We start from the raw sequence: 72,089 nt of genomic DNA, 5'->3' as shown, positions 1-72,089 counted from the left end.
TTTATGCACTGCATTTACTGCAAAGGACTCTTCTTAAAAAAAACTTTGTGGCGACATGTCAAGGTTTGCAAATTCAAGCCTGGTGATGAGAAGCCGAAACCTGGAAAAACCCGTGTCCAGGTTCTTTGTGGCTTTGCACAACCTCCCCCACCAGGAGTAACTCATGGTGTTTGGAAGCTGTTAAATTCCATGAACCAGGACCAAGTGGCACTTGAAACTAGAAATGACTGGTGCATTTTAGAGTTAGGAAAGCATCTTTACAACAAGTATGGATCAAGAGTTAAAATGCATGAACACATCCGCCAAAAGATGAGGGAGCTTGGAAGACTCCTAATATGTGCAAGAGAGGTATCCCCCCTTACATCTATTAAAGAGCTCATTCATCCCACAAACTTCATGCATACCATCAATGCAGTTAAAAGGGCTGCTGGCTACAATGAAGAGACCAATGTATTTGAAAAGGCTAGTGTGGCTGTGAAACTTGGACAGAGTCTGAACAAAATCGCAATGCTCATTGAGAGCCACTCTACTATTAGAGGAGATGAAAAGACAGGAAAAATTGCGAACAGTTTTCAACAGCTTTATAAGTCCAGATGGCCCGAATACATTTCTACAACAGCCCGGCGAACACTGGAGGAAGCAAAATGGAATTCCCCACAATTACTTCCATTCACAGAAGATGTTAAGCTCCTTCATATATATCTTGACGAGCAAGAGAAGACCCATCGCAAACTCTTGTTAACACAGCCATCATCTCAGCACTGGGCAAAACTGGCCAAGATCACGTTAACTCAGGTTATGCTTTTCAATCGTAGACGAGAAGGGGAAGTGTCACAAATGCCATTGTCTGCATACATCTCCAGCAACCAATCGGATGCTCATCCAGATATTAGCATGGCCCTCACAGATTTAGAAAATAAACTGTGTCAGTACTTCAAGCGTGTAGAAATTAGAGGCAAAAGAGGCAGAAAGGTTCCCGTGCTTCTCACACCTTCCATGCAAGAATCAATCAGCCTGCTTCTTGAAAATCGGAATACCTGTGGAATTCCAAATGAAAATCCTTTTCTCTTTGCACGCCCGTATGCAATGACATTTTTCAGAGGCTCTGATTGCATTCGCGAATTTGCTGTTGCATGTAGTGCAAAAAATCCTCAGACTCTTACATCAACAAAGTTGAGAAAACAGATCGGGACACTTTCTGAAGTTCTTAATCTTAGCAACACAGAGTTAGATCAGTTGGCAGACTTTCTAGGCCATGACATTCGAGTTCATCGTCAATTTTACAGGTTACCTGAAGGCACCCTCCAACTGGCCAAAATTAGTAAAATTCTTCTGGCCCTCGAAAAAGGACGCTTGGCAGACTTTAAAGGGCGAAATCTTAATGAAATCAACATAGATCCAGAAGGTACTATACACCGTACACAACATGGGTTCAGATTTTGGGAATGCTTTGAATAACATTACCTTGTATTTTAAATAATATATTTCTGTTAGGGGTGCACTGATCAATATCAGCCAATCATTAATGCACATCTCGTCAGTAAAGCCGGTTCTCTAATCAGCTGTAAATTCCACCAGGCCGTTGTTAAATGACTAGCTGCGCAAATAAACGCTGTATCAAAATATCACGCACCTGGTGCAATTTACAGCTGATTAGAGAACCGGCTTTACTGATGAGATACGCATTAATGATCGGCCAATCTTGATCGGTGCACCCCTAATTTCTGTATTTTCTACCTTTTAGAGGAAGTTACAGTGGACAGTGATTTGGAGGAGTCCACTTCTAGTCCAAAAGGTAATGATTACATAATGTCAGTTTCAATTTATGTTTGCCTAAATAATGGGACATCGGATGCCCATTTTCCGGAGTTGGACTGATTCTTTAGGGTCTTCATATAATGTCTGCAAAATACCCGTCTGCCAACTCTGAAACCCGGCAGCAGTTCAAGCGGATGATGTAGCATGTCGGCATTGCGTGATTACTGAGAGCACAGAGAGAGAACAAAACAAAATGCTGTTCACGAATTATATATATATATTTGCTTGTTTGTTTGTTTTAGTGTTTATAGCTCTTTTGAAGCCAAGAACTCAACCATCTGGAGTCCATTGATCAGCCTGTTTCTTCCTCTTCTTATCACAGCACTCGCCTAAACCTGGCTCCTGGTCAGGTACACTTGTCCCCATTAGCACTCCAATTAACTCACTCATCAAGCCCCACATAAAAGCACACACCTGAGAATCATTCACTGTCCGGTCTCATAAACTGTTTTTATCCTCCATGAAGTCCGAGATCTAGATGATTTTGTGCAGGAGTTTGTGAATTATGGTCAACTCGCCGCATGTGATGACCTTACCTTAATGAAGGGATTCTGGTGCGGTTTGGAGGAAGATATCCATCTCGTCATGCTGAGAGCTTATCCATGCTGGTTATTGAAGAATTATATCAACTTCGCGCTGTGGTTTGCCAGATTAGACTTCACCATGGATGAGGCGAAGTCCCGTCCACAGTCGTCACGTGGATGCTGTTGCGCTCTGTTCCACTTGCTGTTCCCCAGCTGAGCTTGCATTTGCCAGCCGCCGGTGCCTCAAGTCCTGAATCACTCTCCATGGCTCTGCTGTTCAGCCCGCACTCATGCCCAACACCACCATCCGCGGCCAACACAAGTCTGTAGCCGTCAACGGTTTACTCAAGCTGAGTGCCATCTGTGGCAAAGCCTGTGCCGCTGCCCAAAGCAAGATTAATGCCGCCATAAGGTCCTATGGCAAGGCCTTATAACATTAAGATGCCCGCACCTTACAAATGCCCTCCCCTGTGTCAGATTCCCCAGAGCTCAGCCTAGTGCCTGTTTCTCTTGAGCACCCATTAGTTCCTGTAGGCAAACGGGTAGGTATTCTGGATTTGACACTTCTCCCTGAGTTCTCAGCTCCTCTCCTCACCCCAGAGCCTTCATTTCCATTGGCTCCATTGGTTCTGTCCAGTTCTCCTCCTCCAGAGCCTCCGCGGGTCCCGTCCAGTTCCGCTCCTCTAGAGGGTCCTTAAGTGCCATCTTCTCCTTAAGTGTCATCTTCGCCCACTAGAGCCCACTCCTCCTCAGCGCCCCCATGAACCTAAGACCCTGGACTTTCCCAATTATTTTTTTGGGGGGCTATATGGCTGAGTTAAGGGTGGGATGTGGGCCAAGATTATCATCGTCGAGCTGCCTGCTCTGCCATGGCCCCCCAGTAACCTGATCCACCATGGCCTCCTGGGTCTCCTACTCCGTCATGGCTCCCCGACTTACCTGGAGGTCCTCCTTTACTCCATCCTATTCCTGCCCTGCACCAGCCCCGGGGCTTATTACAGCTCGGGACGAGCCTTCCGGGAGGGGAAGTACTGTCACAAGATTAGCATCTTTCTTCCGCATCTCATCACAGCACTCACCTGGCTCCTGATCATGCACACCTGCAGCCCATGAGCACTTTGCTGAACATAAAAGCACATACCTCAGAATCATTCACTATCCAGTCTCATAAACTCGATGTGGACTAAGCAAGCTATTACCTGCCTGTGATACTTGCCACCTGTCTCCTTCCTCAGTGATCCCTTCCGTCTCCAGCTCAATTCTCTAGTCGAGGTGTCTGTTTCCCGTCAGTCCTGGTCTCCACTCTCCGTCTCTACGAGTCTCCTGTAAAGCAAGAAAGATCAGATTATTTCCTGGATCATCCTCTAGACAAATCTCAGTGCTGGCATACTCACCTGAACAATCTCCACTCAGCTCCTTTGCTCTCCTGTTGTTAAATAAACTTCGCCGTTGTTTACTTACCTCGCTCTCTGACCAGTAACTGTTACAGAAATATTTCCATCAAAAACCTAAATTTCTTTTCGACTGAAGACCGAAGTACATACACATCCTAGATGAAATTGGGGTGAGTAAAGTGTCATGAAATGGTTATGTTTGAAAGTGGTCCTAGAACATTGATCCTCAAATCTGGCTCACGGGATTCATTTTCCTGCAAAGTTTAGCTCTAACCCAAATCAAACACGCATGAGTTTGCTAATCGGTGTCTTCAGGATCATTAGAAAATCACAGGCAGGTGTGTTTTAATTAGAGTCGGAGCTAAACTCTGCAGGAAACTGGATCTCGCGAGCCAGATTTGAGGATCACTGTCCTAGAATAACTTTTATATTTTTCCTTTTCTCTTTGGAGTATTACAAGCTCTTGGTGCATAAAAAACATCTGTTAAGTTACGAAGACTAAAGTCTTAAATCCAAAGAGATATTCTTTATTGAAGTTCGGAGTCTGCCACACACCCCTAAAATGGCCCGTTCTAACACACCCCCACATCTCTACGCAAACATTTGGGGGTGATTTGCACCGAACCGCCCAAATGTATACGCAGAGAAAGTAATCATCATTTCTTCACTGTATGTTGTCATGTGCGCCGGTGACACGGACTGTTTTCTGAAAATGGGAGAGAGAAAGGCAGGTTGTGCATTTAACCGCTCTCCAACTCGCCCTGCTCTGAGCGGGCCGCAAACCCTCATCATTCTGTGGTCAGTCAAGTGAGGTATATTTACACTGTTGATGGACAACACGGACATTACAGAGAGTCTGGCGCTTCTTACAGCCTGGCAGGAAGTTACATTTTATAATGTGCTACCTAACTTTACTATTTAAACGCGAAGTGCTTGTGGTTTGTTTCTCCAATTACAAATGCCGATATGTTGTTATGTTTACGTCGCGACGTGTAAAAAGACAATATAAGTCATAAACAGTAATTATGTTCCCGCTTAACACAACAAAAGCCTCATTTGAAATGGCTTTTAATGTTTTTTGCGGGGATTTTTTTTGTAAGGGGCATAACATTTCCGTCAAACGCTTGACTTTGGGCAATCACAATGTACTGGATTGCTGGCCAATCGGAGCATACCTCGGTGTCTTGCAGCTCTGAATTTAGACCAAATCCACCGGTATCAGAAAGGCGGGGCTTACAGGAGATAAAATAATATAAAATATGTGGAAAATAATGCTGTTTATTTTTTATTTAAACCCAGTAAACACATTGCATGATACCAAATAAACACAAAAATGATCTTTTATATATACATATGACAAAATGCTGGTGAGGACCGTAAAGAGAAAAGAATAACTTAACTGGCAGGTTCCAGGTCTGGATATGCATGGGAAAAAATAATTTAGTATGGAAAGAATTTGTTTCCAGACTATTTCACCTATTCAGTTTTTTTTTTTTTTTTTTTTTTTTTTTTTTTTGTAATATAAAATTGAGTTGAATCTGCTGATTTAAATGGTGATATGTCTATAACACCTAAAACTTCTAGTAGATGGGTCCCCAGGACTGAAATTGAGAAACGCTATACTCAGGGCTGGACAATAATTCAATTTCTATCTATGAATCTATCTATCTATCTATCTATCTATATGTATGTATGTGATTTTTATTTTTTATTTTTCAGTAAAAATGATTTGATTTATTAAACACATTTACGATATTTTGGTACAGGCTGCGTTATCCCATACATTTATTTATTTGCGTGGTTGAATTTGTTGAATAAACATGAGCACTGCACATTTCAAAATCAATATAGATATTGGAATTATATCTTATAGACCGAAATTAAGAAATGTATTGCGACGTAAATTTTGGCAATATTGTTCTGCCCTGACCCTGATTGCACCTCAGGAACTTTGTGTTCTTGAGATGACTGTCTTTTTGGCTGCAGAGATTTGTCAATACTCAAGACTGGCTTAATTTTTACTTTCAGAGTGCACCACAGTATCATCATCACAGCACACGGTTTGTGAGAACGGCACACTTCCAGCAGACCCAGTCTCCAAAAAAAAGAGAGGTATGATAATACTTAGGTATGATGATACTTCACTTAATGCCGATTGTCCTGAAAAAAAAGTGAATTTTACCGTAGTACAGTGCTGACTTCGTAGCCTACTTTGACTGAATTCTTTGCTTGCTTTATTTATTTCTTCTTATATATGACTCTATACTTTGTACCTATACCTTTATAGTGGCTATTATTGTTCATTAAAACTGACGTTAACAAAAGTTAGGTTTGTGCCTATTTCATGCTTTCCCATATACACCACGCCTAACAAGTAAGGTCAGTGAAAACACAAGCCTGATCAGGTTTACTGTACCGAGCTGAACTGTACCATACCACTCAGGTTGATGCAAGTGTTTCTCATGGGTAAAATGCTAATGTGTCTCCCCCCCCCCCCCACACACAGGTTACGTTAAGAAGACGGCCTGGAACAAACTTGAGATACAGGCTGTGGAGAAGCATATGATGAGGTTTATTAACAATCACAAAATTCCAGGAAAGGCAGACTGCATGAGGTGTAAAGAGGCGGAACCACTTGCACTTAAAAATAGAGAGTGGTCTACACTTAAATTTTACATCAAAAATCGAATCTCCGCTCTAAACAGAAAATATCTGCCAAATTAATTGACACACTGTCAGACTGAATTGTGCATTGGTAGAAACAAGCTTTTATAGTTTTAAAACAAGCTTCCATAGTCAAATGGTTAGCGCAATAGACCATCAGTTCCATATTATTGTTTGGAAATGTAGATTGTTCTTTCGAAAATTCAGGCATTTTAAATAACTTTTAGACTGGAGTCTTTTTTTTCATCCTTGTCTGCTTCAAATGTAGAATTGTTTTTCTATAAATGCAGACATGGTAGATTTTCATTCTATTGTACTTGTTTTCAAAAACTTGAGAATGCAGTGTTTGTCATGAAGGGTTTTATTAATATATTTTTTTAATTCAACTAGTGTTTACTGTGAACATCTTTATGAAATATTTCTGCAAATTTTTGTGGACGACTGAAACTTATGCTAATGTTTCTGACCCTGACTGTTGACGTACTAATGTTATGAGTTTTGAAAATGTATGTCATATACTGTATAACACTTTTTTTTTTTACTAAACCTTTAAAAGTACTAAGTTAATTTTGTTTCTACATCTAAAACAAACATCTCCAAAATCAATTAAAGCATGGAGCAGATTGTAGCTCCTTTTCTGTCTAAAGTACGCAGATTCTCTTTTGTGTGTGAGTCCAGTCCCCACAATGACCAAAAACTGGTGTTGAGTGTGTGTTTAAAGTCCCCACAATGACCAAAAACTGGTGTTGAGTGTGTTTAGATAAGATCCCCACAATGACCAAAAACTGGTTTTGAGTGTGTGTTTAAAGTCCCCACAATGACCAAAAACTGGTGTTGAGTGTGTTTAGATACGATCCCCACAATGACCAAAAACTGGTTTTGAGTGTGTGTTTAAAGTCCCCACAATGACCAAAAACTGGTGTTGAGTGTGTTTAGATACGATCCCCACAATGACCAAAAACTGGTGTTGAGTGTGTGTTTAAAGTCCCCACAATGACCAAAAACTGGTGTTGAGTGTGTTTAGATACGATCCCCACAATGACCAAAAACTGGTGTTTAGTGTGTGAGTCCAGTCCCCACAATGACCAAAAACTGGTTGTGTGTTAGCCGGACCCCAGATATACTCAATACCTGAAAGGTCCCCACAAGTGACCACTGTGTCAGGTTTGTAATTTTTATAGTGAAATATTTGTAATCTGCAGTGATACTTTGAAACAGGCTTTTTAGCTTTTGTCAAATAATTTTTTTTAGGTCTGTAAGATCATAGGAATGGGTGGTCCCCACTATGTAGCAATACTGACAGGTGACCCCCACAATGCACAAAAACAAGTGTGTGTGTGTATGTGTATGTGTAAAGACCTCTAACTAGCTTCCTCTATTCTTTTTTTTTTTATTCTATCCGTTTTCTTTTTATTTATTATATTATTTAAAATCCCATGCTACGTGTACTGTGTTAACCTAACTGAGACTTGTTATAGCACTTATATATCATTGCTCTTTTTGTTGTTTTTGATTGCTTCCACTGTCTTCATCTGTAAGTCGCTTTGGATAAAAGTGTCTGCTAAATGAATAAATGTAAATGTAAATACATGATAAATCTGACCCTTAAACGTTTGAATGGTAGTGTATGTTTGAGGTATTACTTACTAGTTATGTTTCATAATGTCTAAAAATGTTCTTCAGCTGGATACAGGCATGGCCATCAGCATGGAAGAATCTAGAACATAAACATTGTCAATCTGTCTAAGCCAACAATATTTATTATACAATGCCATGTTTATTATAAATAAACTATAGCAGAGGTGAAATGCAGAAAAGAAAATTAATTTACAGATTATACAAAAAAATTAAAATAATAACAGAATTTAATGTTTTAGGTTTACTAACCGATTAATACTCTTACAGTGTGGACATCAAAATAACTAACAGGCAAACAAACACATATTATGAAAATATTATATAAACACACACATATATAAGAAAATTACAGATTCATGCTGATGTAGGCGAAATATATTGTGAAAAATGCACATAAAGTTACCTCTTGTAGTTAGCATTACAGTTGAGATGCTAACGGATATTTTCAACGAAAGCGTGTCATTTAAATGAAAGAAAGTTACAGGGACACTTTTATGTAACATTTGTGTAATTTAGGGATTAAATTTACCTGAAATTAGTGAAAACAACTACGAGAGACAGCGTCTGCAGCTGCTTGACGGTTGAGCTGAGCCCCGTTTCCATGGTGACTCCAGTACAGCGTGTGACCATCAAGTGTTTTCAAAATATATTTAAATATATTTAACAGTGCTTCAGACATGATGTCTAATATATTTCTTCACTAGTTTATGTTAACGGCTTTGTGGTGCGAAATAAAAGTTTTTTTTTTCTGCTAAATTTGGACTAAAGCCCATTTACATCTATTTTTGGGTTAAATTTGGATAATTAAAAAAAAAGACGTTAAATGTCGCTTTTTGGGCTTAATTTGGACCAAATCCGACGGACCAAATGAAGACCAGTTTTCAACGTCGCTTTTTGGTCTAAAAGAGGGCCATGACAGGCCGACTTGATTTAGACCAGAAAACGACGTCCAAATGATGTCTGGTGCTGGGTGGGGAACTTTAAAGTGGAAAACGAACTTTAAGACACTTGTGAATCAAGGACTCTCGTGATTTTATTTTGTTTATGAAATCTTGAATTGAACTTGAACCGCAATATTGTTACTTTCTATTTACACTTTCTTCTGTGTTTGTGATGTGAAGTAACGAAAAAAATACAAATGGTGTGAATTTAACTTCGTGTGTTTTTTTTTTTTTGGAAACACTTTTTCTTAAAATATATTTTTGTTGTTGTTGTTGTTGTGTAACAGTGGCTTGAGCTATTTACGGGGAAACCGAAATTATTTATGCATTATAAATAAATATTTTATTTTCTTGACAATTTTTGCTTGTCTGGCGCCCGAACAATTTAAATTAAATTTACATTTATTAAACAAAATTCTTTTTGGGAGAGCCACCGTTACAGACTGATAAAACAACTCGTAGAAAATTGAACTATTGCAAAACAAAAAAAAGTCAAATTGATTGGAACATTTTCCTCCAACATCTCCCCCAATGGTTGAATTCTCTGAACCCATTTTATTTTTGTGAGCTAGTGTAATTTTTATTGGTAAGTCATCAGCACTTAAAGCAAAATGTATTTAACACATTTTATTATTAATTTAATTAAAAGGAACAATTCCTGAACGAAAAAACTAATACAAAATTTAACAATTAATAAGTGATAAAACAATTAATAAAAATTTGAACTAAAAAAAAAAAAAAGTCAAACTGATTCAAACATTTCCTCAAACATCTCCCCCAGTGGTTCAATACTCTGAACAGTTTTGTTTGGGTGAGTAAGAGTAAGGTTTATTGGCAGGTCATCCACAGCGATGTCGAGGGCCAGTGCTGTTGGGACTGTGTACTCCTCATATGTGTCGGACAGCAGAACTGTCTCACCTCCATCTCCCTCCAACACCCCGATGAAGGGGAGCTCCACCTCTACTGGCTCAGCTACAGTCTTCTGAAATCTAACAACATGAACGGAAGTCTCAGCAAAGGCATTATATATCAATAGACAGGAGTCATTACATGAACACTTTAATGTTAGTTGACCGCATGATCTAGCAAGAAAAATGATTCTGAAGCATTTATTTATCTTTGTTAATTTCAACATTTACTAAAACGTTATGAAAGGGAAAGGTTTGGAACTGTTGTATTTTATGAACTAACATTATGTGTAACACAGATTGACAAGTACTGTACTTAGTCAATGCATTAATATTAAACTAATAGTGCCTAATTCTAAAGTGTTACCAATATACACTTTATATATTCATGGTAATAATTTATATCCACTTGGTAGACACTCAGGAGTGTAGGAAGATACAGAAAGATCAATTAGAGAATAATTAGGTTACATGATGCATAATGTTGTGTACCTCCACAGCTGAATAGCTGGATGAGTTCAGCTTGGGAGAAGGTCTGAGACTCGCCCTGAGGTACGAAATCTCAACATGATCCCCCAGGCTGAGCTGGACCAGGGCCTCGTCATGCCAGTTTCTCTATTTGGCTTTGGCTCAGGTCTTTCATGTAACTATCCAGCCACTTTTCACCACAAACAGTATGTATGCATGCTGTATCAATGATAGCTGATCCCAGTGATTCAGTTAGGAAGATCTCACATTCCGTCATGACTTTTGTAAACAGTGTAATGTTACACTCTTCGACATTTTCATCTTCTGCTAGCTTTACTTCATTTCTCCGATGAGGACAGTCTTTGGCCCAATGGTACGTACTCTGACAAATTCCGCATTTTGTTCGCTTACCATATTTGTCGAGTGGGTTTGTACCTTGCTGTGGCTGCCACTGTCTGCTCTGTGACTGGCTGTTGTTCCGTCTGAATTTACCCGGTGGCCTCTGCTCCCTGAAAAACGCCGCATCTTGAGTCTCGCTGCCTCCGCTTGCACCACTGGTTTTTCCTCCGAAAATCCGTTTTAGCGCTGACTTCATGGATGCGAATGTTAAATCCGTGCACGCTGTAAGTGCTAGCTGCCTACTCTTCTCTTCAAGACAAGCCGTGTCCAGGAGTTTAAACGCTAACACAGCGTCAGGCAGGGTCATGTTGTACTTCTTCATGCGGTTGTATCTCTGCTCAAAGTCTATGATGTAGTCTGCCATGGACACCGCGCTGTCTTTGGAAATTGAGTCGAAATGAGAGTACGCTTCATAAGCGCGGTCTTTTTCTTCTCTCAAGAATACGGAGTCCAGTTTATCTAGCAAGGTTTTCATACCGTCGTCTTCGTTCAGATCGCTTGTGGGTATTTCCAAAGCGGTCTCTCTGGCTCGCCCCTCGAGCCCCAACACCACCGCGAGTGCCTCCTTTTTCTTGTCCAAATCCGTAACAAGTTTCCAAATACTAATTTCATTTTTCCAGCACTCGTATGGTCTGGCTTCGTCAAACTTAGGCGGTACTCTATAGTTGGAAACCATCCTCTGCTACCATGAAAATAGCCACAGACACGACGTAGTTCTGCACAAGGTTATCTTTATTCACCGTTCTCACAAAACGCGCCCAACCTTCACACAGGAAAAACAGTCTCCCTTCCGGTCACGCAAACTCTCGCGATGATACATTCCCTCGCACATGAAGTTAACAATGCAGTTCCCTAATCAGCCACTTGGGGTAAAATGAAAGGTTGTGAAAAATGTCAACTCTCTCCCTCTATTGATTGACACTCGTTTCATGTCTCTGTCTCCCTGCTGTAGAAAGTTATTACAAAAATAAGGTTAATTTTTAGTTATTACTACTTTGATGATGTTTTTCTGACCTTTCTGGACATGGACAGTAGACCGTACACACAGCTTCAATGGAGGGACTGAGAGCGCTCGGACTAAATCTAAAATATCTTAAACTGAGGTTTTACGGGTTTGAAACAACATGAGGGTAAGTTATTAATTACATAAATTTGCTATCTGGGTGAACTAACCCTTTAAGGTTAGTATAAAATCCAATCATATTTTAAAAAAATATTTAAATCAGCCCTTAATAAAAAAAAAACATGCCCCTAATATTAAAAACCTAGCCTGGATGCCAGCCAAACTTAGCCCCGCCCACAACATTTGAGGACAGGAAGTTTGGTCTGGTGTTAGCTCCGTTTAGGCGCAACTATGCCCGGAGAGACACAGTTCAGACCAATCAATTTGTCAGGGCGGGCTTTATACGATGATGGACAGCTGAAGAAAAGTAACGTAATCAACCACGTCACCAAAGAGCGCGTGTGTTCAACCTTTTGAATCTGAACTCCATGGCTCTGCACTCAATTGGATAGACCTCCAACCAATCAGAGGCATTTTTTTTTCCTGGTTCAGTTGAGACACGCCCCATAATCAGCCTGACGTTATCCTTTTCAATTCTAGTCAGAATTTGAGTCCGATACGGTTCCATTGGGCTATTAAAAACCTAGCACACCCAAGCCTGGAGAGAAAGAGTATGGAAGAATTTCAAACTATGTTTTTGCGCCCTTGAAGGGCACGTCAGGAAGAGGACACCGCTTAAACTTTCACTCCAGATGTAAATAAAAGGATGTTTTTGATTGCTCTATTCTCCAAATTTATTTTTAGCGGCCACACAATGAGACAATTGTGCAACTCCCTGCACAATTAAAAGCTATGATCTTCGAAGGCAATATAGGGCATAGGGAAGATCACTTTCAATTGATATTCTTCCTATATGTGAAATGAAAAATTACTTTTTGCAGTTGGGTCTATTCGAGATTGATTCACGTTCTCACCACAAAAGAACCGCTCCAGAGTTTGTTTGAAAGCGTACCAAGACCACCTCTTCAAGCAGGTCTCGGTACGCTTGTTTGGTCCGCCTTCGGTGCCACCTGCCCAAACGAACTGCACCAAAGCTGCTTTTCTGCTGGGTTCTTTGCCCTTTCCATCTGCGTTTTCACGTGCTAAAAACAAAACAATTGTCACCAGAAGCATTTATCTTTTGTAGGTAAGTTTCACAAATACTGTGAAGCAGAAGATGCTCCTTTATGGGGTCAAACAACTAATAGACCCTTTAAATCATGAATATTCTTTGTAAGGTGAAATCCAAATTTGCAGCCTGGACTTGTATTTCACGGTGAGACATATGGACACATGCTATGTCCAGTGCTACTACAGCTTATACCAAAAGACATGGAGCTGACAAGACTCCAGTGGTGAGTGGAAAGTCGACCAGCTCATCCAGTTTCTGGAAAACGATGTTGAGAACAGAGAGAGCACTGCAGCAGAGCAAACCAGGTAACTAACAAAGAGACATTCCACCAAATAATAAATTCTAGGCAACACTTTACATGAAGTGCACATGAGAGATTAATCATATTAAGAAACCACTTAGCTTTATGGCTATGCATTACATGAAACTGTGAGGTGGCTGGTTTTGACACTGGCTGTCATGAAGCCAATGATAATTAATCTGCTATATCATGTTTATTACAATTTATGTTGTCATGGTAATGTCAAGTTGAATGAAAAGACACTGACAGGTTATGATGTATTGGTTTTTGTCTAGGTGTCATAAAGACATCTTAAACCATAAAGACATCTCTGTCATATTGCATTAAAAAAAAAAAAAAAGTCATAATTGAGCGCATGACACTCAATAGCCATGTATGCATCATCGGGCTTCAAAACTTCTGGGATCACCAGTACTTTACTGATCAACAGAAGATGCCTTCCATCTTACTTCAGACTGAAGACAATTATCAGCATCTGTAGAAACAAAGATGCGTTATAACGCAGAACTCACCATGTTAAGGATCCGGCACACACTGGCATCGGTTAAAAAGAAGTTTACAAAGTTACGGGCACAGAACAAAGTCTTCAAATCGCAATAGTGCTGAGAAATGATATAGCAGATGTCTGTTATTGGACAATCGTCCTGGTATTGGAGGAGCAATCGCTCGAAATACAATACAAATAACGACTGCATAAGTGCCTTACATGAGTGTTTTAGGGGTTTTTTGTGCAATATTATCATCTCTGTTAAATATTTTAGCCAGCTCTTAAGATAAGTAACCATGGTTTTATTATAGTAAAACTGTTTTAGTTGAAGCCATGCTTTCTGGTGTTTTGGAGATTAATGTAACTGTCATATGAATGTAGCAAACTTTGTGTATACTGTATGTGTATTTACAGACCAGCTATACAAAACTTCACAAATGTGCTCCCTTATTGTTTTGTGTCTATTACAGAAATAAAGCAGTGGATTTTGAAATCAGACGGGAGTTTGGGGTCTTAAAATACACCCATTTGTGCACGGATATGAACTTCACATGTAAATAAAGTATCCCGCTATAATGAATAAGGCTGTTTGTCAGTTTACTATATTGAAAATTATTGCTTAATAAGGATCACATAATGACACATACAGAAATGCTAAGATACAACAAATTGATAAATATAATCAATATTAAATGAACCACTGTTACATAGCTTTTTAAAGACTTACGCAGATTCAAAGTGGTTTCTTAACGAGCCAATTTTTTAATGATTTCTAAAACATTTTAATTTGAGATACAATGATTTTCAGTCCTATTTAGCAATCAGGCAGTTCTTTATAGACTAAAGTATTTATTGATTGACATTATTTGACAGTTACTTTCGGTTTTATGTGATGCTGAACTACTTACAATTTTATGGATAAAGATCTCTCACCTCTTATAATGTGCAAGTATGTTTACATTGCCATAGAACTATAATTACAAACCCAACGTTACATGTTTACAGACACACGTGCATACCTGTATTTTAAAATACTCTGTGTATAGTTTAATAGCACATTAGGTAGATGAATGCCTTATTTGTAATCACTCCATAAAGTTTACTATTGCTTAATGATTGATCTGATATTGCCTCGTTGTAATGATGCCGATCTATCCCCGTCTCTAGTCAGATTGAACTGACTTCCTCCGTCCTCACGGTAAAACAGGCGGTACTTTGTGACATTAGATACAGGTAGGAGTATTAAGGGCGGGATTACTGAGGCTGTGGCGCGCTATTTGCCTCGACAATCCAAACGCATCTTTATTTTGGCTACGCAGATGGAGATCGGAGGCTATTGGCTCTGTGAGTGGCTCTATAGTGCAATTCCGGCTATTAACAGTTGTCAAACATGCATAAAACCTTCATATTCATGACATGTGTCATGTCATGATTATTAAGGTGTCATGTCAGTTTCAGCATGTAAAGTGTTACCAAATTCGGAAATACATCAGCCCACCACACTATGGTCCCCTCCCTTAGAAGTGACATGGATAGATATAAAGGGCCAGTGTCAGCCTCCCATGCTTACAGGAGGTGGAGGCCATGATGATGTGATGCATCTGTGCTCCAGCCACTCAAATTCGCACTTTCAGATGGGAAAAAGACTTGCGTCCTTACCACAAAAGAGTGAGCAGAGAGGACATGAGATGGAGATATCTGGAGGAGCTGTTAACTAGTTTCTGGAACTGCTGATGGTCTTGAACTCAGCTCACATGCTGAAAGTGGGAAGAGATGGACTTGTGTGTTCCTACACTGTTTGTACCTTCACAGGCAGTGTTTTAAGGAGACCGGTTGCCGTTGTTTTTGTTTATTTTATTATTTTTATTTATTTTTTTGAAGGAAAAATATAGAAATCTATATTTTTTTTATTCATCAAGGATGAATTAAATTGATCATAAGTGACAGTAAGGACATTTATTATGTTGAAAAATATTCTATTTAAAAATAAATGCAGTTCATTTGAACTTTATATTCATCAAGGAATCCTGGGGGGGGAAAAATTATCAAATGCTGATAATAATCAAATGTTTCTTGAGCATCAAATCATCATATTAGAATGATTTCTGAAAGATCATGTGACACTGAAGACTGGAGTAATGATGCTGAAAATTCGGCTTTGATCACAGGAATTACATTATAAAATAAATTAAAATTAAAAAGAGTTCATTAAAATTGTTATAATATTTCACAATAATAATGTTTTTTTATTGTATTTTTAATCAAATAAATGCAGCCTGGGTGAGTAGGAGAGACTTCTAAAAACATAAAAAATCTTACCAATCCCAAACTTTTGAATGGCAGTATCCTTTAGAGATTTATTAAATATGGGCTAATTAGTGATAAACATTTGTTCATCGGGGGAATGTGGAAAAATGTTTTATAAAAACATTTAAATACAAGTTGGATTTGTGTGTACTTTAAAATCAGCTGAAAAAGAAAGTTCAAATATGGTTTAAGTTAAAACATATTTACATTATATACAGTAATTGAGAAATAAACAGTTGAAGGGGCAAAAACATTTTCTTAAAATTTATTGTGAATTTTATTTTAAAGTGGAAGAACAAGCTGAGACTCTGTAGTTGCCGTCGTATACATTGAAAAGTGGCGGCCATGCTTATGTTCATTGTTACACTGCAACGTTTTAATGAGTAAATTTGTTAGATTGAAAAGAGTGTCCTGGTCATCATTTAAAGCTTCTACTGCTGTACTCCACATCACTTGAAATGATGCTCACGTGACTTGCATTTATCTCAATTTTTGCTGTGACAACTAAATTGAAACAAGTGGAGGAGGTCTGAATACATTGTGCATTATTTCATAACCTAAAAGCAATCAAAAAAGGTGTACATGTTAGTAGATTCAGGATAAGGGCTAACCTTGTGATAATGGCGCAGACATGCCTGGAGGTTTCTCAAGTTGCCTAGCATTCAGCAGTCCTGCAGAATCTGTAATCAAATGTAATTTACTCCATTAAATACATAGAAACCAATAAAAAAATGAGTACAAGTATTACAGAGTAAGTTTGGTTAACTTGCAATGTTCAAATTAGATGAAGAGAATGTTTACTCTCCTGTGTCTCTTTCTCCCAATAATAATGAGATGTCTTATGTTTTTGCCTCTTCCACTGAAACTTAAATCCATGGGACTGAATTTTACTTGGCGTGTGCAGTCAGTCTGCTTTTATCCAAACTTTTGCAGAATGCAGACCAAACCAGAAAATGTTCAAAAATCGAATTGGCAAACTAAACATACTATACCCTTCACCATCTTTGCATCTTTGTGACCTCATTTCAGCCCACCTGTAAAATGCAAACCAACTGTGTGTGCAGTCTTTTTGCGTGAGCGGTTAATTGCCATCGTCACGTCGGTAGGAGTAACCAACCAATTGGGATCACAGTAAGGAGACCAATTGCCTTTGAGTGAAACCAAAATGAGTCAATGAACATTGGTGTGCAGGATTTGCATTCCGTGCCCCGCCTGCCAGTGCGGGTAAAAATCCCTAGCGCGATCCCAATTCGTTGGTAACTCCTACCAACGTGACATCATATGCAACCAGAGATGTTTTCTTGTAATTCAGACACAAATTAACATCCCCTCGAATTATGTCTGAAATACGAGAAAACAGTAAGAGATTACACAGTTACTGACTTGACAGTGAAATAACAATTGGTTAGGGATACATAACAGCAAATTGTTTCACTGTTAAAAGTTTAACCATCTGGTGACAATAAATAAGTACCTGAAGCTTCAACAGGTTGTGTTGTTCTTTTCATCTCTGTAGAATCTGTAATAAAGTTTAACATGTGTCATGTGATTTCATAAAACAAATTCAAGAAAATCACACTGTACTGTACCAGTCTGTGGATATGTGAGATTTCCTTCATCGACCTCACTCTCTGCACTTGATTCGGTCAACTGTAGGTGACACGAGAAAATAAATTATTTTACCTTGATGAATAATGAGATTCAAGTGCTATAGATTGCCTACATACAATGCGTGTTCCAATTTGCTAAAACACATTTGCTACAGTTCTAATTTTTTACTTAACAATTTTAAGTTTAACAAACTTAATTCAACATGACTGAAGTGTTGACAAAGGTGAAGTTCAAATTGTGTCAGTCCAAAAGCGACATCCTTGTGCAGGGCACTTGTGTGTCTCTCCAGAAAACCATTCACGTCATCTTTGAAACTTCTCCTATTAAAAAGTATTACATTTGCCATGGTGGCTTTACAAAGTTCACTATATGATTTTGGTGAACTGTGGTCATCCAAGTCCTTCAATGCTTGTTCTGTAGACTTCTCCACATGTCTATGAAGAGCACTGTTGGCAACGTTACTTTAAAAAAGTAATTAGTTATAGTTACTCACTACTTGTTCAAAAAAGTAACTGAATTAGTAACTGAATTACTCTATAATAAAAGTAACTCGTTACCAGAGAAAGAAACTATTTGCGTAACTGTTAAAAAAAAAAAAAAGATGCTATGTCAAATAATTTTTTTTTTTTTTTTTTTTTTAGCAGTTTCCACAAGTCAGTTGAAATGAGTAAAACAGACAGTAGTTCGTACATAACTTTAGAAATTTATTGCACGTCAACAGACAGCAAGAGGTTTATCCTGCACTTCAAGAAATTTTTTTTTGGCCACTAGCTTTGGATGCGTGTCACACATTACATCTACACATTACATGCACGTTCTTGCCTTTGACCACAACGAATTTCAAGTAGTGCTTATATCTCCACCTTGAAAATACCAACTTTTCATCGGATTGCTCCTGACTCGCCATTTCTGCTGCAAATCTCTGTTCGAGCCCTACTTGGATGCGTCGCGCGCGCGTGTGTGTGTGTGTGTGTGTGTGTTTGTGTTTGCCGCTGCTGGTGCGTGTGTTGGCATCTGTGTAAAAACCCTGTCTCTGATTGGGTAACATGAAACACATGACTCTGCCTTAGCCAATCATAATCGCTTATCTCGTTATTAACCCACCTCCTCACTCGCTGTGTGAGCCAGGGGTGCGTTCGGATTGCATAGTTTATTAAATCAATGCATAGTAACGCACCGCATTTAACGTTCAGTAACGTTAACGGCGTTGTAATGACGGGAAAAGTAATTAGTTAGATTACCCCGTTACTGAAAAAATAACGTTGTTACCTAACGCCGTTCTTTTAAACGCCGTTATTCCAAACACTGATGAAGACACTCAACATCTTTCATAAAAGGAAGAGTGGAAGGCTTGTTAAAGTGGCGCTCATTTAGCGCAGTTAAAGCAGTGTGGTCATGAAAGCAGTTATCTCATCGTCTTTCATGACAGCTAAAAGCTTCCAAACACCTGGGGATATTTGCTGAGAAAGAGCTGACTCATTCATAGAGGCCAAAGACAATACCTTTTTTCTTCCAATCTCTGAATTGGCTTCTACTGGTTTTGAAGAAATTTTCTTCACATGTCGCCACAGATCTCTTCGGAGATATAATGCCTGGCAGTACATGCAGTGAATATAGTCTTTTGCATTGTATTTTGTCTTTGCTGTGTGTCTTAGTTTTAAGGATCCAACTCCACTTGCTAAGACCTCCGAGTTATGAATGTGGTTTCCCTTGTTGCGTAGCTTTATAAGCATTTTCTGGTGCTGTTTGGACTCCTTGGGAAGACTTAAAACTTGAGCAACATCTTTATGAGTTTTCTCATGACGTTTTAGGTGACGTGTAAACTTTGTCTGTAGTTTTCCACAAATGTAGCAGTAAGTTTTATTTTTGAGAGAGGAGGATGTGTTTGAGATCTGTTCAGCCCCAGCATCAGCACTATCATCAACAATTATGCCTTCAGCATTTCCTACTTTGGCAGTATCTCCCGATACTTCAAGCTGACTTGATTCTGCAGCTTCAGAAACAGACTCTTTCTCTGCCTCTACAAAAGTTTCTTGGTGGTGTCTTTTTTTGGAAACAGAATTGCTGGCGCACCCCTCAAAATTCTGTAATTCCAAATGTTGACTGCGACTGATTTTTAAAGGCTCTGCTATGCTGTCCCATGAGCTGTTCGAATCCGCTGTGGAATCAAGCACATATTCCTCTTCTGATGATGCAACCTCACTTGACCTTTGTTCTTCACAAACCTGATAATGATTAAAAAAGACATTTATATTTTGTTTACTTGGAAAGAATTTCACTGAGAATAATTCTACTAAAACACTTACATTGCTTAACATAGCACTTTTTGTGCCAGGACTCATAGCAAACTAGACAGAAGAAATTAAGAATTAATTAATAAAGGAAGATCATAATGTTCATAAGTTCATAATGTCATGGTTAGTACTTAAAAAGTGAGTGCAGCTGCAAATGGCTCATCGTGAACATAGCAGAGTAACACGTGGAGCAGTTTTTAAAAAGTGTTCCTGTGGCATCATGTTCAAAAGAAATGGATGGATCCCCCCTTCCATTCTCAAAAAAATACCTTTACACCTCACCCCTGACCATTTCAGAGGTGAAAAGGGTCCTCCACATGTGACACATTTTTCTAAACTTGACATTTCTTCAGGGACAAGATCATGAACACAGTCCTGTTGATCAAAAAAACAAAAGATAAGAATTTGATCCTAACTGACACTTGTGTGGTGTAGAATATCAAAACCAATGAATTGTTTTTATTCTGTTCCTCTTTGAAAATAAATACATGTTTTTTATTATCCCTGTAATGAATGAAATTGTTTAGAAATTAACTTTTAAATCTTTATAACTTTTTGCATAGTAATTATACTTTTATGATATAATATAATATAATATAGGGGTGTAACGGTACGCAAAAATCACGGTTCGGTATGTGCCTCAGTTTTAAATTCACGGTTCGGTTCATTTTTCGGAACAGTAGGGGAAAGAAATGCAAACAACTGCAGGTTGTTTATTACTTTAAACTTTTTTAAACAATTTGCTTACACTTTAAACACTTTTTAATAAAATATGATATATAAAATAAAAAAAAATAAAACCGCTTTTATTTTTTTTAAATTAACTTGTCCACATTGTCTATGGAAAGGGCAGATCTGCTGGCAGGTACAATGTCTCCAGCAGTAGAAAATACCCTCCCGCTAGAGACTAAGGTAGCAGGTACAGCTAGCGAGAGGCTGGGCTAAAGCATGCCGTGTATGTTGTTGTACAGCGTGCGATGTGTGATTTATATTCAGTGGAAATCCCGCCCTGCAGTCGATTTCATTGGTTTAGGTTACAGTGACGACGGGTAAGTTTAGAGATCAGTGGCAATCTGTACAGTGATTGACAAAAACTTTAGAATCAGTTGCAGGCGCGATTTGCGCTGAAAGCGGAGACTTCCTCCACTTAATAGGTTCGTGTGGAAACACGAAAATGTACATATGTTCCGCATACAAAATATTGCAATCTTGCATTAACTATATATATATATATATATATATATATATATATATATATATATATATAGTTCAATATTTTTTTTTCTTGGGCTTCACTTTCTGCATCTTGGGATTTTTCCATTGTGCAGAGCATGTAGCTACCTAGACAAAACAAGATGTAGTAGTCCTTGAACACACTGACACTCTCACATGTAACCAGAGTGGACCCAGAGTGGAATTATAAGTATATGAAAACAAAATCGTACAGTAAATGGAAAGAAAGTATATATGGAAAGTCTAATATATATATATATATATATTAAATTTCTCAACACAGCTTTTTCTTCAAAGGTGACATAGATTGACTGAACAGGGTATTTATCCTTGTTCTGTGATGTGACATGTAGACAACAACATTTTGCTTGGGTCTGAAATGCCTTAGCTTCCTAAAAACATCTCTCAGACAGCTATATTAAACTTGTGGTTTTGCACCTATTTGGCGTCCCTTCAGGCTTAACTGGCAACCTCATTATGAAACGGAAGCACTTAACGCTGATTGGCTGCCTTTGCTGCCACTCAAAAGAATGTAAACTTATTTCGGTGGGAATGTAATGGAAAGTTTGCACACCGCTTACACACTTAAGCCTGGAAGAGCAAACCTCAGAACGCGACTCGCTGTTTAGTTTTGAACTTCACGAACACTGCTGCAATTTACTTCCTGTTGGAGGCGAGAGGCCGTAGATGTATGAAAATTATCTTGAAGCGGAGGGGCAGTGAGACACGTTACATAATATGTACCCGTTGTTTAGATTGGGCTGTTTTCAAAGGGTGAATTTCTATGAAACGGAGATGTTCAGAATGTCTAGCACTTTTTGTATGTTCGTGTATGCGGATAGACTACTGTTATTCAACTAAGACAAGGCAAAAGCGTTTTTTTTCATTCTCTGTCACCTTTCAACAGTACACAGTATGATAAATGTTACAAAACAAAACAAAGGTACACTCCTATGGAGTTACTTTTGTGTCTTTTTTATTCAAACAAACATATTGTGTTTGAGAGTAAAACTAATTATTTTGTAATTAAAAAATATATATATTGCAAAAAAAGTCTTAAAAAATAAAGAAGTTGATAACAGAATTATTTGCAGTGCGTGTAAATCTTTGAAAACCTTTATTTTTCCTTGTGCACTTCGAGAACTTTTTGCTCTCTTTTCTGCTGTCTTTTTTTGAGGGTCACAATATTTTGCTTGCGAGGTGAATAGGTTTGCAAGCTGAAAAGTTTTGCAAGTTGAAAAGTTTTGCGAATTGAAAAGTTTCGTTTGCACATGAAGGTGTAGCTCAGTGGGCGGTCTCTACCAACCAGGATGAAAGGCGTTTTTCTATTGGTCACCCTCGATTGAAGTGACAAGTTGGCCACGCCCACTACGGTTTCGCGCCGCTGCTGCCACCGAGAAGAAGCGAAGCAAAGCGAGAATGGCGAGCAACAGGTCGTTCACTGGGTAAGATAACTCATTTAATATCATAAACGCAGTGACAAGTGAACTGAATGATTCTCTCTTCTTATACTGTCCCATTTAAATACTTAACGTTGGCTGGACCAGTCTGTAGTTAGTGTTACCGTTGATTAGATTTTATTAACGTTAGCCAACACTATAGCAGCCAGAGCCACCATAACGTTTGCCGTGTGGTCGATGTCCAGTGTTGCTAGCTGAGCTAACATTCATAATCACATTGGATTTTATCAGCGTAAAGGTTAAGAGGCACCATTTTCGATGTTCGTAGAGTTCTGGGGGTAAAAATATAGGCGTCCCGCGTGACGTCACGCCATTTGGAGTATAATTCTGAAAACTCTGGATCAAACATTGAGTTGATAGATTATTTAGCACCAGTGCATTGAGTCTGTTAAAGAAACTGCATGTCTCTAGAACTCCAAAAGTTACATAGTACCTTTAAGTAAAGAAATAACAGTAATTGTAATCTGTGATCAATTAACTGATTTTTGATTTAGTCAAACTGAGTGCACAGTTAAAATATATATGCTTCTGAATTTTATGTATTTGTTACATCAGCTAATTTAGTTTTTAATGTTGTTTGTCTTTGCAGGACTACACAATGGCAGATTTTGCATAGGTCTGTGGATAGACTTGGTTGCATTGTTAATAGGCATCCCATTGACTTTGAATATCTCCAATTTGTTTGCTGTCAGGAGTTACAGTTTGTTCGAGCTGGAGCATCATATATAGACATACCCCAGGGTGTGGTGGATGCTCTAGAACAGTTAAATGAAGTTATTACCAATTATCTTTCAGAGAGTGTTGTCCCTCCTTTGTTGGACAATGTAGCTGTACCTGAATGGAGTGGAAGTGTGGGGCGTCCCAGACTAAACATACAAAAAGAAACTCTCCAAGATTTGCTCAGCATGCACTTACCTCTGGCCTCTTTGGCTGAAGTGCATGGCATTTCAAGATCAACCTTATACAGGCGAATGAAAGAGGAAAGTCTGTCTGTTCGGAGCAACTATTCTGATCTTTCTGATCATGAACTTGATCAGAAAGTAAGATCTATAAAGGGAAGAACACCTCATGCGGGATACAGGCTGGTGAAAGGGTCTCTACAAGCAATGGGACATCGAGTTACATGGAGAAGAGTAAAAATGTCTTTGCAACGTGTGGATGGTGCAGGAGTACTTTCAAGGATGATCCAGCTGTCATGCGTCGCAAGACGTACATACTCTGTTCCTGCTCCTTTGTCTCTTGTCCACATAGACACGAATCATAAGTTGATAAGGTAATTTTTAATACTTTTAATTTTAATTAAATGTTAATCATAGCTTTACTATACGTTTGTCTTGTGGAATTTGTGATATTGATGTTATATCACTAAATCTCATACATACCAAAAGTGTAATTTATTCCTGTGAACAAAGCAGAATTTTCAGCATCATTACTCCAGTCTTCAGTGTCACAGAAATCATCATAATATGAGTCGATGCTCATGAAAAATGTCTTATCATTATTAATGTTGAAAGCCTTTATGTACAAATTTGTTTCCATATTCTTTGATGAATAGAAAGTTCAAAAGAACAGTTAATTTTAAATAAAATATTTTGTAACATTACACACTACTGTTCAAAAAAGAAATTAATTTATTAATACTAGGCAATGATGCATAAAATTTATCAAAATTGACAGTAAAGACATTTATAATGTAAAAAAGTATATATTTAAAATTGTCAAAGTATTTCACACTATTACTGTTTTTGCTATATTTTGGATCAAAGAAATGCAGAAGAGACTGATCATAAAATTCATTTTTTTTTTTATGTGTGAATACTGGCTTTTTTTTATAGGTACAACATAGTGATTTTTGGGGCTGTCGATGGCTTTTCAAGGAAGGTGTGTATTTATTAATTAACCCTTCATAATTTCTCTTGTATATCTTGCATATCAATATTATGCTGTTGTGTCCAACTCCTGAACAGATCTTTTACCTGAATGTTGCTGGGAATAACAAAGCCAAAACAGCTTTTGGGTTTTTCATGGATGGAGTAGAAAAAAATGGATGGCCATCAAGGTATGCACATTATACGCTCTGTATAAGATCCTTTTTCATATAAAAACGTTGTTTTTACCATTTTTACAGATTTACTGGTAGCATAAATATTGTGAAAAAGGTTTTTTGTAAGATACTCTTTTTACAGATTACTCAGATCATAATCAGGTACTGGAACTGCCCGTGCTATAAAGATTGTTTGAGCAGAGTTTGGTGATGTGACTATCGTGAATGTGCACATCGCAATATCGATGATAAAACAATACATTGGGCAGCCCTAGGTTGAAGATTTAAGGCTCTTGACTTGGACCCAACACACACAATACTTCTAATAATCAAAAACTGCTTTTTCTGACTGTTTTAGAGTACGAGCAGACCAAGGGGTTGAGAATGTAGACATTGCTCGGTGCATGTTTACTGTGCGAGGAACTGGCCGTGGCAGCTTTATTGCTGGCAAAAGCGTGCATAACCAGAGGTAATTAAATAGGGGAGCATGGTTAATGTATTTTTCGTATACACTTTTTTTTTTTTTATGTAAACTTTAAAAATGCTTTGCCATTAAATCAACACCTTACACTTTTCTCTGCCTTAGAGTGGAACGGCTATGGAGAGATGTTTGGACTGCTGTAACATCAAGTTACTACAATGTTCTCCACAGCTTGGAAGATGAGGGATTAATTGACCTGTCTAATGCTGTTCACCTATTCTGTGTGAGCTATGTTTTCATCCCCAGAATACACACAGATTTGCAGCATTTCATAGAGATGTGGAACTGTCATCCCTTGCGAACGGAGGGAAATTTGTCACCGAATCAGCTTTGGAATATTGGGATGTTGCAAGCACCTGTGTCAGAGCCTGATTTTGCAGAGGTATGCATTACTTAAGATAGATCAAACATACTGCCTTATGGTACTTTGTCAGGTGATTGTTCTTGTAATCATTGCCTGTCACTCCCTCCCACCCAGATTTTGCAAGCAGAGGAATTATTCTTCCAGAATCCACAGAGTGTTGACTCTGAACATGGAGTCATTGTCCCAGAGATACCTTGCCCCTTGTCACCTGAAGATTTTGCTACTTTACAGAACCAAGTGAACCCACTCGTTGAGTCCACTTGTTTTGGCTATGACGTCTACGTACAAGCATGTCAATTAACTTTAAATTTAATGTTATAAATATATAAAGTCTAGGCATGTTCGTTCATGCTTTCTCGCGATTTGAACTCTATAGTGGAACGAGCTTTCTGTAGTGAACTGATTTGTTTATTTACATCTATCACATTGTACACAGCGTAAACTATTCTTATTTTACTGGATCTAGTGGCTTTGGCTAATGTGAATAAAAATCCAGTAATTTCTCTCTTTCAAATATTGTTTGTCATGTTCTTCCACCTCACTTCACATCCAACAGCATATTAATATATGAATGTTACGGTACATTCCTTACTTTTAAAGTTCGTTAACAGTATGTATGAAAAAAGGGCTCCTGCTGTATGGTTTGTCTTAAATGTAATTTAGCCTTAATGACAAAAAAGGACAAATGATGCAGTAAGGAACTTATTTTTATTAGAACTTGTTTGTGGCTCCCACAAGAAATTGGCTGATGTATTTGACTTTTTTAAATGTACACCAAATACAAGTTTATATTTCCCCTTACATGCATTTAAAGGGTTAGTTCACACAAAAATGTAAATTCTGTTGTTGACTACTCACCCTCTTGTTGTTCCAAACCTGTAAGACTTTTGTTTATCATCAGAACACAAATGAAAGTTTTTAATTAAGTCCGAGATATTTCTGTTCCTCCATTGACAGCAACACAGCTACCACTTTGAGGTTTCAGAAAGACTGCAAAATATCCATATTCAAAATAAATATCCGAAATTTCATATCCCCAATTGAGTAGTTTACTCCAAATTCATATGGATTAGTTTTTATCTCTTTATTAACTTTTTGAAGCGTTCAAAGTGGTAGTTCTGTAGCTGTCAATGGAGGGAAAGAAATCTCTCAGATTTCAATAAAAACATTTGTATTCCGAAGTCTTGCAGGTTTGAAAAAACATGAAGTGGAGTAATCAATGACAGAATTTACATCTTTGGATGAACTACCCCTTTAAAACTTTACAAAGAATAACGCAATAAAATAAAATGCTTTGATATACATTACACTCTGTCAAAGCTTGCCCCATATGTAACAGCTGTTTGCATGAGTGTTTTGAAAGACTCGTAATCTACCATATGGACTACAGGAAATGTTATGGTTTTGGTGCAAGCACTGACAATTGGGTAACACACAGTGTGGTTTGGCATGTGCTGTAGACAGCAATGGTCAAATTTAAACACTATTTTAAACTTCTCCCTTTCTGACACAAGCAGATGCCTGTGAGCTTGCCCAGTCATCCACTGCATTATCTTTGGCACAGACAAGTTTTCTCCTGCTGCTGCATCTTCTGGCTGTGTGTCTTCAGAAGAAATAAAGAGATGTAATGAGAATTAATGTTTTAGTTTATTTATACTCTTTTACATTGGAAACTACAGTAGCATATTTACACCTGGTTATCAAATAATATAGCACATTATAAAAAATTTAAGTCCATACCTTCAAGTTCAAGTAGGAAATCTTGAAAGAATTCCATGATTTTTGACTCTTTCACTTGTTTAATCGAACCAATTGGGCTCATCTCTGGGGCCAGGTGGGATAAAATGTAATGTGAGTCAACCTAAACACCAAAAATAAAAGCATAAAAATGTATTTTAACATTTGTAATTTGTGACAATACAGAAAAAAAAAACACTAAAATGCTCAAAACAGAATTACTACATACTTTATCATCATATCCTATGACAAAGAGATCATGACACTCCTGTGGCTTTTTCTGCATGACTTTGATTAGATCGCATAGCTCAAGGCCCACACTCAGTTGTTGCAGCATTGGGATGCGTTTTGTAGTAATATGTAGAGCAAGAGCTCTGGCAAAACAAGAATAAAGACAAAAATAAAACATTAAAATGCTTCAAATGTAAAAACAGGACATTCAAAACAACAAAACAAATTAAACAATTTATTTGCATAAATTAAATGAATTCCTTTTTGTTTAAAGAACAATTATAATGTATGAGTCTGTATATATAGAAAAACCTATGAGAGGAGAGACTCATAGCTCCCATCAAACAAGTCTAGAATTGCGAGTGTGATATGCAAGTAATAAGGTGCGAGAGGATGTGCTGTATCGTGAATAAGGGCGTTAAGTGCCTGCAACCCCTTCAGCCGTGACTTATTCCTGATACAGCACAGCCTCTCGTACCTTATTGCTTTTAGAATACGGTTTCCACACAATACAAATATTAAAGCAGAAAATATTTATTTAATATTTATCTATGCAACTATCATGAAGTAAAATCACTTAAACCCTTCCTTCCGCTGGAAAAAAGATAGTCTTATTGAGTGAGTCAGTCAGTAGAGAAGACTTTTATATTGATAGGACTCAAACGTGTGATCACAGAGAAGGAAGACGCAACTGAGAGATGACACAGAAAACTCCATGACTGTTAAATGGACAAGATACCACAGTGGACTGATTTTTTTTTTAAAATTATGAATATAGGACTGACCTGAAGGAAAATGCTATGTCTAATGTAAATGCAAGTACCCTTGCTTACTCTATCTCTCACAATACTCTAGCTTCAATGGAACAATATCAATGAGATCAAACATGTTTTTAAGTTGCTATGGGTGGTTGCTAGGGGTGTTGTGTAGAGAAAAATGGAATCGTTGGGCGAAGCGGTCATAGCCGTGTTTTTTTGTGAATAAAACAGCTATTGACCAACCAGAATCTAAGACTACAACTGACCGTTTTATAATGCTCAATTTCATCTGCTTTAAAATGTACCATATTACAACTCAACAGGCATTGTAATTCTGTTAAGTGTTGATACTTATGTAAATGAACCATAACCTTTTTTCTCAGTGCCGAGTCTGACATACCTCAATATGCTTTCCTTGTGGTCAGTGTTGATCGGTCCAGTGTAGCCACAGTCCAGGATTTCTTTTGTGAAGTTGGACAGGTCAGATGCATCTTCAATCTACAAGTAAAATTTTACCTTTAATAAATATTAAACTGCATGATTCACTGCTGATTTTTAAAGCAAAACCAATTTGTCAGTGGCTTTATAACATGATAACAGCAAACTAATTTCCTTACGGATAGAGAACTTATATCTAATGAAATGAAGTCAACCAGACCTACCATTTTGATTAGTGGTGATATCTCTGTGTCATGTACACCATCCCTTTTGATGTTACCGGTAACAAGGTATTCATAACACCACTCTTGCATAAACCGTGGTGGCGGTCCTCCTTGCGCAATGCTCACAGCAAATATTTCACCTGCAACTCTAGAAATATATACTGTTTTATTATGGACAACAGTTCTTGGCACTAATATAGAGTGATATACTTTTATAAATGTCTGTATATAGAAGAACTATTACGTTACTTCAAATAAAGAAAATAAAAATATGTATTTACTTTTTCTTCTACAGGATTTAAAAAAAAAAAAAAAAATTCATCTGACTTGGGTATATTATAAAATACAGTTGAGTTTTAAACCTCATTGATTTTTATTATTGTGGACAAAAACAGCTGAAACTTTCTTCAAAATATCTTTTCTCCTGCTGTAGACAAAAGTTTGGAATACCACCCTCATGGCATACCAAACTTTTCTTTCATCAATGATTTAGAAGGAACTGTTGTTTGAATATAAAGTTAACCCAAAATCAAAAGGCAAGACACATACTTGAACAGCTCATTGTCCAGATCATTTAGGGAGTACTTCGGTGTTTTTCCTTTCTTCGCATCACCTTCAAAGAGACGTTTTTCAATGCCAGCAACCATTGCTAAATCCATTAAAAAAAGGATTAAATATAATTAGGCTAGGCAGTTAGGGGCTTTGAAAAAAAAACTGTACAACTGTGATATTTCATATACAGACTGTATTTTTAGAATAATGAAATATAGGAATATTTTTTTTATTTTACATGTCAACTAAATGTATGATTAAAGCAAACTACCCACTGGACAGAAATTCTTTCCTCAGTGCCCCTGTGTCAACTCCTGGCTCTCCCAGGAAGATGATTTTCAAGGGATTGACTGGGCTTCCCGTTTTTTGACGTTTCCACAGCTTCAGACCCCCCCCCCCCCCCCAAGGAGAATAATATATGGATATTATATGAATATCTACATATCTGTGAATATCTGGCCAGATTTAATTTGGTCTTTATTGTGAGTAGTTTAATTAATAAGTGGTTCAAACCATATTTAATCAATATGGTTTAATTTGTGAGTGAATAATTACATTTTGACTTGTTCATCATACAGTGATCATATGGATTCAGAGAACAAAAGTTATAACTAGGTGTTATTTTAAAGGGATACTGCACCGTTTTTTTTTTTCATATTAAACTGTTATTCCCTTAACTAAGACGAGTTTATACATATCTCTCTCGTCTCAGTGCATGCACTAAATCGCTCTGGCGCGCAGCGACACTTTGATAGCACTTAGCTTAGCCCAGTTCATTCATTAAGATCCAAACAGAAATGAAGTTAGAAGCGACCAAACACCTCCACGTTTTCCCTATTTAAATAGTTACACGACCAAGTATGGTGACACAAAATATAACATTGGCGCTTTTCTAAGTGGGTAAAAAGGATAACTATAATGTATGGCGGAATAGCACTTGGGACTCAATGTTTGGTCGCTTCTAACTTCATTTCTGTTTGGATCCTAATGAATGAACTGGGCTAAGCTAAGTGCTGTCAAAGTGTCGCTGCGCGCCAGAGCGATTTAGTGCATGCACTGAGACGATGCAGTATCCCTTTAAGCTTTATTGCGAGTCACTATTACTATTACCTTTCTCCACAAAAGCTGGCATGCAATTCTAAGTCAGAAACTGGAAAGGTTCCTAAGCATATTGGGCACCGGGTCTCAAATGCCTAAAAGTTAAAGACAAAATGTTTGCAGGGCCAATTTTTTTTTTTTTTTTAGAAGTAATTGATCATTTACAATGGCTACGTTTACATACAACCAAATAATCCATTAGTAATCTGATTGAATTAGATTTTTCGTTGTTTCATCAGTCCATCTTTCATACTCATTTATAATGTTTGATAAATATAAGCAGCAAGACATAACAGTTCATGTGCTCATTATCTCCTAATCAGAATCTGAAATAGATTAGTATTACGTCTGCTCTTTAAAACAAAGAAAAGAAGCAATATAGGAGAATTGTATGCGCAAACAGCAGGAAACACTAAATATTCATGCAGTGAGCACATTTTAAATAATCAAAATTTGAAGCTTGTGGCATATTAACACACATCAACCTGATCACTTTATGTATAGCTCATGTAAACTACACTCGGATTCAATCAATCAGAATGACTTTGTTCCAGTTGAAACAAAAGGCGTCATGTAAACATAGCCAATGTTAAATTTAGCTTTTGCTTGTGTACCTCCTGAACGTGATGTATAACATTAGATGATGTTGCCTCCTCTATAAACACCACCTCTTCTTCCTGCAAAGAGAAAAGAAAAAGACAATTTCTATTGTCAGTGGACAGTTCTTAAAGATAGTAACCTAAAACCTACACAACATAGTTTTACCTCAATTTCAGAGTTTTGCATGCTGTCACACTGGTCAACATGCAAAGCCAGTGTCTGAAGTGGCATCAGAGTCTTGCATTTTTTACAAGTTGCCTTTGGCATTCGGGCAAATTCAGGTGCATCTGGTGGCAGTGGTGTCATATCAAGTTCATCCTGCAACGGCACGACGTACAGCAAGTTCTTCCCACCACTAGAAGCACTTTTGATCACTGATCCTGTATACCCCTCTGCCTCCAATGGTATTACAGATATTCTTCTCCTTCCATTCCCACCTATATAAGCAAGTAACACAACAACTGATAAAGATAATAACTTTACAGTATAATGCATTGTTTTCTGTCCTGAACGGACTCATTCATATTAATGAATTTTAACACCAAATGTTGATAAAAAGTTTTGAAAAAGCACACCTGCAGCTTTGAAAAGAAGCCACCTGTCTTCCAAATGACTCATTTTTGAGTATGCTTCCCGCAGCAAACTTGATAACTATATTAACGTTAAAGAGAAACCCTTAAAACATAGACACAACAAATAACGCTGTTAGAATATGTGTTTGCTTAAGATTGGACTCCTCACCTCAGCATGTGTTGTATCTGATGTTAAGGACAGGGTCCGCTTTCCTAGCCCTGCTTGCATGAGCTCCAGCTCTTCGGATATAGATGGGGTTGTATCGGATTTAGAGCCCAGCAAAGACACAGAACAATCAAAATATTTAAGCGCCTTTGCTGGTACTGTTGGCCTGTGACATCTGGTAAGATGTCTTTTATTTTTGCCAGCATTTTTAAAAAATCCGGGAAAAGATCTGCAAATTGTAGAACAGGTAAAACTATTAATGTGCGTGTATTCGGTGTTTATTTTAGAGTAGCAAGAAACACTATGTTTAGCTGCTGCATCCTATGCCAAACTTATATCGCTATAAAAAAAAAAAGTAATGTTTGACTATTCTGTGTAACACCTGAACTGGCCCTTTTAAATATGCTTGCTATCTACCTAGCCATTTCATGTTCCACAGTAGGTCTTTCTGACTGCTGGATCTGGCTCTGAGTCTGACCCTGCCTTGCATTTTCCTCTGGGATTACTCTGGCCACCAAGGAAATTAAATGTTGTGCTGCTTCAGTTACAGTACGTTGGTCATACTGGGGAAAAAAGGTTTAGGTGCAAAACACTAATATTATAATACTGATCAAAACAAACTATCATCTGATTAATTTGTAGAAATAAGCTAATAACTTACCTTTGGTTGTGATCTGCCTGTTTGGTTTTCAATTCTGCCATTGAGTAAAAAAACAAAACAAAAACAAATTCATTGTAAAACAAATATAACTATATGCAATAAACTACGAAAATCAAAAAAACAATCCATGTGGCTAGATCAATTTACACACACACACACACACACACACAGTGATTTCAGTGCTGTGATGTAAATGTGCATTTAATGCGATTTTCATGTACATCTCATCAGTAAAAGTGCTCATGTGATTAGAAGTACATCTCCAGCACATGCGTTCAGATCAGGGTTTTCACAACAAATCCTGCCCAGTTGCTTCTTAAAACTAGTCCAATCGCGCTTCCGGGAGGTTCCCCGATAAAAATTGCTTCCCGGGGTTAAAATAAAAATTATTTGGAAGGGTTGCCTTGGTAAAGTTCGCATTTTAATGGCTAAATATCATGTTATTGGTATTGGTGTTGCTTGAACCACGGACATGAAAAACAACCGCAGACTTGGCAACACTGGTTCAGGTGGAGCGGCAGTTACTACACAGAGCCGTAGTCTACCGACAACTAACACAAAATCTTTTCAAAAGCGACAAAGAATCGCCTGCGATTTTAACATCGATTTTGTGTAGATTGTCAGTGAATTACGGCTCTGTGTATTAAATGCCAACCAGTGTTGCCAAGGCTGTGGTGGTTTTTCATGTCCGCAGGTGGAAGCGACCCCAATACAAATGACGTTATATTTAGCACCTAAAATGTGAATTATACCAAGGCAACCCTGCTAAAAAAACTTCTATTGTAACCCCAGGAAGCAATTTTTATCGGGGAAGGTGCTGGAGATATACTTCTAATTACAGGAGCATCTTTACTGATGAGATGTGCATGAAAATCACATTCAATTTTTTGCACAGTCCTAGTGCAGACACAAATGCTCGCCGCTGCAAGAATCATCATTTTATAATTATTAGTTGGCCAACTAGGCTATGATTAATATATTAATTTAGAGGCCTATAATAGCTACTACTACAATAAGTGGATATAAGTGAAGTATAATCGTGGGTCGCGCTGACGGAAAAGCGTGCGTGAGACTGTCATGTCAGTGTAATTATAACGGGTTGAATTATCAGATTATGAAAGTTATGAGGTTATGAAATGTCTTTCTATGTTTGTTTTTCTATCGTCGACGTCAACTTCTAATTTTTTTTATTTTTATTAATGTCTTAAAATATAAATAGGAGCATAACCCAAAAAAGGCCCGAGGCCCGGTCTATTAGTCGATTCTGTTCCCTTCGGAATGTCTATTTCCCCTCGGGTTGCCAGGTCCGTGTAATAAACCCAACCAAATAGTTAATCAAACATTTTCCCAAAGTAGCCTAAATTCTGCGGATTTGGCAACACTGCCGCATGCAAATACACCAAACACACCTGGATGTAAGGAAAGCAAAAAAGGACAAATTTCTTGCTACACTGCAGCATAGTAAAATGGTTCTCACACTCCCATTTATGTTCTTTTTTTTTAATTCATCTGGAAGTTGTTCCTTTATTTTTTGTCTTATGTCTGAGTTTTTGCCGTTTAATTTTTCCATTGCAAATTAGTGTAATTTGTCCATGCTGACATTTCCATATAGAGCAAAAGTACATTTGAACTAATAGTCTATTTGATTTATCTGTTTACCTTCTTACTGATAACAGTGGAATATAGTTCCTCATATACGTCAAACCTATAGGAAGAAATTCTAAATTACAATATTCAAGGTGTTTATCCATTTGTCTTAAAAAAAAGGAGCAGAAATATTTCCCCTGCAGATTTTCCTCCAGTTTCCAAGTTGATGGTAAAACAAGTACTTTAAGTGATAACTTCTCTTCACTGACACATTTTTTCATAGTAAAGTGAGGTAGTGATGCACCAAGACTTGATAGTAACAAAAAGTCAGTGCTTGTCAAGAAACTATACTTAACTGACTTAACTAGCACATGGACAATGACCTGTTTTCTAATTTCAGTTTAAATGGGTGTATTCCTTCAATTGGGCCTTTAGAACCTCATTGCAGGTTATTTGTTTATATTTTAACAATAAAGCTATTTCGATAAATGGCAAACTTGATCACATCTCCTCAGAAAACAATGTAAAGTTTAGAAGAAAAGTGGCTGCTGGACAAAAAGAGGCCAGACAATTTTTATTTTAGAATTAGAAAAAAAGCAAGCTTGCCATTTCAGTGAGATTGTACTGGCCTGGAATGGGGGTGGACGTTGGTAAATGGTTCAAAATGCTACTACATATTTTCATTTTCAACATTGCTGTGAGACATATGAACTGATTATGTTAACAGCTAGGATGAATTTAGTGGGGAAAGTCACCACCAGGACCAACAATGTAAATGAGTACATTTTTTGACCATTACACAAAATAGCCTATGCAATTCTGACTAAATATGAAGCAGTTGTGTACTGCATTAATTTATCTCACAGGTTTGGGGCACCAAAGATCATTCTTTCAGACCAAGGCACAGAGTCTGGTAACCAGGTTTATATCACTATGAATCAACATTTTCATGTGTGCACAGGGTTCTGATTTATACACAACATTTATGGTTCGTTGCATACTTATTCTAATGTATGTTTTGCACACACCACACACAAAGATTTTTTTAAGCTTTCAGTTCATATAAATACAACAACAGCAAAGCACATAATAAAATAATAAATAAACATAAATGACCATAAATTAAACAGTATAAAACAGAAAAGCCAAAGCCTTAAGCATCACATTTGAAATCGGTAATAAAAAAAGAAAAGGAAATACATTTCAAGTTGAAAAACCTCTCGTCTTAAAACTATTTTAAAGTTTAGGATTTAGGACGGTATTTTGAACTATTTGACTTGCCGTACATCCAGTCGTGCTTCTTGCGCACGCTAGTTCTGATCGTACGTATAGTAACTCGGCAACTACGCAAGAATTGTAGTATGTTGTTTCGTAAAGGGGAACATACATTCCGAATCCGAGGGGAACAGAATCGACTGCTACACCGGTCCACATGTGAGCTATAATGTGAAAATTGGCCCGAAGCCCAGCCCTAGGGGCATAAATAAGTCGGGGCCCATCGGACTCGGGCTGAAATGCAGGGCTTTACATTTTCTATTCCGCCAAGATGGCTGCTCCAAATGGCGTGACGTCACGCGGGACGCCTATATTTTTACCCCCAGAACTCTACGAACATCGAAAATGGTGCCTCTTAACCTTTACGCTGATAAAACCCAATGTGATTATGAATGTTAGCTCAGCTAGCAACACTGGACATCGACCACACGGCAAACGTTATGGTGGCTCTGGCTGCTATAGTGTTGGCTAACGTTAATAAAATCTAATCAACGGTAACACTAACTACAGACTGGTCCAGCCAACGTTAAGTATTTAAATGGGACAGTATAAGAAGAGAGAATCATTCAGTTCACTTGTCACTGCGTTTATGATATTAAATGAGTTATCTTACCCAGTGAACGACCTGTTGCTCGCCATTCTCGCTTTGCTTCGCTTCTTCTCGGTGGCAGCAGCGGCGCGAAACCGTAGTGGGCGTGGCCAACTTGTCACTTCAATCGAGGGTGACCAATAGAAAAACGCCTTTCATCCTGGTTGGTAGAGACCGCCCACTGAGCTACAGCTTCACGTGCAAACGAAACTTTTCAATTCGCAAAACTTTTCAACTTGCAAAACTTTTCAGCTTGCAAACCTATTCACCTCGCAAGCAAAATATTGTGACCCTCAAAAAAAGACAGCAGAAAAGAGAGCAAAAAGTTCTCGAAGTGCACAAGGAAAAATAAAGGTTTTCAAAGTTTACACGCACTGCAAATAATTCTGTTATCAACTTCTTTATTTTTTAAGACTTTTTTTGCAATATATATATTTTTTAATTACAAAATAATTAGTTTTACTCTCAAACACAATATGTTTGTTTGAATAAAAAAGACACAAAAGTAACTCCATACACTCCCTGGGGGCTTATAGAAAGGCATTGTATAGAACCAGGAACATTTGGTGCCAGTCCATCGAGAATATTGTTATACAGATAGGAAAAGATTTCACACAACTGTGTGGGGCAATTTTTTAGGGGGCTACAACAATCACATTTAAAAAAAAACTTATAGAAGAAATATTGTGACAGATCAAGCAAAAAAAAAAAAAAATCCCCTAAGAATAAAAACCTTCAGAAGACTCAACTGAATTAACTCAGTCCTCTTTGACTTGTCAATTTGAGGATTACTCAAGACCTGTGCGTCTCAATACTACTACTTAATATCATTCTCATGAGTTCATATCTAATGCTCAAAACAAATGGACCTGCTAATGTCTGAACCTTACATGGTGAGGATTACACAGGACCTATGAGTTTAAACACTTCAAGATATACCTCATATTAGTTTATATTGATAAATAAGGTCAACAGAAATCTGTTTACTTGTCAGTTTCTAACATTTTGAAAAGGACTGAACAAGTTGAAATAGTCAAGTATAAATAAGTCTCATCTTGTCAATTATCAATCGTGAGAGTGGCGTCCGATAAAGTGATGTCACTAGGTCGAACGGCTCAAATCTGACTGGAAAAAACATACCATTATATGACCCCTTTAACCAATCTATACTACTATTTCTACTTAAGATTACTTTATATAAACTTTATATAACTACTTTGCTTCTCCATAGCCAATCCAAATTACCATAGTTATAAGTGATTTCTTCCCCTGAACCAATATCTTTGAGTGCGAATAAACACAGATGGCATCTTCCATCCACTCTTGTAACTTTAATTTTGCTGTTTGGGTTCACTTCGTCGTCATTTACCAGTCTCCCTAGTGATCCGTCCTCTCTGGCAGCATTCACACTAAAATATCAAGTATACAATAACAAGGATACATTGTACTGTAAGGGAACGGATTGAGCATATTGAATGTTAGCATGTCGGAAGTACATCCCTCCAACAATTCAAAATATTCATCCAACAAAAATTGTAATACGTTTTTTTTTTAACTACTTCAACTGATAATGAGGTAGCAGAGTTTGCATCTCTGTGTTTAAATACACATTTCGGATACATACCATAACTGTTGTCCATTGAACTGAAAATCAAACATAAAACCTTTGAGTGCGTTATGGTAAATTCTCTCTCGGTTTTCTTGTTCCTTTTTAGTAATGACTTCCCCTCTGTACTCAAAGAGGAAATCTCCATTTTCAAAGGGCCGGCAGCAGAACACACCCCGACCTAAAGACACACATGATAACCAAATGAGAGTAATAAACTTTAAACAATGCAGAGCTGTCAAATAGTAGTAGAAATTGAAATAATTAACTGATCAAAAAAAGTTAATAAATTTAATTTGATGTTTTTTGTGGTTATTAAAAAAAATTTGTCAATTAAGTGGTGGAATGGCTTCTTCACTACCAATTTATTTCTATGGATTAATCCATGAACATTTTCTATTATAATTAAAGTAGGGCTGGGCAATTAAATGATAACGATAATTATCATTATATAATTTCACGATAAATGCTCGATAATGTTTACGTGCCAAAAGCAGAAAACTCATTTGAACCGCACGCGACACAGACCACTTATCCCCTCGATCAAAAATATATTGAATAGCATTTTAATATATTTCTAAAAAGTATACTAGAAGTACATTGATAATAAACACATGCTTAATTACACTTTAAGCCTTTAGTGCGTTTACTGCAATATATTTTTAATATTTATTAATTTATCATTTTAATATTTTAGATTTTTTTAATGAATGTATCAACGTATGCATTTTAAACATTTGTCAACTATTATTAAGCATTGCAATAAGCATATTTAAAATTAATATTGTTTTTTTGTTATACTTGTAAAAGGCACTTAAAAGGCCGTTGTCCATTACTTGTTTTTACTACTGAAATTCCCATGATTTCAACATTATATTTTTTGAAATACATCAGATTAATTTTCCAAAGAGTAAATTAAAGCACAAAATTAAATGTGCCGCTATTTTAAGCGGGTTAAAAAGGATAACTATAATTTATGGCGGAATTACACTTTTGGGAGTATTTGACTCAGCGCAGTAACCCCCAGTCACATTAGCTACAAGAGACCGAGACAGAGCGACAGGCTACCATTCATTTTCAATGGGAGTGGCCGTTTGCCAGCGACAAGCGACAACCACGCCACTGCGCCAAGCAAGGTGGGGCCAAAATAAACAAGAAAGCTATTTTATGCTAATGCTGAGCGATGCAACAAAGCGACTGAATGTGTGAATGTTCGACCTCAGACAAATGTTTGAAATTTTATCATGTTTGGCAAGAGTTTGTCATGATATTTTCTGACAATAAAGAGTACTTTTAAAACCTCAATTAATCCTCTGGTTTCTACAACGTTCACTTAGGGGCAAAAATCTGCCTTAAACTTCAAAGAAAAAAAGATGCAAAATTTACCATGCTAATTATTGATGTCGGCTGATATTAAACAGTTATCATGATCCAACATAGCTTCTATTTTAAGCAGCTGCTTTGGGATCAAAAAGATGTTCTATGACAATGATTATATAACATTATCTATGTTCCTAAAGTGTATTATTTACACTAGCAACTCACCTTTAAAAGAATCAATATTGGGGCGGCAGTGGCTCAGTGGTTCATGTAGGTTGTCTACAAACCGGAAGGTTGGTGGTTCAATCCCCGGCTCCACCTGACCAAGTGTCGAGGTGTCCTTGAGCAAGACATCTAACCCCAGCTGCTCCCGACGAGCTGGATGGCGCCTTCACCGCCGTCGGTGTGTGAATGTGTGTGTGAATGGGTGAATGTGAGGCAAATTGTAAAGCGCTTTGGATGGCCATGTGGTCTGTTGAAAGCGCTATATAAATGCAGTCCATTTACCATTTACCAATATATTTAGCTTCAAATCCTTCCTTATCTTTGCTTAAGGAGCAATAATAAGCAGCATCCTGTATGGCATTTCTTTTAGCTCTTTGTGGCCTTGTAGCACTCATCTCCTGCAAAGATGAGATGTTAGTGACATGAGCAACAACACATTACTGTATACAACTTGACAGGCAGATAAAACAGAGAGAAACAAAGATTTACCGGTAACTAATTATTCCTATATCTATCTATGTATAATCTGTTAAAGTAACTAATTCATTAATGACCTAATGTTATTGTATGTGTACATGCTTTATGAATTAAGTCAACAGTATCACGTCTCTCACTTTCCATGTACAACACTGTTACGTTTGCAGTAGCAGAGTAATATAACACGTTACTAACTATTTTTGGTAATATTATTAGTTATTATGAGGGATGGACTACAGTTGTGTGCATTCATGTAATGCCTAAATGTTAAAAAAGTAAAAAAAAAAAGTAACTACAAAAAATATCTTATTTCTAAGGATTAGTATCCAGGATAATTGGTGCCAGTGAAAGAATATTACACGCTGATGATTTTTAAGCAGCACAAAAGTTTGACATATTAAACGCGAAGTCACACGTGGACAGGTAGCTAACACGGCATGTACGTCTCTATTATGCTAGCACGAAGAACAGCACAAAAATAAACACATCTCAGATACAAGATACATGGTGTACCTTTGATGCTTGGTAGAAGGTTGGTTTTTCCAAAGATTTTAATGCATTTGCAGCGGACTAACATGGTGGCTAAACTACACTGACAAGCATGCTTGCTAATAATAACAACTACCTAAGCTGTGGCAAATTAGATGCTTTAGTGTATCCAAACGTCATCGAATAGCCTTTACCATTTTGCTTAATTACATGACAATATTTATATAAATGCAATGTGCCAAGGGTTTTGTATAGTTCTTACCATATTCTCCACATCGGCAGCATGATGAAACGTGTTCAATTAACACTGTAGACGATCAGCTCACACCTGAATTTACAGGACTGTACCAAGTTGATGGAAGACGAGGGGGTATGAAAAAATGACGCAATCAACCAATCAGATGCTCAGAATAATACACACAAGTGTTAATATTCATGTGGTCCTGCTATTACTCAACCGGCCATAGGGGGTGCTGTGGTGATACACAGATCATACGCAAAATCAGGTTTTTGTGTATTAAAGGGGGGGGGGGGGGGTGAAATGCTATTTCATGCATACTGAGTTTTTTTACACTGTTAAAGAGTTGGATTCCCATGCTAAACATGGACAAAGTTTCAAAAATTAAGTTGTACCTTTGAAGGAGTATTTTTGTTCCCTAAATACTCCTTCCGGTTTGTCACAAGTTTCGAAAAGTTTTTTTCGAGTATGGCTCTGTGTGACGTTAGATGGAGCGGAATTTCCTTATATGGGTCCTGAGGCACTTCTGCCGGAAGAGCGCGCGCTCACGTAGAGCAGAGCACTGAGAGCACAACAGACTTCACTGATCAGAGCGAGAGCGTCGAGAAAAGTCACAAAAGAAGTGTGTTCTTGGTTGCCAGGGCAAGACAACCCTGCACAGATTACCAAAAAAAAAAAAACAGCATTAAGGGACCAGTGGATGGAGTTTATTTTTACAGAGCATCAACGGCGTTGTGCAAGTGTTGTTCCCTGCATTTCTAAGATGCTTGTTTTACAAACAAGGCCCAGTTTGACGACGGATTTGTGTATCGTTTATTTCTTACGGATGATGCAATCCCAAGGAAAAAGGGTCACGATCGTGTGTTGGAACCGCAGGCGGTGAGTAAAACTGCTTCAAATATCTCTGCCTCCTTGTTAATGCGTCCGCCTCCCATCGGAGATCCGGGTTCGAGCCCCGCTCGGAGCGAGTCGTTGCTGCTGCTGCTTTCGTTCAGTTTCAGCCTCTGGATCTGATTCTGGATCATAAATAAACGGCTGAATCTGACTTTTAGCCATGGTTTGTTTTGGATGATGTTTTTTTCCCTCACGGTAATGTTACAGCTTCCACATGCTCTCAACGCAAAAGCCTATTCGCGCTCGTGATTCTTTAGCTCCGCCCACACGTCACGCCTCCAGCCGGTCGTGTTTTTCCGGGAAAAATCAGTACTGACTATCTTTCTCTTATGAATATAATAAAACTAAAGACTTTTTGGAGATATGAAGGATGCAGTACTACTCTATAGGTACTCAAGATTAACAGGATATTGAGTGAAAACGAGCATTTCACCCCCCCTTTAAATGGTCATCTTTTTTTGCTAATACACATGTACCAACACACACACGCACGCACGCACACACACATACAGCTGCCCCCCATTGTCACAGACTATATATTCTACTCTAACTCACCACTCTGTGTGGGAGAATTAATTGTGATTTTATATTTCAAGAGCTAAGTGTATTTCTAGTTATGGTTTTGATGTTGTCACGCTGTGATCAAGTCTGAACCTGTTTTGTTTTGCCTTGTTGACATTTTGTTTATTAAAGAGAAGTCTTTCCTGCACTTGGACCTATACCCTGATTTTTTTGCCCAGGGTTATTCTCTCACTGTGTTGTGACAGAATTCAGCCAGCGATCATGGGTCCAGCAGGGAAGTGTCTCGATGTCCACCAGGGAGATCGGAGCATCGAGGATTACACCAGGACCTTCGTGGGACGGCTCGGTTCTTGTCTGTTTCTGGGGAGGCCTAGCCAAGTACTTCAAGTCCCTTATGTTGAGTAAATATAAAACATTTATTTCTGTCACACTAGCTCCCATCAGCTATGTATTTCATAATAAGAATATATCACAGGAATCATTCCCTCAGAAGAAGAACTCCAACATCTGCTGGAATCTGACACTGTTTGGTAATTCAGCAGCCCAGACATTCACTGCACGCTTGTTTTCTGTTTGTTCTGCATTAATGCGCTGCTGGTGTTTCATATGCAAACAGTCAAAGTCCTCAGACCCAGGGATATGATTGGACAAACATTTTATGGTTGACATAAATACATTTATACCCTTAACTCAATGATTGCTGTCTGGATGTGAAGAGATTTTCAACCAGCATAAAAATGTTTTTGAATACAATGGAAGAAATTGCTTGCGCCCCTTTACCAATAAAGTTTTTGCCATTTATTAAGAATTATACAAAGCTCAAAAACATTTCAGAACATTTCACTATATTAAACACTCTTCGAACTTGGAGAGATGTAAAGATATATTTAGGAATTTCTACTTCTCTTTCTTTGTCCTCCCCACTTTCTTTTAACCCTGATATGCCTTTAATGTTACAGAATATTGTTATCTCAACATGGCTGAATCTGGGGATTTCTCAAATATCTTGTTTATTTTCAGAAGGCACCCTGAAGTCTTTTCAGCAGATCGTAGATCAGTATAATGTTCCGAAGTCCAATTTTTGTAAATATCTACAATTGCGACACTTTTTAAAGCCAAAGATAGATAAAGAAGAATTGCGAATCAAAATAACAGATATTGGAGACCTTTTACTGAATCCAACTTGTTTAAAGGGATTAGTATCAAGAATATATGACATTTTGTCTAATAATTGTTCCTCTACATGGCTGGGACTTAAGGGTGTCTGGGAGAAAGATATTGGGCAAATCATTGAAGGGAATGACTGGGCTATCTTACGTGACAACATATACCCGAAATGTACCTCTCTTGGGATCCACGAGCTTAATTTTAAATTCTTTAACCGGATATATCTTACACCGACACGCATTAAGAAAATGTTTATTAATGCCACTGGCCTGTGTTTCAAATGTAAAAAAGATAAAGGTACTTTTATTCATTGTTTTTGGGACTGTGACAAAATTTTGCCATTTTGGAAGAAAATACATAAGGTAATGAAAGATCTTCTCAAGTTAAATTTTGAAATGACCCCAGCTTTGTACTTGTTGAATCTCAATATAGACAGTTTGTTTAACACAAATGCAATACAGTTATTTATCATCCTGGTATATCTTGCTAAAAAATGTATTTTGTTACTCTGGTCTGCACCACAAGCCCCATCTTTCAAAATGTGGATATCACAGATTGCTTCATGGTTACCACTTGAAAAACTTACCTATGATAAACATCAAAAGTCTGACAAATTCTGGTCAATTTGGTCTGTTCTATGGGATTATATAAAAGAGCTCTCTTAACGTGCACTAAGAAATGTTTTTGGTTATATATAATTTTCTGTTTAATTACTACTCAAGTGCTGCATTGGAATGGTTTGCTTGTACTCTGTTGTGTAACTGCGGTGGTATGTAACTTTTAATTTGATTAATTATTTATTCTTTATCTTTTCTTATTAATGTTTTATCTACTATGTTGTAAGACTGTACATACTGTAACATGAATACACAAACTGATGTTATTGATGCTATGTGATTATATGGGCAAACAATAAATAAATAAAAATAAAAAAATGTTTTTGAACCAAATCACCGTCCCTTCCTTTAATACAAACAGTTTCACGAGTTCACATCTACGTATATTAATACCGTAAGTTTATGCGTATTTGGCGTGCTGTCCGGGTGGAGGGCTCCGAGCTCGGGATGTGGCCCGAACCCAGAGTACTCCCCCCGGTTGTGGTAAGAGTAGATGGATCTATAAGTGAGGAGAAATGGGGTGGAGGAGGGATGCTAAAAACTGTCAATGAACAGAGATAGGTTCTGCTGTTATTTATACCTTGTCATGAGTTGATTACTGATTGGTCTCCACTTGTGTTAATCAGGTTAATGAACTGCGACTGTTCCTCCCGAACTTTGTTATAAAACAGCATTTAATTCTGTATACAAAGTAGGCAGTGGAAGATAATAGTAGCTTGCAGGGAAATTTGCCATTTTTTACAGTAAAATTAATAATAAAAAAGTGTTTATTACACTATACAATGCTGCGTTTGCCTTACAATTTTTTATTTTTCTTTTCATTTTCTTTTTTAATTATCCTGCTCAAATAAAAGAGGATGGAGAAAAAAAGAGGAGATTGGAAATCCTCCCCTTCATACACACAAACACACACACACTGACTTACATAAAACCTGAAGGTCATAAATACACTGAAACTAATGAGATAATTAAAGCTGCAAGCAGCGATGAACCCGGGCTCACCGCCAGTGAGCTGCTTTATTAAAAAAGACGAACGGTGAGAAATGCATTTAAACTCATAAATATAAGTGGAATATGTCAAAGCCATTTATATGTGTCAATCTTCCTGTTGTCAGCAGGTGGCGCTATCATTATAATGGACTATTGGCCTTCAGATGTGTTCAGGGCAGGACTCTTATTGAACATGTGAAGTCTGGGGAAGATTGAACATTTTATGCCAGAGTTACAGCAACTTCTCTTGCTGTGGCAAGACATCAAACTCCGTCATGGCGCCATGGACATTTAACCTTTAACAAAAACTCAAGATCTCCACAATTTAACATTGCACAGGCCTTTAGATTAGACTGACCACAAAAAAATACATTGTCAAAAGATTTCTAGGAGTAGTTTGTCGCAGCGTAAAACATGTCACTTCCTGTTGCCAGCAGGTGGCGCTATGACTATAACTGAATATGGGCATGTAGATCTGTTAAAGGCAGAAGTTTTATCTAACATGTGAAGTTTGGGGAAGATTGGACATTGTATGTCTGAGTTACAGCAACTTCCTTTTTCATGGCGAAACATCAAAATTTGTCAGGCCGCCATGGACCCGCCCTTTAACGAAACCTCAAGATCTTCGCAATTTAACATCGCAAAGCCCATTAGATTAGTCGTAACAAATTTGGTGAATAAATCAACGACCCTTAATAAACATGTGAAAACACAATCATAAGCACAGTTTGTCTGTTTGTGTGTAAAGACGTCAGGGGCTTGTTCATCTGGTGTTGAAATCCTTCGATGTTTGATCAGCTTCAGGTCGTTTCATCAGAAGTTCAGACGGATGAACAGTTTTTAGCAGCGACTGCATCTGATGCTCTTCCTTCAGTCCATTATTCACTCACTTTAATGAGGCTGGACTTTAAAGGAACTGTCAGTCATTTTGGGGTAAAATCTGGGCTTGTTGTGTAAGCAATTTTTGCTTTCACTAACATAAAACAAACAGTCATAAAGATGTCTTAAATAAATAACATGTATATTGTTTCATATAGTGATATCGAATGACTCTTCTTATATTTGGTGATGTATCGATCATACTGATGCTAAAAAGTGTTTATAAAGTAGATGTACTTGTTAGATCATATCCTGATTTCTACAGTCAGACTATTGTTCATATTCTCAGTCAAACATTAGAAGCTGTTTATGCAACTTTCCATTTATATTCATCTTCACGTGGTTCAGGAAATAAACCAGTTTTTGAAAACAAGTAAATCATGTTTATTGTCGTACTGTAATTACAAAAAAGCTGCAGGAGTCACATTTCAAATCAAACTTTACTGATGTACTGAGTAATACTCCTAAAATCATGATCATTTTGGTTAACAATATTGGATCAATGCTGTTTTTATGAATATTTCTATTATATCAGTGTATTACTGATTTTATTTCAGTCTGTAGAAACATTACTGTTGTTTTTCACATTCAGATTTTAGTTCAGATCTTTAAAATTCAAAAAGTGATTGAAAAACAATTATGTAAATTTTAATATTACAATGTTTTTTTCTATTTATTTTTTATTTGTTTTTACAGAATAACCTAATTAATGTGCCATTCAAAAAAAAAAAAAGGTAAAATTACTGACATATTTATCCGTTCATGATGTATATACGTATATTTTTATTATAATGTATCATTTTAGGATACTCTTCTCACAGATCCATTTAACACTACCATCACATGGAGCATCAAACCATCCTGATGAACGAGTGTTAGCACAGTCTTCGTTTCCCTGATTGTTTGGCTCTTCAGACTTCCAGAACCTGCATCAACAGATCAGTGTTAGATCAGAGCTGCTTTCTGTGTGATATGATACTGACTGAGACAATCATTTATTAGATAATAATCAGTTCAGTTCAGTGATTTCTCACCCAGAGGTGATGTTGATGTTGATGTTGCTGCCATCAACCCATTTCCATCTGCCCTCCTCTTCAACATCAGTCAAACCAATCCAGAAATGACCAGAACTACCAGAAATATTCTTCACAAAATCCTGAGAAGTCAAGCAGTAAGATGATTTATAACACAAGCAAAGACACATTTCAGCACATTCTCTTTAATTTAAAAACCAAACACCACGATCCCACACACACACACTCTCACACACACACACACACACACATACTTGTTTGGGGTGCCTCGTGGGGGCACCAGTTATTTACCACATTTTGGGGACACCACTTTCCTGACATCCTAGAGACTAGATAAACGCATCAAAAAATCTAAAAAAAAAAGTTTAATAAATACCTCACTTAAAATGTAATTAAATTATTAAAATAAGGGTAGGTGATAATCTGGGGACAGGTCAGGTTAACACATGTGGGGACACGGGGACAACTCCTTATATGGGCATTAACGGAAGTCCCATCTGGGGACAAAACCCTGACCAACTAGTGTATCAGTAAGTACACATGGATGTCCAATCTGGGGACAGACCAGTGTAATCTACAGACAAAGAAAGGTCATAATATGGCCAGCTGGCCAATTCATAATGGTATTTCTGGAAGTTATATTGGTTCGTTAAAAATAGGGTGGTTTAACAAGTTAGTTCAGCTTGACTTCAAAAATGAACTTTAACTTCTTCAACTGCAAACCATTTCAGTCCACTAAGACTGCCACAATCATACTGCATTTAACTCATTCTTACACAATTCAGTTGCTACATTTACTGATTATTATGACCCATGAGAGACGTACGTTGAATGTGATTTAGCTGCTCTTATCAAAGTCAATCTAATAAATATTATAAAGCCCTTTAAAACTAAGTTGTCACAGAGTGCTTTTACAAACACCGACCCTTATACTGACAGAGCACAAACAAGAAGATACACACAAAAACCCATTAAACGTATACATGGTAAGGTTACTTTTAAAAGTATGTATTATGTTTGAGGTAAAGTTAAGTATCCTGTAGTTAACCAGTAATAACACATTCGGAAAGGTTAGATCAGAGCTACAATTCTTAAATTGTCTAAAATTATGAACGTTATCAGTGGAATGTTTTTTTTTGTCTTGTTTTGAAATGCTCTAAGAATTTAATCTTTAAGTCATTAAAAAAAAAGTCCAAGAGAAATAAAAACGACCTTGATACAAATTGAATCTACAGCCAAATTGAATCAGTACAGTATGGGTTCAGTGCTTGCCACCAGATATTACAACATATAGTTTTTATGATGCGTTTCGTCTAATGTGCCATCAGAAAATAAATTAATCAATTTAAAATTAAAATGTGAAAAGTAAAGGGGCCTAAATAAAGGCATTGAAAACTATAGGCACTCACTCTGTCGTATGGCTACTGTACAGTAAAACTACAACATTTACACCAACTCCTTATCACCTGACACAGCATTTTGCCAGCAGACTTAAAAAAAGTCCAAGCACCAAATTTACAACCAACATCGAGCCATTTTAACTCTTTCAAAACTTAAACTACATTATAATGTTTCCAACTATGGTATTGAGACCAAAAAAAAAACAAAAAAAACAATATAATTCAACTAAAACCCAAAAACGGAATCAACATCCAAAATCCACCTTACTTTTTTGAGGTCTTTCTCTCGTATGCTGTGATTGTTTTTTATATAATACTTCACCGCCTGCCAGTCTCGTTCACCGAGGGCTTTGAGGGCTGCTGTAATGCATGCAACACAGTCGACTTTTCCAGGAGTAACTCCCGAGTGAATAAATTTCATCATTGTCTCTTCTACAGCCGCAATCTCCACCTCACTCCACTGTCTCTTCCTAGGAACTAATTACAAGAAAATTACATTAATTGCACTGCATGTGTTGTAGGTGCAAGACTGGATTATTTTTATACTACTGTATTCTGTATGATGTTGTTGACCTTTTATAAATAAAGCTAATAAAACCTGTTACTGGACAGGTTCCTTACCTGATGTTACTTTCATGACCTCCCGTGTCCTCTCTGGAGATCCTTTAGAAACACAATCATATACATTTCTAAATCAAACTACTAATTACTGATAGGCTGTTCTAATTGCTTTAAACATTTAACTGCCTGTTCATACATCTTACCTTCATTCGTGTTTACTGGCCTGCTGCTATTCACTCCTGAAGTGCCTGCTTGAAGGCATGATTTAATTATTTAACTAATGGAAATTACAAACATCTTAAAAAAATGTGTTTACAAATCTTTACCTGGCTCACTTGACGTCACATCATGAGAATGATCTGACAGTTCGGTTTCACTCTCCATCCCAGGATCAGGCTCAATGCACTCTGAAATATAGTCTTCGTATTCAGAGATATGCACAGATTCTTCCAAAGTCACTAGGACACGCTTGACAGCTAGTTTAAACTCGATTAACAGGTTACATACCTGTTGGATTGATGCTGATCTGGTCAAGACCTTTCCCTCTGAATTAGTTAAGCCTTCCCTGCTCCGTTGCCATCAATACTTTGGTGATTTTTGCCAGCTGGAGTGTTCCCTCGGGTAGTCTGTAATATTTCTTGTGGATACGAATATCATGTCCCAGGAAATCAGCAAGTTGGTCCATTTCGGTGTCGTTCATGTTAAGAACTCTGGACATTGTAGAGATGTGTTTGCGCAACTTGGTGGACGATAGGGCTTTTGGACATTTAGCACCACACTCCATGGCAAAGCAGCGCAGACAGTCTGATCCACAAAATGATGTCTCGCAGCCTGGGATTGCAAACATGTAGATGTTCTCCTTCGGAACACCGTAAACTTCACGTGTTTTAACCAGCAACTCCATGGATTTGATCATTTCCGGTGCCAAAAGTACTGCAATTTACCTTCCGCGTTTTCCACGGATTTCTTCACGACTAAAGTACTTGCATAGTGCTTGTTCAACTTCTGAGAGAGAGTCAGCAATATCAATATTTAAAGTAGATTTGTCTCGAGACTCGAATGATTGTACTGGCATCAGACAGGCTTCTCCTTGCCTTTTTCTGTTGAAGATGATCATTTGTGCAAGAGTGACTTTAGCCAGTTTTGCCCAGGTCTTGGTGTTCGGTGCATTAACCCCTTTACGTGCAAACATCGCTGACGGCCCCAGTTTATTATTGTTTCACTTTCACAGCACATTAAACATCACTGTCTTACTTCATCTGGACAAACTGTGCATCAATTGAAAGTTTAAAGACTATTTAAAGATATTTGACCAATATTTTGATAAAACATTGTTGCAGTGACAGATATTTAGTGATTTATGTCAGAAGTGCAAAATAATAAATCCGTATTATGCCACATTTTGAATAGAAATTCACCACTCACTCATATTCAGTCACGTCAGCAGCGGTTTATTTGTGTTCACATAGACTCACTGAACAGCGTCAATAAGGATTTACAGACCAAAGATGCATATCTGCGGAGATATATGGATATATTTACTGATGTTTACTTCATATTTCTTCAGACAGAATCGTCATTTCTATTCATTTTCCATGGATTTACGAGATCTGATGATAAACAGCCTCTCCCAGCGATCTGTGTGTGCATGCAGTAGTCACAGCTCGTGCGGTGTGTGACTCAGACTCTGATTGGGTCTTTCAAACGTCAATCTTAGAGTGTCATATCTGGACACCGCCCCATCGTGTCACATGCTTCCTGCACACTTCCTGGTAGTTATCTGGCCAAAACAACACTGAAACACCTCTGTACACACAAAATATCCGAATAATAAACCCGCGATTATGATAGTAAAGCTTGGTATGAGAATTTCTTGAGATCTGGGGCGTTTTTATAAAAAAAATCGAAAATGTACATCGGAAATGCTAACTTGTGCAGCGATGAAAAAGGCTACAAATAACATATTTTTACAACAGTAAACGACCAAATTCCACCCCTGATCGCTAAAGGAAGTTATTATAAACACTCGATCGGGGTTTAAAGTGAGTTTTGAGTAAAAGTGTACTAATAATTTCATAAATTGTCTGATGTAGCTTGATGCTAACGTTAGCTCCGATGCTACTAATAGCAGGTGCTTTTCTTCTTCATAATGCATTTTTGTCACAATAATTCACGTAAGGTCGTAAGAAAATGTTTTGTTGTATTTTTATAGTAAGACTTTTGATAAATAAGGGCTAAATGCAAAGAGAGACTGAAGTGAGATCGCTGCTTTGTGTCTTTGTAAAGCCTGAAAAACCACAATCAAGGCTAATAAAGGTGGAATAAAAACAAAAGAATAATGATAAAAGAATAATGCGGATAATGTGTCATACCTGGCGGAGGTGTGAAAGACTCGTTTGGTGAGAACAATGGAATAATGAATCGGGCAGTTTTCACAGCCAAACACACACAAAATACACAGGAGAGTTTACATGTGAGATCTTACAGAGATGACAAGGGCCATAAATCAATCTGATTAGCCTTCTCTAAAAACACACATGACATGGCCTTAGAAAATATTTCATAAAATTCACAGTTTTACAGATTCAATTATTAATTTTTTTTATGAAGTCTTGGAAGACTTGTGGCCTCCCTTACGAAAATTAACCATGGTTTTACTACAAATAAAACCAAAAAACCATGGTTACTGTAGTTAAACCATGGTAACCACAAATTAACCATGGTTTTGCTATATTGACCATAGTTTAACCATGGTATTTGTAGTAAATCTGTGGTTTTACAAATGGCAGTAAATACGCCAAAAAACCATGGGTTACTACAGTTTTACTATAATAAAACCATGGTTATTTTTCGTAAGGGCTTAGCTACACTGTGTTTTCAAACTCATTTCCTACATCAACATTTTTTTAAATACATTTAAAACATATGTTTTTAATATTTTTATTTTTGTTTTTATGTTTGAGCTTATATATCTCTATTATCATAACAGTCTGAGTGATTCTGATTCCTGAACAGTAAACTTTAAAGTGTCAGCTTTGTGAACAAAGGTTGATTATGTATCTAGTCAGAAAGAATCATGAGCAGAAACCTTTTTATTTTGGGGATGTAATTTCGGTCTCCATGCCAAAAAAGGGGGGTTACTAGTAAGGGCTTAACTCGTGTCTGTAAGTTATATGTTGGGGAGGGGGCGATACACGGAGAGCGCGAAAAGCGAAATACAGAGAGAAGTCATCGCCATTTTGAGTTAATGCAGCTGCCTGGAGACCTTACACGAATTTGTGTCGAGAAACACAAAGAATGCGAGGAAAGAGAGTTTTTGTTTTTTTATTTGTAATGATAAATTAATATGACACCACAAGTTTTTCCCTCGTTAATTCACTGTGTTCCAGAGCCTCAAACGCTAAAATAGTTATATCACTTTGGTTCACAGTGCTTATATTTTAGTTGGTCTTCGAGCTGAAGTCTGCAGGTATTATTATTTATTGCACTGACCGTGCTCCGCGAGTGTAAGACCGTTGGTCAGTTGAGCCACCATCTGTGAACACCCGGTCAAGCCTGCCGTCGCCTGGATTTTGCTGCACGAGTGCACGTCTGTTTGTGGATGTACGTTACGTTAAGGTGTCGCCATACATTAAGCTTCCAAAAATCATCTTTCTCTGCTTTTTGGCCATGCCACGCATTTGTACTGTAATTAAAAACTAGACAAATGTTCAAATCCAGGCAGCGCTGGCTTGACCGGGTGTAAAGTTACACAGATGAAGACGCACTTGACTGGGGCAATACAAGGACACGGGTTTTTCCCTCGCTAATTTTACTAGAGCCTCAAATGCTAAAATAGCTTAATATTTCACTTTGGTTTTCAGTTTATATATTTTAGTTACTTTTAAATGTTACTGACAGCTGTTTGTCTACTGATTTTTGTATAACATAATGTCATATGCTTATTTCGTATCGCATCTACTGATATGCTACTGCTTTTTCACACCTGCTTTTTACAGCTCTTCCTCTTCAAAGTTATTGTCAGCCTAAGATATAAGGTTAAGGTTGTCACCCTGCAGAGTTTTCAAGAAGCTGTGTGAAGGACAATCATGTTACATTGAGGTACAGTTAACACATCCTTACTGATATTAAAATCGTTTGCTGTTTAACTTGTATATTGTTTGCAGGACTAATGCAGTCACACAACATATTTAATGCAGACCATGCAATTATTTTTGTACAATTTCATTTGCTTAGTCTATATTGCTTCTACTGATATGCTACTGCTTTTCCACACTGTTACAGCTGTTGATTCCTCTTCAAAGTTATTGTCACTCTAAAGATATAAAGTGTCACCCTAAAAAGTTTTCAAGAAGCTGTGTGAAGGACATTCATTTTACAATAAGGTAATTGTGAACTTGCTTATTTTTAAAACATTCTTTATTCTTGATTTTATTACTTGTCATGACCTCTATGTATGACCTCTTTAATCATTTACGTTATAAGATGGCATGTGATTTATTGATATGTGATTATTTTTCATCTGTATATATATATATATATATATATATATATATATATATATGTATATATTGGAGTCACTCAGTATTGTTTATAATTGTACGTAGGACACAAATTGGAACAGAAGAAAAGCTGCCTTACTTGGCCTTCTACGCTTCCTTTCAGAGGAGACTTCTGAGATAATCAAGATGTGTGATGTAAGAAAATATATTTAAATCTTGTGAATGTACTGATGATACTGAATTCATTGTAGAGCAATATGTGTAGGGAAAAAGTAAATCAGCTTAACCATTACAATATATTTATTATTATTATTTTATCCCAGAATCCGTAATAATTTATGCTAAAATGCTTTTTTGACTTTCAGTCAATCTAAGTACTATACTATATATCAGATCATGTCATCAATAATATCATGTACAAATCTAACAAAATATTAAAGGTTTTTTTTGTTTTTTTTTGCTTTATCTGGAATCTCCAATGCTGAATGTTGGTCAATTGTTTACTATAAGGAAAAACTTTTATATATAATTAAAAATAAAAAAAATACTTTGAGAATTTATTGGAAATAGACCAATTTCACATGTGTGTTCTTATTGCTTTTAGTGAGCGTTTACAACATGAGTATTGTTCAACACAGTCAATGACCATGTATTGTGCAAATCATTCAAAGGTCAGAAAGCTACATGTACTTGTTTATATAGAGAACACTTACAATCTTTAAAGTGATTGATGAGCCATTATTTTGTATCATTACACATGGCCTGCCACTCCTCATTGTTCCACAATTCATGCCTTTTTCTTTCCCCCTCAGTTATATTTTACATCTACCTTTCTTCTAGTTCTATATATTATTAGAGAAACTTTGATGTTTTGATGAAATGGTAGCACTTGTGTTCTTAAATGGCTTTTTAAAACCTGTTTTCTTACAAGAATTTGTATTCTCAAACCAATGTTAAAGCTTGTACAACATTACATACAAATAAATTTTTTACATTTTTGAGCAGACCAGTTACAAGTCTATTTATTATGATTTGAGTTTTCTTGAACCGATAATGTAACATAGTAAGTTGTTTTAACTCAGAGCATCAAGTTTAAACAACAAATGACCATTAGTTTAATAAATTGTAAAACTTAACTTCTTGAGTTGAAACAGAGTATCTGTAAGTTGAGTTAACTCACATTTTTAAGGCAGCAGGTGAACTTTCGTTTCTAAGTTTAACCAACTTGAAATGTTTTAACAGTGTACAGTCAATCATTAAAATCTTGTTAGAAAGGGAACACATAGAAAGCATTTTTGTTACTCAGTATTTGATAATTAAAAAAATAAATTAAACAAAATAAGGAATGTGATAATTCGAATCACTATACAAACATTTTGTAATTCATTAATATTTTATTCAATGTACCTCAATATTATACCAACTTTTAAAAACTATAAAACTATTCATGTCACAATTTTAATGCAACATCTACAAGGCTACCTCAAACATAAACCATTAGAAGACGTAATTGTCACGGTTGGTAAACCATGATCTCTGGGTTTTAGCTGGATTTGAATGTTGATGATTTGGCGTGATCTTGGATCATTTGGTTCTTCGAAGCTCATCCCGGAGCTGCTGTCATAGCAACAGGTCCGTAAACTTAAACCTGCTTGGGAGGAGCTTATTTCATGTAAACAGCATTAGATCGCTTCTTTTCAACCAGAACTCATACTCAAAATATGTCTGCTACCACCGCTACTTTATTACAAGAGTATCGTACTGATCCAGGGACAATAATTTAAAATAATAATCATTTAAAAAAATAATTTAAAAATAATATAAAAATGCTGTGTAGTCCATAACAGCCTACTATAGACACAGCCAGTTTTACTCACTGAAATATTTATTTGTCATAAAAGTATTACTTCATAATTGTATTAGAGTCTTACACACTATACAGATAATAGAGTCGTGCATTATTTTGAGTGATGAGTGCTATTATAAGAGTGGCTTGATGTAGTGCAGGAGATGCAGATAACATGATATTGACCCTTAAGAAACTTTCATTAAAGGGGGGGTGAAAGGCTATTTCATGCATACTGAGTTTTTTACACTGTTAGAGAGTTGGATTCCCATGCTAAACATGGACAAAGTTAAAAGTTGTACGTTTGAAGGAGTATTTCTGTTCCAAAAATACTCCTTCCGGTTTGTCACAAGTTTTGGAAAGTTTTTTTTTGAGTATGGCTCTGTGTGACATTAGATGGAGCGGAATTTCCTTATATGGGTCCTGAGGCACTTCTCCTGGAAGAGCGCGCGCTCCTGTATAGCAGAGCAGAGACATTCACTGATCAGAGCGAGAGCGTCGCGAAATGTCACAAAAGGAGTGTGTTTTTGGTTGCCAGGGCAAGACAACCCTGCACAGATTACCAAAGAAAAAACAGCATTAAGGGACCAGTGGATGGAGTTTATTTTTACAGAGCATCAACAGAGTTGTGCAAGTGTTTGTGTTTGTTCCCTGCATTTCTAAAATGCTTGTTTTACAAACAAAGCCCAGTTTGACGCCGGATTTGCACATTGTTTATTTCTTAAGGATGATGCAATCCCAACGAAAAAGGGTCACGATCGTGTGTTGGAACCGCAGGCGGTGAGTAAAACTGCTTCAAATATCTCTGCCTCCTTGTTAATGCGTCCCCTTCCAATGTTCCATTCCATGAACATTTAACTGTTCATGAGGTAGATTGCCTGGGGAAAGAAACTGTTTTTGTGCCTTGCTGTTCTGGTATTTGCGGCTCTGAGACGCCGGCCAGATGGCAAAAGTTCAAAGATGGGGTGACTTGGATGTGAGGGATCCAGAGTTATTTTATGAGCCCTTTTCCTCACTCTGGATGTATACAGTTCTTGAAGGGTGGGCAGGGGAGCACCAATAATCCTTTCAGCAGTCCGAACAGTTCTCTGTAGTCTTCTGATGTCCGATTTTGTTGCTGAGCCAAACCAGACAGTTATAGAAGTACACAGTACAGACTAATTGACGGCTGAGTAGAACTATTTCAGCAGCTCCTGTGGCAAGTTAAACTTCCTCAGCTGGCGAAGGAAATACAACCTTTGCTGGGCCTTTTTCACAATGGAGTCAATGTGATTGTCCCACTTCAGGTCCTGAGAGATGGTGGTTCCCAGGAATCTGAATGACTCCACTGCAGTCACAGTGCTGTTCATGATGGTGAGTGGGGAAAGTGCAGGTGGGTTTCTCCTAAAGTCCACGATCATCTCCACTGTTTTGAGCGTGTTCAGCTCCAGGTTGTTAAGACTGCACCAGACAGCCAGCTGCTCAACCTCTTGTCTGTAAGCAGACTCATCACCGTCCTGGATGAGGCCGATGACTGTAGTGTCATCTGCAAACTTCAGGAGCTTGACAGAGGAGTCTTTAGAGGTGCAGGCGTTGGTGTACAGGGAGAAGAGCAGAGGGGAGAGAACACATCCCTGAGGGGCGCCAGTGTTGGTGGAGCAGCTGTTTGATGTGAATTTCCCCAGTCTCACTAACTGTTGCCTGTCTGTCAGAAAGCTGGTGATCCACCGACAGATAGAGCTAGGAACAGAGAGCTGGGTCAGTTTGGTCTGGAGGGTTGTTGGGATGATGGTGTTGAAAGCCGAAGTAAAGTCCACAAACAGGATCCTCACATAAGTCCCTGTTTTGTCCAGATATTGCAGGATGAAGTGCAATCCTATGTTGATAGCATCATCTACGGACCTGTTTGCTCGGTAAGCAAACTGCAGGGGGTCCAGTAAGGCTCCAGTGATGTCCTTCAGATAACCCAGAACCAGTTTTTCAAACGACTTCATGACGACAGATGTTAGAGCCACAGGCCTGTAGTCGTTAAGCTCTGCTATCTTGGGTTTCTTTGGGATGGGGATGATGGTGGAGCGTTTGAAGCAGGAAGGCACTTCACACAACTCCAGGGATCTGTTGAAGATCTGTGAAAAGATGGGGGCCAGCTGGTCAGCACAGATTTTCAGACAGGCTGGTGTAACACCATCTGGGCCTGGTGCTTTTCTTCTTTTGTTCTTCTTGAAGACCTGGCGCACATCATCTTCACAGATTTGAAGAGCAGTAGGTGTGGAACGGGGGATTGCAGGAGGTGTTAATGGTTGTGCAGGAAGATGGTCAGAATGGGTGTTGGGGGTTTCAAATCTGCAATAAAACTCATTCAGGTCGTTAGCAAGCCGTTGATTAGCCTCAGTGCAAGGGGATGGTGTCTTGTAGTTTGTGATGGCCCTCAGTCCTCTCCAAACTGAAGTTGAGTCGTTGGAAGAAAACTGGTCTTCCAATTTTTTAGCGTAGGTCTTTTTAGCCGCTCTGATCTCTTTGTTCAGTGTGTTCCTGGCCTGATTGTACAAGACCCTGTCCCCATTTCTGTAGGCATCCTCTTTAGCCTGACGAAGATGTCTGAGTTTTACTGTAAACCATGGCTTATCGTTGTTGAATGTTAAATAAGTCCTGGTAGGAATGTAAACATCCTCACAGAAACTAATATAGGATGTTACGGTCTCTGTGAGTTCGTCCAGATCGGTGGTAGCAGCTTCAAAAACACTCCAATCAGTGAGGTCAAAACAAGATTGTAAATCCTGCTCCGTTTCGCTGGTCCATCTCTTCACAGTCCTTACTACAGGTTTAGCAGATTTAAGTTTCTGTTTGTAGGACGGTATAAGATGAACCAGACAGTGATCAGAACGTCCCAAAGCTGCTCGTGGAACAGAGTGATATGCGTCCTTTATTGTGGTGTAGCAGTGATCCAATATATTACTGTCTCTGGTAGGACATGTAACATGCTGTCTGTATTTTGGCAGTTCACGGGAAAGATTGGCTTTATTAAAGTCCCCAAGAATGATTAAAACAGAGTCCGGGTGTTGTTGTTCTGTCTCTGTGATCTGATCAGCGAGTTTCTGTAAAGCTGAGCTCACGTGCGCTTGCGGATGGATGTAAACACTAACCAGAATGAACGAATGAAACTCCCTCGGCGAATAGAACGGCTTGCAGTTGACAAACTGCATTTCTAGATCAGGACAGCACATCTTCTTTAACACAGTTACATCTCTACACCATCGCTCATTGATGTAAAAGCATGTCCCGCCGCCGCGCGATTTCTGAGTAGACTCTGATTCGCGATCCGCTCTGAACAGCTGAAAGCCCGGCAGATGGAGCGCGCTGTCCGGTATGGCGTCATTTAGCCAGGTTTCCGTGAAACACAGAGCAGCAGAGTGAGAGAAACCCTTATTTGTCCGAGAGAGCAAAAGGAGTTCGTCTGTTTTGTTAGGTAGAGAGCTGAGATTTGCCAGATGGATGCTAGGCAACGGCGTTCTAAATCCGCGCTTCCTGAGTCTGACGAGCGCTCCCGCTCGCTTCCCCCGTCTGCGCGTCCTGAAGCGCTTGATCAGCGCCGCCGCTCCTCCGATAACAACGTTCAGTAAAACGTCTGAATAATTTAAATCTGGTAAAAGATCTTGTGGTGTGTTCTGCCGAATGTTCAGCAGTTCATCCCTGGTGAAACTGATAGTGTTTGTTAAACAAAAAACAGGAAAAACGAACAAAAACAGTATAAACACTGGAGAGCCAAACACTGAAGCAGCCATGCGCGGCGCCATCGAGTACAAGATTTTTCAGGATAGTACAAGATATATATATAAGGCAGTTCTTAAGGCGAAAGGGGGTCAAACACAGTATTAGTATGGTGTTCCTAATAATCCTTTAGGTGGGTGTATGTAATGTTCGAACATTCTGACACGCGCACATGATTGGACAGAATGTGAGGCTTAGTTTATCATTGATCACTTGATTCTCTGAAAACAATACGTGCTCCAGCACACAGCTTCATGAGAAATTGCGCTGCTTATGCACTTTGAAGCTTCAGTGTCATATGTAACATCACTAGCATAAGGTAAGATTTGCAAGTGTAATTTTAATTACCAAATGCAAGAGAAGATTCGTAAAGATGGAAATCGCGATAAAGTGTAAAAGGAAAAAAACACTTTTGCAAGTGTTTTCATGTATTGTGAAACAGCAGAAAAATAAAGGTCAAAAGAATACAGGTCATGTTTATTTTGCATTAGTTTGAAGCCGCCGCTTCATAATACATGAACTACACTTATGAAAAACAGTAAAATGTTGCAAGTCTTTTTTACATGTACTTGAAACAATTTCAAGTCTGCTCTTGAGTTTGCAAAATTAATTTAGGCTTGCAACCTTGTATACACTTTCACAAATCTTACCTCGTGCATGCAAATCTTTTTGGCATCATTTTGCCTTTATAATACAGTATAAAATGTTTTAAACATCAATTCATATGAGTAAATTAGCTGTGGTGTTTATCACAGTATCCTAGACTTAATTAGCATTGGCAATCTATTTATAAAACACTTAACTTATACTTTTGATGTTAAATATTGATTGAAAATGTTTGTTCTAAATATTTAAATGTACTGCTTTTTATTTAAATGTTCGGAGTCCTTTTTTTGTCATACAAATGTTGCTAAACCTGCTAAGTTCTGTAACTTAATATACTATTGTGATGAAAATGTAAGTAATTATCACATGAGACTGTTGTACTGTCAGTATAATATATAGCCTAGGCTGTGATGTGTATGTGTAAAAAGCATCAAAACTGACATAACTGAGAATTATCTAATGACTTTAATTGAACCAACAAAAAAAAAAATACAAAGTGAACAGAAGAACTATTGAAAACCAATTGCAAAGCATTAACATATAAACACCAATCAATTAACTATATTAACAAGGCCACAAATTAAACCACAAAATAACAAATATTGAACAAATAATCTTTTAATAATGGGGGAACAACTATTCCCTTAACCGATTCAATTTGAACTTATATCATTTAAGATCTATTCTTCGATACTTAGCACCCGGTTGTTCATATGTTTAATTTTCATTTTTATTGGCAGCTGTTCCACAAGGTCCTCAACGTCTCCTGAATACATTGTGTCTGGGACAACATACTCCTCATAATCGACCTCCAGAAGCACGATCGCACCCATTCCTGAAGATACTCAACCACCTCCACCGTCTCCTCCATGAAATCTGTGTTTTTACAGCAGGCATGTTTAAATGCATGTTTTACATGTGGCAGATGTGTGTAGTGATGGGAGGGGCTGGAGTTTGAGAGAGACTGATTTAAAGAAATAATATTCTGCATTACATAGTGTACCTTAACAGTGGTGTAACTGTTTGTGGTGTTTGGGCGGAGGTGGGTCAGCTCCACTGTGTCTCCATTCAACACCTGGATAAGAGCCTCGTCTCTCCACAGAGAAACCTCCACTGCTCTTGATTTGCAGTTTATCTTAAAGTCCAGGACGGGCACTTTACCAAACTGCACCTGTGCCATCCTCACCTCCTGCAACTACAATCACATACCAGAGGTAATATTACTGTCCTTCTGTTACAGTACAGTACAGTACTCGAACATGCCCCCACCAAAAAATACCAGAGGTAATATTACTGTCCTTCTGTTACAGTACAGTACAGTACTCGAACATGCCCCCTCCAAAAAATACCAGAGGAAACATAACTGTCCTTCTGTTACAGTACAGTACAGAACTCGAACATGCCCCAACCAAAAAAGCATGAAGGTTGCCCACATATCTTTCATGCTATATTCTGCAGATGTATCATATCCCGCAAAGGATAGTTCAACCCAAAATGAATATTGTCATCATGTATTCAGCCTCAAGTTGTTCCAAACCTGTATGAGTTTCTTTGCTCTTCTAAATCTGATTGTAAGATTGTTTGTAACCTGACAGTTCTGGAGCACCATATATATATATATATATATATACACTGCAGTTTGATTGATATTACACTATTTAGCACCTTTTTTCGTACTATGAAAGTCAGTGGTGACCTAAAACTGCTTGATTACAAACATTCTTACATATAACAACTTTTGTGATCAGCAGAACAAAGAATTTGATCAATTATGAAAATTTGGGGTAAACTATTCCTTAAGAGCAATTTTGTAAACATTCAACAAACATTCATTTTTTTTAAGGTTTATTAAATTTGCATTTGATCATGAGAATGTAGAATGAGAGGCCTCTGTTAAATGTACTTACTTCCTCCATCAATCTCTCCCAGGAGACTGACATACTCTTCTTCAGAAGGGTTCACTTTGTCCTCTGAGACCAGAGGGGAACAAGGATCTCTGGCCCTTCTCTCCTGATCTTCAGTGAGACTCAGTGGGGAGGTTTTACATTTGCTGGTTGCTGATTTTACAAATATAGTTTGCTTTCCATATTTGCTAGATATGGTGTGGTTTTTTACCACATAGCTGTCCCCTTCTTCGAATTCTGGGGTCTCTCCTATGGTGTAGCAAATGAAAAATAAATCACTTAAAGTAATTCAAACTCAGTAAAACACTAAGTATGTGGATAAAACGTTTAGAGGGATCATGAACTGCATGTTTAAATTATCTTCTGATTTAAATACTCCAATTAAAGGGATGTGTCTCCTTAAAGACTTCAGTGTAAATGCCCACTGCTATGATTAATATTTCTTCATACAAAGTCTGTATCACACGAGGAACTCTTTTGAAAATATCCTTTACATTAGGATCCTTTGAAAGGTAATATTATTAAGGCCCTATATGCAGTTTAGGCAAAAATAAAGGACCCGGCTTTTATTTGAGGAATTATGGTATTTCTTGTGAAGTAAATATTTAAGATTAAATTATCCTTCATATTTAATTCTTCAAATCCTTTCAGAATGGGTTTTATAAATGTCATGTCTTCATAATCTTTTAAAAATCACTCGTTATTTGAAATCCGTAAAAAAAAAAAAAAAATCAGAAAATTATTTTTCCAGTCAGAAACTCTTCTCTGACCAAATCCTGTCAGAATAGGGTCTATTATATTACAGTCTCTGCCTATCCTGCCACTGTCATATAGGCCCTTATCACTTATATATATATATATATATATATATATATATATATAGGAAGAATTTATTTTGTATTTGAAAGTTTGAACTTTTAATCACTGTTTGTAGTAAAGTCAAGCTGACTCACCTCAGAAAAGATGTGGTTGTTGCTGCTGCAGAGTAGTCTGTGAATCAAGCGAGAGGGGGTCAGTGGGACAGGGCTCTTAAACTTAGCAGTGGTCCAATCAGATGACGTCACCGAGGCGCATGGATACGAGAGGGTAAACTTCCTCTCTCTCTGTCTCTATCTCTCCCTTCCTCCCTGTGTGTGTATTTATAAATATTTGATTGTAATTGTTTGTGGGCCAAATGTTCTCACTTATTCGGTTGTTAAGTGATGTAAGAAGCGCGGTTTCCGGGTCCAAGCCTCAACTCGCTTCACTTGAGAATATGACCTCAGCAGCCGTTTATGAGCACTGTTTATTCATATTAATCATTTAAGCTAAACGCTTCCAAACTTACGGTGTACACTACAGTCTACGTGCTCACAGCGTCCCAAACACAAATATTTTTATATATATATATATATATATATATATATATATATATATATATATATATATATATATATATATATATATAGTGACATGACCCAAACGAGGGAAATGAGCAGGCAGAAGGCAGTAGTGAAGTTTCAATAAACAAACATTTTATTCAAAAGAAAATATAGTTACAAAGAAAACAAACATTAACATGTTAAACAGATATAGCAGACCTTCAATGCAATTACCCACAAAGAAAAAATGTAAACAAAAACAATCAAAAATAAAGAAACAAGACCTACAGATGGCCACAGGTTACCTAGATTGTGAAAAAAACAGAAATGGCAACCGTGCTCCCACTGCAATCAAGCTCACGGCAATCACACTGCAAGCCTAAAGGGAAGAAAAAATAAAGTGACCAAACCACCACACCACTGCTATCCACCAGTGAAGGCAACCCCGCAGCCACCGTCAGGTCAAAAGAAATCTACAACAAAGAAACACAACAAACAATAGCATTAACAGTGGGTAATGCAAATAGGACAAATAAGGCAACACTGTAAAATAACAATGTTCTACTTCATCCCTTTTTTTGTCTTTAGTGTGACCTCAGTTCTCCCTTAGCCCACTCCGGTCCAACATCCAACCAAAAAAAAGAACACAAACAATCTTAATAATTCACCCTAAAAATAAACGGTAATCGTGCATCCCTCTACCATCCGTTATTTTGGTTTATGACACTCGGGCAACCATCCAGCCAAAATACTCCTAAATGATGCATCATATGTTCAGCACTCAACAACGTTCCAATATTTGATGTATGACTGCACAAACGATCCTTACACATTTAGTCGATTGCCACCATGCAACACAGACAAGCTGCGACTTCAATTTCAATGACCAGGAAGACGTACAACACACAGAGAGCCAGCGCATTATTTAACATCTACGTGTGCAAAACATACTAATCTAACATGTATAATGCCATACCTTAGATTTGCCGTGACTTTCCTTCATAAATCTTCAACGGAACAAAGGCGGAAGTGAACGAACAAATCTCCTTACTTCCTTTTATAGAACTAAGGCTAATGGGATTTGTAGTTCTAAAACACGCCCCGTTACAATCTATTTGTATTTTCATTGTCTGGCTATCTGGGACTTCGGTATGGAGTTAAAGGTTAAGATTATAACTTTTTCGCTAGTATTCTATCACATTGTGAGTTTATATTAGCACCTTTTATTGTTTTCACGTGGTAACTGATAGAGCGTTTGGACACGGAAGCGCTGCTACGTGACGTCAGACTTAACAAGCGAATAGAGGGAAATATCATGACAACCAACTAGTAAGAACATTGTACTGGTGAATTTATTGCATTGTCTTTGAAGTCTATGAAGTAGAGCCAATCAGACAAATAAAACAGCTGTGTGGGTATTCGAAATGATGGAACTAAATGAAAAATAAAACCATGAATTGAAGTCATGTAAAGATCTTTTGAACTCTAAAGTGTTTTCCATTAACGTTGGTTATAATTATAATATATCTATGTAAGCAGTGTTTCCCTCAGAGCTTTCAGAGACAATGATGGTTGGACCTCAGTTAAGGGGAACGCAAAGAGGGTCCTGGGGTATGCACCCCCGGCCGGAAATGTGTACATGTTTAAGTCAAATGCATTCTGGTGCACTCTGAGAGCAACATTAAGAGGTTAAATTTATGCTGCTATATTTATAGCATATATTTCACATATGCATAGCCTTCATGTCAACTTATCTGTATTTCCTCCATTTAAATTGCATAGCCTAAGGCAAAGATTTTAGAGCATATAGTGCTCTATAGCCTACCTATAGTGAGAGATACAGATGCTATCATTTTAGGTTATAGTTCAGTTATAGGTTCAAAGAGGACATGTATCATATTGTAGAGCTTAGATTCTCTGCCCAAGCCCGAGCTCGGGCTCGACCTGATCCGACCCGACCCAACCCGCGGGCCGGGCAGATATTTCCTGCCACCGTCCTCAGGCCGGGTCGGGTCGGGCTCTTTATAAAGCACGTCACGTGTCATGCGCAGCGTCTCGTCCACTCGCAGTCTTGCATGCGTGACGCATCACACCTGCTGTGCGCGCTGTAGCCTACTATTCAGTAAATTGAATGCAACATGGAGCTTGAAGAAGCAAAGAAAAAAAAAAAAGGAGAATTAACTTTATGCAAGTTTGGAGGAAAATCGGAGGTATGGAAACATTTTAAACTAGTCGTGGGGAGTGACAACATATGTGTTGGCTTTGTCTCGTGCATTAAATGCGGCACACATATATATATATATATATATATATACACTAAGTAGACATCCAAAACGCCGCTTTTACCGCCACACATACCGCTGTGGCGGCGGTGTAAAGTGCATTTGCAGCCTGTGTCCGCTGAGTGGCGCTTTAATCACAAGTTATCAAACAAGCACATCAAAGCACATTTTCGCAAATAGACTTCAGTTTTGCCTCGCTGATGTGTTACATTTGACTGCTTCAGTTACAAAAAATGAAAGAAAAACATCCATCCATCCATCATCTTCCGCTTATCTGGGGCCGGGTCGCGGGGGCAACAGTCTAAGCAGAGACGCCCAGACTTCCCTCTCCCTAACCACTTCTTCCAGCTCTTCCTGGAGGACCCCGAGGCGTTCCCAGGCCAGCCGGGAGACATAGTCCCTCCAGCGTGTCCTAGGTCTTCCCCGGGGCCTCCTCCCGGTGAGACGTGCCTGGAACACCTCCCTGGGAAGGCGTCCAGGAGGCATCCGAAATAGATGCCCGAGCCACCTCAGCTGGCTCCTCTCGATGTGGAGGAGCAACGGCTCTACTCTGAGCTCCTCCCGAGTGACCGAGCTTCTCACCCTATCTCTAAGGGAGCGCCCAGCCACCCGACGGAGAAAGCTCATTTCGGCCGCCTGTATCCGGGATCTTGTCCTTTCGGTCATGACCCACAGCTCATGACCATAGGTAAGAGTAGGAACGTAGATTGACCGGTAAATCGAGAGCTTTGCCTTACAGCTCAGCTCCTTCTTCACCATGACAGACCGGTACAGCGACCGCATTACTGCAGAAGCTGCACCGATCCGTCTGTCAATCTCACGTTCCATCCTTCCCTCACTCGTGAACAAGACCCCAAGATACCTGAACTCCTCCACTTGAGGCAGGAACTCTCCACCAACCTGAAGTGGGCAATCCACCCTTTTCCGACTGAGAAAACCTCCGATTTTCTATAGTTTAAATATTTAATATATTTAATATTTAATACTCACAGAAGAAAGTTTGGTATTTATGAAGTTATGTGCATTTCTTAGAACGAGAAAGAGAAAGAATCTATGCTTATATTTTCTAAGCTACATGGTATTAAACCATATTTTAGATTGGACACATTTAAAAGGTGTGCCGTATTATTTATATTATATTAATTATGCGTTATATTATTCAAAAGAAATTGTGGTTTACTTTGCATCCGAGCATTAAAAGTGGCAGCCTATTTTAGGGGGGTAGGCTACATGGATTAATATGCAAAATGTCAATATTTGAATATATTATGCATATATTTTAATTTATATTTTAAATATAAATATATTTTTTCCTTTAATAAAACAACATGCATTTTTGTTATTCGTTACCTGTCCTTTATTTTGACATAACCTATTGGGAAAAAGACATTTGTCTGTAAACTGATTAAGAAATTGTTGCATGTTTAAATGTGAAGCAGTGTATAATTTCGTTCCCATTATTAATGCCTAATTTGCCTAAAACAAGAAACGAATAAAATTAAACCGGCATGATTAAATCTTTGAAACTCTAAAGAATTAATAAAACGTCCTCACAATTAAACGCAAGTTCTCTCATTACAATCAACAACATTCACACGATGTAAAAAAAAAGCTTTAGTAATTGAGAACTAAAGTAACTTTAAAGAGAACCTTCTTTACTTGCTTTTAAAGTAGGGTGATATCATATGGCCTAAAAAAAAAATCTGATTTATGATTTAAACCGATTTTTAAATCAATATTCAAATTACGAAGAAATTTTACAAAACAAGTTTTAATATAGTTCTTTATCATTCATTTAGCCGTCAAATTTATAACTGCAACAAGATGATTAATTTAATACTAGCCCATCGTGCATTTAACCATCCACTCAGCTTTAAGAGCTGTTCAGATTAAAACTAGCAGCTCAGCAGTGAGTCAGTGTCATGGATGGAGGACCTGTTAATATTTTTTCTAGTTTATATTTCCATCTCCTTATGCCGCTGGTTTAGATTTTTTTTTTTTTCTTATAGAACTTATTTGTAAATAAGCTGATTTGCGTTTTTTATTGATTTATTTTATAGCCCTGCTTGTTTTAATGTTTTTATTAAATATCTGTATTGACTGCATGGTCATATTATCGAATTATTTACTGCCATGCGACCTACAAAAGTAAAGCTTGGCGAGTCGATGAAGGAGCATTACTGCAGGTTGATTTTTGGTGGATGTTCGTTTCGTCGGGTGAAACATCTCTCTCACTCGCAGCAGAGTCTGTGAGCAGCAACAACTTCCCCTCCGCGCGAACTGATACCAGAAACACGCTCCGCCTTCACCCAGTGAATAAAGTATTTCAGTATGTTTGAAATGTTGTTCATAAAAACATATAAAATAATAATAAAAATAAAATAACAGGAGAGTTTCAAAATGGCTTAAGCTATGTGTAAACTTTTTAGCATTAGCTACATCTTTAATTGCTGCTTTCTGCTGTGAAAATTTTGTTTGTGATGAAAATAACATCTTTGTCAGTTATTTTATCTAAACAGATCGATTAACTTCTTCAAGATTTCAAAATCAGATAGCATGCTGATAATGTAGCACTGTAAGATTACATTTGTTTGAACGCATTATTGCGAAAGCGATTGAGTGTGAATCTGTTTAAATCATGCTTTAACCCGAAAATAATCAGTAAAAGAAACAGACAAACCCTTAACATCCCGCTCGACTCTTGCAGTCAACCTTCTGATCAAGCTAAATATGTTGGCTGTTGGCATGAATTTTACTCGTGATAAGAAGCTCATATTCAAGTGTTTGTGCAAAAATTATTAATGTGCATTAATGACAGGGAGGCGCCGTCTCATCACTTTAATTTTTCATGATAATGAATGTATAATTTTTTAATTAACATAATATTGTGGTGTCTCACATAGGTACATTAAAAATATAGCTACAGAAAGCTTGAAATGTTTTTAAACGAAAAGGAATAATGTAATGTGTGAATGTTGCATTTCTCTCGTTGGAGAGAGCCAGCACTGTGAATATAACCAAAACAACAGTCCTATATAAACCGGTTCAGTAAGTGAAAGCCTCATAAGACACTGTCCATATGAAAGAGCAATTCACACATTTATCTCGACCCCACAAGCCATGAATAACTATCCAAAACCCAACCCCCTCCAGCTGAACAGAATTCGGTCTGTGTTTTGGCTTTGAGGAACGCTGTGTTACTGGGCTGAAACATGCCTGCACTACACTTCATAATTTTCTCGCAGCCCATATTATTATTTTCACAAGACCATAATGATAATAACAAATCATCAATTAATAATGAATCATTATTTTACGAAAATCATTGTTATTTGTGATCGTGGATGTTTGCGGGAGGCTTTAAGACCAAGCGGAGTCCTCTGTTCCCGCCTCACAGCGCGCGGGTCTCCGAGGCTTCACTGTCTGTGGTTTGACTTTACTGAATCAGATTGAGGCGAACTTATTGATCATGAGCCCAACATTTAGCAAGGCAGGAGAAGTCTAACGGAAGGAAGACGTATATCATTGAGCTAATGCTGTTAAAGGGGGGGGGGGGGGGGGGGGTAAAATGCTATTTCATGCATACTGAGTTTTTTACACTGCTAAAGAGTTGGATTCCCATGCTAAACATGGACAAAGTTTCAAAAATTAAGTTTTAGGTTTGAAGGAGTATTTTTGTTCCAAAAAAAAACTCTTGCGGTTTGTCACAAGTTTCGAAAAGTTTTTTTCGAGTATGGCTCTGTGTGACGTTAAATGGAGCGGAATTCCTTATATGGGTCCTGAGGGCACTTCTGCCGGAAGAGCGCGCTCCCGTATAGCAGAGCACTAAGAGCACAGACATTCACTGATCAGAGCGAGAGCGTCGAGAAAAGTCACAAAAGGAGTGTGTTTTTGGTTGCCAGGGCAAGACAACCCTGCACAGATTACCAAAAAAAAAAAAAACAGCATTAAGGGACCAGTGGATGGAGTTTATTTTTACAGAGCATCAACGGCGTTGTGCAAGTGTTGTTCCCTGCATTTCTAAGATGCTTGTTTTACAAACAAGGCCCAGTTTGACGCCAGATTTGCACATCGTTTATTTCTTAAGGATAATGCAGTCCCAATGAACAAGGGTCACGATCGTGTGTTGGAACCGCATGCGGTGAGTAAAACTGCTTCAAATATCTCTGTGTTGTTAACTTAGCTATCAGCCCGTGAGCACATCAAGTAAACAACATGCGATGTTGTCATCAAACTGCACTTTCCACATGTACACCTTAAAAAAAATATAAAAATAAAAAAAACGACAAAGTGGAACTTAGTCATTTTCCAGACGCCTTTGCTGATGCTGCTCTTGTTAAATTTCAGCCTCTGGATCTGTGTTACAGCTTCCACACGCTCTCAACTCAAAAGCTTACTGGCGCTCGTGATTCTTTAGCTCCGCCCACACGTCACGCCTCTAGGCACTCGTGTTTTTCCGGGAAAAATCGGTACAGACTATTTTTCTCTTATAAATATAATTAAAAAAAGACTTTTTGGAGTTATGAAGGATGCAGTACTACTCTATAGGTACTCAAGATTAACAGGATATTGAGTGAAAACGAGCATTTCACCCCCCCCTTTAAAGAGAGAGAGAAGTCTAGGACTATTCTTAAACTTGGAGCTCATTATGTTGAAGTAGCCTACATATCCAAACACCAGAAACGTTATGCATTTTATGAATAATGAAATGTTATGAAAATTATGCATTTTATTTATTCACATGCTGTATGGTTGAAATAATATTTTAGTTCACAACTTTAAGTTCCGTTGTTTAAAAAAATGCTTTATTGGCTAATGTTTCATAAACCTTCAGTTGTTATGCTCTAAAATCCATGCCATTATTAATTTCACAGTATTTTTACCACCTAAATGACTAATCTTTAAAGTCACAATTCTATAATGGTCAAAATTACTCAGGACAATGGTATTTTTTAATGACATTATTTTATTATTATTATTATTATTTGAATAATTGTAGCTTACATATATAGGTAAAGCAAAACAAATATTCAGATTTTCCCTTATTTTTTCCCTTGTTTTCCTAAAGAATAAACATGTATTTTTTACAAGAATAAACATGATAACATATTATTAATTAATCAAAATAATTTAAGCAATTAAAACCTTTTTTTTAAACTTGAATTTAAATACTATTAAACTAACTTTAAATTCTCAAGGAGTTTATAAGCAAAAAAATAGTTATAAATGAACTTGTGTTAACAATATAATTAGATTTTTTTAAATGAACAATTCCTGTATAAAATGGGACAGCAACCTTTATATCAGTGGTTCTCAACCTTTTTTCCAGCGAGCCGCACTATGGTCTAAGTGCAAGTCTACGCATATAATTTACATATTACGTCAGCAATACAAACAAACCTGATTTGTAATAGCCTAACTATTATGATATATATTACATTAATTGAAACAAACAATTCTACTCCCCATAAATAAAACACCTGATGCTGTCGGGAGCTGACCAATTTTGTGAGATTCAGCTTGAAAGGAGTAACACAAAGAAGTTGCGATTGTAACGCCTGTGTTATACTTTCCGCATGAGCAATCCGGACGCGTACACGGCCAGCGCGGACGCAGACTTCTTCAATTTATACTTCTGAATGCGCAGGCTGATGGCCAGCTCTGCAATTGCCCAGAATTATTGCACATCGCTGTCTTTATATTCTTTTATTGACGGATTGCACAGGTTCGAGTAGCAATGAGCTTCTTCACTCTGCCTGCACATGTGCAATTTTGCTTTTGAAGCTGACTGACCAGGCGCACCTGTCCATGCGGTCGTCTGCTAGAGCCTCTGCACACACTCTCCAATGACGCTTTTTACGTCACGCATACCTAGCGGTCCATAGCGGACGCAGAAAGTTTGACAGAGGGTTTAAGATGCAGGCTTGCATGACCTGACGCGCAACATTTCAGAAAATCTGCGTTCACAAATGTAGCCTATTTTGATCCAAATATGGAAAGCACTTTTGAATTTAATAATATGAGATTCTCTCTTGAGATATTTTGCCACATTTCTTCAATTTAGGATAGTTACATAGTGTATGGTGTTTCCATTTATCTGAACTTCTTCAAGTGAGTTGCAGGGCAAAAAAAAAAGAAAAAAAACGAAAATCCAGCACTTCTCCTTCAATACTGATACTGCGACTATTGACAGTTTGTATGTTCATTCATGAATGTTCATTCGCTGGCATTTTTTTTAATTTATTTTTTTCTCCCTTTAAAAAGAAATTCGTACATTCTGATGCGCAATTTTACCTTAAAGGCAATTTAACTAATGGCTGTTGATGACTATTTGAATTGAATTCTGCCAAAGTGCGCGCTTATATGTGTTTGTTAAATGCTTATGCCAGTGCTCATGTCTGAAAATAATATATGAAGAAAAAATAAATCACATAAAAACATTAGGATATAACTTATATTTCATTAGTAGCATATTATTTTTTTAATTGATGTAACCAATAAAATTTTACAAACTGATAAAGGTTTTTTTTTTTCAGCATGTTGTGCAGACCGCATTATTATCTTGACAGGCCGCGGGTTGAGAACCACTGCTTATATCAAACATTTTTAAATCATCCACAGCTGAGCTTTGCAGGAGGCTGATCTGCGCCAGATCACGTGAAGTGAATGTAATGAACAAAGTCATTTTCAGATTGAAAAAAAATAATAAAAAAAATAAAAAATATGGATAACCTAGATTAGTCTCAGGCTCTGTTCGGAAGTAAAATAATTATAATTACTATTAACCAAGAGTAACACATTTTAACGGATTAATCGCCTATTTTCATTTGCTGAATGTTTTCTTTCTTTTTTTTTTTTTAAACACGCTAAAAAATAAATCAGAGTTTGTGAGAGGAAAAAAATTGGCTATTAGAAAATATTTTACAACAAATCCTTTAAATTTAACAAATTTATCAGAACAAAACAATAATTAAAAATATAGAATTCTAGTGGATAAATATAATTGCAGTATATAATAATATAGGCTTAGTAATAAATAATAATAATAATAATAATAATAATAATTTAGAGCTAAGCATAAGGTAACTTTCTCAATCGGGAGAAATCAAACGTTTCCATATTTGTGATGTTGCCCATTTGAAGCTTAACTATTATTCATGAGGTAAATAGGCTGTGCGCTTCAGTATTGATAAAAAAAAAATCATAAATAGCAATGTCAAAGTGCTCACGCCGAATGTCTGGTGAACGACTGCTGTTTCCAGTGAATATGTGCGCGAGGCACCAGCGATCAAACAGCTGAAACAAATAACACTTAATTTTTGGTCACACATAAGGCATAATTCAAAAATGCTGGTAGTTTGAAAAATCAAGAATAATAACAGAGTTAATACTAATTATTGCTAAATGCTGGACCGTTCCCATTT

General features: G+C 37.6%; 2 protein-coding genes and 1 long non-coding RNA gene across 51 annotated transcripts in view; 2 read left to right on the top strand and 1 right to left on the bottom strand.

The window, feature by feature from the left end:
* LOC127968823 (uncharacterized) overlaps positions 1-7,715 on the top strand; it is a 24,149-nt gene extending 16,434 nt beyond the window's left edge. For all 48 annotated transcript variants that reach the window (XM_052570550.1, XM_052570541.1, XM_052570466.1 and 45 more), the window contains 4 exons: positions 1-1,405; positions 1,745-1,795; positions 5,765-5,848; positions 6,243-7,715. The exon at positions 1-1,405 is cut by the window's left edge and continues 597 nt beyond it. In XM_052570550.1, the coding sequence (XP_052426510.1) occupies positions 1-1,405; positions 1,745-1,795; positions 5,765-5,848; positions 6,243-6,460 (1,758 nt within the window). In that variant the 3' untranslated portion in view covers positions 6,461-7,715. The remainder of the gene's footprint in view (positions 1,406-1,744; positions 1,796-5,764; positions 5,849-6,242) is intronic.
* Positions 7,716-25,024: 17,309 nt separating this feature from the next.
* On the top strand, positions 25,025-25,890 carry LOC127970117 (uncharacterized). The gene is made up of 3 exons (XR_008156527.1): positions 25,025-25,134; positions 25,252-25,528; positions 25,625-25,890. It is a non-coding gene; the product is annotated as an uncharacterized LOC127970117 (long non-coding RNA).
* Positions 25,891-26,201: 311 nt separating this feature from the next.
* On the bottom strand, positions 26,202-29,834 carry LOC127969553 (uncharacterized). 2 transcript variants are annotated; one of them, XM_052571616.1, is made up of 7 exons: positions 29,726-29,834; positions 29,448-29,547; positions 28,899-29,046; positions 28,637-28,734; positions 27,477-27,621; positions 27,251-27,371; positions 26,202-27,113 (listed from the first exon to the last, which is right to left on the bottom strand). In XM_052571616.1, the coding sequence occupies exons 2-7, from the start codon at positions 29,543-29,545 to the stop codon at positions 26,815-26,817; spliced, it is 909 nt and encodes a 302-aa protein (XP_052427576.1). In that variant the 5' UTR covers positions 29,546-29,547; positions 29,726-29,834; the 3' UTR covers positions 26,202-26,814. The 2 variants fall into 2 exon arrangements, with proteins under 2 accessions (XP_052427576.1, XP_052427569.1); XM_052571609.1 differs by having other exon boundaries at positions 29,448-29,834.
* Between the last annotated feature and the right edge of the window lie 42,255 nt (positions 29,835-72,089).

The sequence above is a fragment of the Carassius gibelio genome, chromosome A4 (assembly GCF_023724105.1).
Source record: "Carassius gibelio isolate Cgi1373 ecotype wild population from Czech Republic chromosome A4, carGib1.2-hapl.c, whole genome shotgun sequence".
Taxonomy (NCBI): domain Eukaryota; kingdom Metazoa; phylum Chordata; class Actinopteri; order Cypriniformes; family Cyprinidae; genus Carassius; species Carassius gibelio.
Note: the sequence above shows the minus strand (reverse complement) of the source record. Positions and strands in the feature narration are given on the sequence as shown.

What these genes read in the sequence shown, in the direction of transcription:
- LOC127969553 (XM_052571609.1), bottom strand. Translation starts at nt 29,557, where the DNA reads ATGGATTTAGCAATGGTTGCTGGCATTGAAAAACGTCTCTTTGAAGGT. An exon ending in CTGGACAATGAGCTGTTCAA is followed by an intron (nt 29,047 to 29,447) that starts GTATGTGTCTTG and finishes ATATATTTCTAG; the next exon opens with AGTTGCAGGTGAAATATTTG. An exon ending in TATCACCACTAATCAAAATG is followed by an intron (nt 28,735 to 28,898) that starts GTAGGTCTGGTT and finishes TTTTACTTGTAG; the next exon opens with ATTGAAGATGCATCTGACCT.